Source organism: Ostrea edulis, chromosome 1, assembly GCF_947568905.1.
Source record: "Ostrea edulis chromosome 1, xbOstEdul1.1, whole genome shotgun sequence".
Lineage (NCBI taxonomy): Eukaryota > Metazoa > Mollusca > Bivalvia > Ostreida > Ostreidae > Ostrea > Ostrea edulis.
The window spans coordinates 38,416,568-38,488,656 of record NC_079164.1 but is presented as its reverse complement, the minus strand read 5'-3'; the positions used below and the strand labels follow the sequence as shown (position 1 = coordinate 38,488,656).

The 72,089-nt window shown below is 35.7% G+C and overlaps 4 protein-coding genes, 1 long non-coding RNA gene and 1 pseudogene across 5 annotated transcripts in view; 1 reads left to right on the top strand and 5 right to left on the bottom strand.

Annotated features, from left to right (window-relative positions):
* Window positions 1-2,377: 2,377 nt before the first annotated feature.
* Window positions 2,378-6,131, bottom strand: LOC125658346 (uncharacterized; annotated as a pseudogene).
* A 13,018-nt stretch (window positions 6,132-19,149) lies between these two features.
* LOC125657529 (uncharacterized) lies at window positions 19,150-46,271 on the bottom strand. Its single transcript, XM_048888171.2, has 3 exons — window positions 45,842-46,271; window positions 37,031-37,318; window positions 19,150-22,549 (listed from the first exon to the last, which is right to left on the bottom strand). Exons 1-3 carry the CDS (start codon window positions 45,939-45,941, stop codon window positions 22,074-22,076), a joined length of 864 nt encoding a protein of 287 aa, XP_048744128.2. The 5' UTR covers window positions 45,942-46,271; the 3' UTR covers window positions 19,150-22,073.
* Window positions 46,272-54,111: 7,840 nt separating this feature from the next.
* Window positions 54,112-55,188, bottom strand: LOC130047693 (uncharacterized protein K02A2.6-like). The gene has a single exon (XM_056143083.1). The coding sequence runs from the start codon at window positions 55,186-55,188 to the stop codon at window positions 54,112-54,114; it is 1,077 nt and encodes a 358-aa protein (XP_055999058.1).
* A 4,114-nt stretch (window positions 55,189-59,302) lies between these two features.
* Window positions 59,303-60,621, bottom strand: LOC130049919 (uncharacterized). The gene is made up of 2 exons (XR_008798288.1): window positions 60,451-60,621; window positions 59,303-59,665 (listed from the first exon to the last, which is right to left on the bottom strand). It is a non-coding gene; the product is annotated as an uncharacterized LOC130049919 (long non-coding RNA).
* A 1,023-nt stretch (window positions 60,622-61,644) lies between these two features.
* Window positions 61,645-69,292, top strand: LOC125657378 (toll-like receptor 13). Its single transcript, XM_048887993.2, has 2 exons — window positions 61,645-61,847; window positions 65,403-69,292. Exon 2 carries the CDS (start codon window positions 65,411-65,413, stop codon window positions 67,505-67,507), a length of 2,097 nt encoding a protein of 698 aa, XP_048743950.2. The 5' UTR covers window positions 61,645-61,847; window positions 65,403-65,410; the 3' UTR covers window positions 67,508-69,292.
* Window positions 69,293-70,394: 1,102 nt separating this feature from the next.
* The window catches only part of LOC125658515 (uncharacterized protein K02A2.6-like), a 4,950-nt gene continuing 3,255 nt past the window's right edge, over window positions 70,395-72,089 (bottom strand). Inside the window, exon 2 of the mRNA XM_048889827.2 lies at window positions 70,395-72,089. This exon is cut by the window's right edge and continues 479 nt beyond it. Coding sequence (XP_048745784.2) covers window positions 70,395-72,089 — 1,695 coding nt within the window.

The following is a 72,089-nucleotide window of genomic DNA, read 5'->3' as shown; positions in this document are numbered from 1 at the left end:
ATAAAGTTGCTGACAAGATACTTAAAATGTCTTGTGTTCAATGTACAGAAGGAAATTGTAAAACAGAACCTGCCCCCTGCATTTAGAAATAACAAATACTCTCAGGTAAGGCACATCATTGATTGTTAAGAGGTATTTATAGAAAAACCCCAAAATTTAGTGAACCAGAATCAGTGTTGGAGTGATTACAAACATCATCACACAGCAAAATATTTAGTCAGCATCAACCCATCAGGAATGATCAATTTTGTATCAGAATGCTGGGGTGGCAGGACCAGTGATAAACATACAACCTTACATTCCGGGTTTATGGATCTTGTAGAGCCATTTGACTGCATAATGGCAGATAAAGGTTTTAGTAACTTATTACAAAGTTTCACACTTCTTCATGCTACCTTGTTGACCCCTCCTGGCAGGCATGGGGTAAGTCAGATGCCTGCTAGTGATGTCAGGAAAACCAAAGAAATTGCAAATAGACGGATTTTTGTAGAACAGGCTATTAGGAGAATGAAGTATTTTCGCATTTTGAAATTCCTCTTACATTGTGTCAACACCTTGATGACATTTTAAAGATAATTAGTGGCATATGTAACATGTATCCCCCCTTCCAAAGTATTGGTGAAAATAAAAGTATTTATCACACGTAGCTTCTTGTATCCTATGTGTAGGGACTGAAAATTTAAATTTCCCTTTTGACATGTTGATTTGAGATAACTTATGAATTTGAATTGTTTGAAGAAATTTATTTTCTCTTCTGTGCTTTGTACTTGGCTATAATATTATGCTTTCTTGCAGATATTGAATAATGAAACACTTTGACTTTTACAAAATGTGTTTTCAGCAACTTTACCCATGTTGTGAAGTTTATATTATTTAAAAATCTCACAACAGGGGATGCTTACTCCTCCTAGGCACCTGATCCCACCTCTGGTGTGTCCAGGGGTCCGTGTTTGCCCAACTATCTATTTTGTATTGCTTGTAAGAGTTATGAGATTGATCACTGTTCGTTATCTTCACCTTGCATTTTAAACATTAATGAAATGCATTTATTTTTTCACTTAAAGGAATGAAAAATGCATGTACAGTGTATTAAATTAATAAAATTGCAAACAAATAAATCATTATCATTATTACTGAATTCAAGTCAATGATCACGCAATGGAATGGAACATACAGTCCATAATAAACAAGAGGTACTGTGAGCAATGCTCACTAAGAATACCCCCCGCTTACCCCAATCTCCCAAAGGGTGTTGGTAATAGGTATAAACTACCTCTTTTCTGAGTGTAAAAAACAAATGGCATGACAAACTTTGGGTATTCTCGTTTGTAGGGAGAAATGGATTATCTAGGAACACAGCATCTCCATGCGATGAAAAAAGCCGTTAAAGAATTTAAATAGAAACCATATTGCTACTTCGATGTTCAGTGCGCGTGACCTTTGACCCCCAAATCGATAGGGAACATCTTCATCCCATGGGTAGTCTATATGTATGATATGGTGACTGTAGGTGGAAAGGATAACGCTTTAGAGCCCGGAAACCATATTGCTACTTCGATGTCCAGTGCGCGTGACCTTTGACCTTTTGACCCCCAAATCGATAGGGAACATCTTTATCCCATGGGTAGTCCATATGTATGATATGGTGACGGTAGGTGGAAAGGATAACACTTTAGAGCCCGGAAACCATATTGCTACTTCGATGTCCAGTGCGCTTAACCTTTGACCTTTTGACGCCAAAATCGATAGGGAACATCTTCATCCCATGGGTAGTCCATATGTATGATATGGTGACGGTAGGTGGAAAGGATAACGTTTTAGAGCCCGGAAACCATATTGCTACTTCGATGTCCAGTGAGCTTGACCTTTTGACCCCAAAATCGATAGGGAACATCTTCATCCCATGGGTAGTCCATATATATGATATGGTGACAGTAGGTGGAAAGGATAACACTTTAGAGCCCGGAAACCATATTGCTACTTCGATGTCCAGTGCGCTTGACCTTTTGACCCCAAAATCGATAGGGAACATCTTCATCCCATGGGTAGTCCATATATGATATGGTGACGATAGGTGGAAAGGATAATGCTTTAGAGCCCGGAAACCATTGCGTCTACAGACGGACGGACAGACAGACGGACAACCCGATTCCAGTATACCCCTCCCCCCCCCCCCACAACTTGTTGTGGGGGGTATAAAAATAACTGTATACATCAAAGTACATGAACTATCATTGTAGTTTGCAATACTTGAATATTTAGCTCAGTTTTAAGTAAGCTCATGTACAAGATTGAATGCATTTTTTTTACAATGCCATGATGTTAAACACTTTACATCTTTGTTTGTAATACCAACACAATGAAAGTGGTGCCACAGTTAGCACAAGTCACAACAAATGCTACGGTCTTTGAGCTCAGTCACTTCATTCACAATGGCTCTTTTGCATTCTGGGCAAAAGTATGTGTCACCTTTTAAGTTGTCAATTTCTATTGGCTCTGCTGTTTGAACATTTGAACTTTCTTGAGTCGGGAGAGTTTGCAAAGACCTAGAATTAATCTCTGGTAATACAAAAGAATGATAGAAATAAAAATACATGCACACAGTTATTCACACACACACCCATTTTTTTTTTATACCCCCCACAACTTGCCATTTTTTTTATACCCCCCCACAACTTGGGTATACTGGAATCGGGTTGTCCGTCTGTCTGTCCGTCCGTCCGTCTGTAGACGCAATGGTTTCCGGACTCTAAAGCATTATCCTTTCCACCTACCGTCACCATATCATATATATGGACTACCCATGGGATGAAGATGTTCCCTATCGATTTTGGGGTCAAAGGTCAAGCGCACTGGACATCGAAGTAGTAATATGGTTTCCGGGCTCTAAAGGGTTATCCTTTCCACCTACAGTCACCATATCATACATATGGACTACCCATGGGATGAAGATGTTCCCTATCGATTTTGGGGTCAAAAGGTCAAAGGTCAAGCGCACTGGACATCGAAGTAGTAATATGGTTTCCGGGCTCTAAAGGGTTATCCTTTCCACCTACAGTCACCATATCATACATATGGACTACCTATGGGATGAAGATGTTCCCTATTGATTTTGGGGTCAAAAGGTCAAAGGTCAAGCGCACTGGACATCGAAGTAGCAATATGGTTTCCAGGCTCTAAAGCGTTATCCTTTCCACCTACAGTCACCATATCATACATATGGACTACCCATGGGATGAAGATGTTCCCTATCAATTTTGGGGTCAAAAGGTCAAAGGTCATGCGCACTGGACATCGAAGTAGCAATATGGTTTCCATTTAAATTCTTTAATGGCTTTTTTCATCGCATGGAGATGCTGTGTTCCTAGATACCTTTTGGATCATAATACTGAAGTTTTACCTATTACCTACACCCTTTGGGAGATTGGGGTAAGCGGGGGGTATTCTTAGTGAGCATTGCTCACAGTACCTCTTGTTTTTCTAGCTACAGTGTATAGTAGAGCATATGTTACATTCTGTAAGCAAGCTTATTCATAAGAGAGATAATTTTGATAATGGCATTATACCATACTATTTTAAAAATTTGTATTTGCTAAATTGCACTATTTGTATAATTACAGAATATGTAAAAGTTTTAGTAAACCTACCAGCTTTACCATGCTTTGATTTCTTAAAATTCATGTCTATGATTTGTGCAGGTAGTAGCTTTTTTTTCAGATGGTTTCAGCCATGAACATATGCCAGAGGTGCATGATGTTAATTCTAATTTGTTTGCTGATTCAACACGAAAGAGTAAACCTGCCACATGGTTACAAGTTTGTCCAAGACTGAAAAATAATGCATATGTATGTAAATAAACCATGCATCACTGGTCCCTTAAAGAGACACTACAGCTCATTTTCCACATTTTAATAAAGTGTTTTTAAAACCATGTATTGATAAAATGATAAATTTCATATCGATACTGACAATTTTGAACAATTGGGATGCATCAATTTACTCTCAACTGCGCTTTGAAGATCGTTCGGAATTCAAAGATTTCTTCATGCTGACTCGGACTTTTGAATGCTTATTTACATCACGTGGTTTTGAATGACAGCAAAGGTGTTCTGTAGGAAATTATTTAAATTCCCCTTCAAGGGGGTCCACACTCACCTTTCAAGTATAAGATTATTCCCTGCTCCTTATAATAAGTAATTATAAATCATTATTTCAACAGAAACCTTCCATGTTCCCACTGACCGATGTTTTTACAACTAACACGTGTCGTGTTCAGATAAAAATAGCACTTACTTTTAAACGTGGTGTCTTAGCAGCTAGTCTCAATGGCAGATTTAGGGGGCCAGGATCCCCCTCCCTTTTTACCCCACAGATTGTGAATGAAAATCCAAATTTTGCACCAAAATGGTCGATTACTTTGGCTAATCTTTGACTTTCACACCCCCTCTTCGGAAATCCTAGATCCGCCACTGAGTTACATGTGTTTCTCCGAGGTCTTTGTTTTCCAACAGTCAAACTGATACCAAGGTAAATTTTATTTCACGTATGAGTTTTATCTCATTCTAATTTTACCTCTTTTCTCACAGAATCTGTCAAAATTCTAGATCTATCAACTACACTTTCTCTCTCTGGACGACATGCTGCACTGTTTACTGTCTATGCGCATGCGTCTGAAGATTGAAAGGAGGAGACTCGATATTTTGTGTATAGGCCATCAAAAAGTATTAATTTTTACGTTAAAACGATAATTTTTAACTTTAGATAAGTGTTATTTTCGTAAAGTTCATACTTTCAACAATGCAACAAAAATTGAGAAAGCGCTGGGAAAATTGTCATTTCATGATTTTTGCGCAAAATGAGCTGTAGTGTCTCTTTAACTATTAGTATCTATTAAATATAATCAGCTTGATACACACTTACTCTATTAGATTAAACCATCGTGTTGATATTTTCATAGCAAGTATTGTTTAATGTTTATTTAATTTTGGAGGTGGGTCAAAATATATAAATACACTGCATGCCCACCATAAATAAGTATACACTTACCAACATAAGTTACTTGTGCATACAAAATATGAGTTACATCACAGAGACAGATTTTTCTATCCAAAATACATGACTCTTATTATATAATTAGATGACATTAGGCTTCAAACTTTTAATATCCTTATTCTTTTTTTTTTATCAAAATATTTCATTTTTTGAATTTTCTAAAAAGAGATATTTAATTAAGCAAACTTTTATCTTGAAACCAATTCAAGCTAATTACTAATACACATCATTGTGTATTTCATGTGTACTTCATCATAGTGTCATGAAAACCTTTAAATAAATCAATACTACAATTTAACAGACTAAGCCAAAAATATTGAATGTCCATTATTGTTTCACTTATATTGAAGTTGTACCCATAAATGGTTATTTTACTGAAATAAATTGAAAGTCAATTCAGTTAATTAATTTGTTTTTCCTTTCATATTGAATATTTCATTCCATAATGTGTAAAAAGCTTATCTGTATACTTATTTGTGGTGGGTATTGTATATATGTGGGTCAAATCATTTAAGTGATTACACAATATAAATGGTTATACACATGTACTCATGAGATTCTGCGGTCAAACTCTGTGATGGTGTATATCTTGCACGTAAATAGCAGTATGGTGATAAAGCAGATATTGGGTGAAAAAAACTTCTTTTAACCATCCTGATGTATAATATTCATATGCTTTTCCAATCTTGTATTGGTTTAAATGCAGACGAGCCCGATCCTCGCATTCAGATTTCATCAAAAACGTTGTTACATCAGTTATAAAAACTGGTGGCCAATGAGACATTCCTTGTTTTTCATCCTCCCACTTATCAAAAATTAACAAAGGATCAGGCAATACAACATCACCAACTCTAAGTAAAGAATTGTATGAATCTAACTTTGATTTCTCTATTTCTACAGCTGTAGGTAAAATTGGCATATGCAGTTTACTTGCGGCAAAAGCGAGAGCTATAAGTTCTTGTTTGTTCCCAGTTATCGACAGTCCCCTGCTGCTCAGAAATGAACGCAACGTCTCTATTTTCCAATGAGAGAAATCATCTAGATTACAACTCTGATCGCTAGTGTCCATTTTGTTTCCAAAAAAATATATAAAATATCAAAATTACAAAAAATGTATATAATATACCAAAATTACAAAATGTCAATCAAAAATGACCGCGGTGTTCGACTTTAAGAATAACGCAGGCATCCATTGTTGTTTACGTTGACACCGATATCCCCGATTGACCTTTGACAGCATATATAATTAGCTGTAACAACATGGCGATTTCGTACGTGCAATAGGACTATGCTACAGTAATATCCATATTATATTTTGATCTTGATATCGCCCCTAATCTGCACGCATACAGTCAGTGACTTTCACAATGAACTCATTTGTATAAACAGGGTTTCCGTACATACAAATGTTATCATTGGCACGACACCCCGAGGTTTTTGAGTGAAAGATGTTTGATTTATGTGACATGTGAACTTCAGTGCAAAAGCAAAGTTAGGGGAGCAAGTTCTGGCTTCAACAGAAAACATGTTTTTCAGGTTAGATTCAACTTTTTATATGCAAAAATCGCCACATCTTGCATATTCAATGCAAAAATTAGACATGTTACAAGTCACGATAAACTTGCTCTCATCACTTTTCAAACTAAGAAATTAATATGTTTTGAAGTTATATTAACTTCAACTTGCATTGATATCTGGATATCGTGCCAATGGAACGATTTATACATACACGATACGAATTTATCTTGATATTTGATCACGTGATATACAGCCGATGTAGAGACTGTCGGTCTGGTGAAAAATGTATGGGAGATCAATATGCACTTAATTATATATACATTTTTTTTTTGTATATAAGGGTTGTGTGTACAGAATTTGTCAAAAATTGATCTGTTTAGCAAGATCATCAGCTTTCACGGATTTGAAATCCATTGGAGTATACCAAAAACCTCCATGTGCCAATCTAAAATCATACAAAACCTTATTTTAGCTTTTAAATTCTTTTCTCCTTTTTTTGATTGTATTGAGGATTTTCATAATCTTTAATTGAATCAACTTAATTATTCTTGTTTCTGTTAGGACTAGTTATCTATTTTTTCGTTCACCATTTGTTCGTATAATTTACATATTTTTTCTACCTTGCAATTTAAATCTATCTTGAGCCCTATTTCATTTTCAGTATGTTTGAATTATTTATTGGGTTTGCATTTGTTTGTTTGCATGTTTTAGGCCGACCTTGAACCCGTTGAATGCCCCATTTTGTAATTCTTTAGACTGTCTGGCATCCTGAAACAGCTGTAATTTAGAAGCAGTGACAGATCTTAATCTCTTGGGTGTTGATGGTCTGTTCTCTTTCACAGTGACACTGACAGGTGTCTCTTATATAGGAAGGCAATCCATATGGATTATGGATTGATAGTGGTGCCAAATTTAGTTTTCCGGAACATTTTTCCACGATGCTTTAACTTACTAGTAGTAATTAATAATCTGCTACTAACAACATTGTCTTTGTTTGTAAGACTCATTATTACAACTGTATTTTCAACTAACTTGGCATTAATTCCACTTTTGGTAATCGTACTTATACTCCAACTGCCCTTTCAAAAGATGAAGTTCTTCAAAACCATGCTTCAGTTTTAGACACATTTAATATCCCAGTCAATGGATTCCTAAACTACATAAAAACCCTTACAAACAAAGACACATTGCTGGATCCAGTAAGTGCTCTACCAAGCCCCTATCTTTGCTCCTCACGAAAATATTAACAGCTGTGAAGGAGAAACTTCAAACTTACTGTGCGATTACATATGCCAGAATCAAATGTGGATTTTCTAAAAAAAAAAAAAAAAAATAAAAAAAAATTAAAGAACTTTTAGTAAACTTGAAATCGCAGAATTTTTCCCAAATCAATAATATTAAAACCTATGACTTTTCAACACTATACACGACCATTCCTCACGATAAATTAAAGACTAGACTTTTTGACATCATAGACAGTTGCTTCTTCAACAAAAATGGAAAACGGGAAATATTCATATCTAGTGATCAGTCATTTCAAAACTTACTTTCTTAAACACCACTCTGATTCCACGCACAAGTTCTCTGAAGTTGACATCATAGACAGTTGCTTCTTCAACAAAAATGGAAAACGGGAAATATTCATATCTAGTGATCAGTCATTTCAAAACTTACTTTCTTAAACACCACTCTGATTCCACGCACAAGTTCTCTGAAGTTGAAATAAAAAATATGCTAGAGTTTCTCATTGACAATATCTTCGTGGTCGTTGGTGATCAGGTCTTCCAACAGTCTGTTGGAATTCTCATGGGCACGAATTGTGATCCTTTGTTAGCTGACCTGTTCCTATATTCATACGAAGCAGAATTTATTCAAAAACTTCTATGTGAGAAGAAAAAATCTCTTGTTGTGGCCTTCAATTCGACATTTCGATGTATCGATGACGTTTTGTCTATTAACAATAATAACTTTCAGTCATACAAAAATGTATGTCGATTTGATATATCCCTGTGAGCTCGAAATAAAGGACACCACAGAGTCGTCCACTTCTGCTTCATACTTAGATATTTTATTGAAAGTAGATATTAACGGCAAACTAACAACTCAACTGTATGAAAAACGGGATGATTTCAGCTTCTCCATCGTCAACTTCCCATATTTATGTAGCAATATTCCATTATCAACTGCATATGGTGTTTATATATCTCAACTGATTCGATATGCAAGAGCTTGTTCTGCGTGTAGTCAGTTTTAAATCGAGGTAAGCTACTGACAAACAAGTTGATGGTACAGGGGTTTCAACAGTCTCGATTGAAGTCAGCATTTCGCAAATTCTATGGTCGTATTAACGATCTAGTTCTTCAATACAACCTATCATTGGGTCAAATGCTGTCTGACGCGTTTCATTCCGATTGTTAAGCCGTTCTTGGCACACTGATTTTGACTGCGGATAACTCCGTTTACCTGAACAGGATATAGGGCTCACGGAGAGTGTGACCGGTCGACAGGGGATGCTTACTCCTCCTAGGCACCTGATCCCACCTCTGGTGTGTCCAGGGGTTCGTGTTTGCCCAGCTATCTATTTTGTATTGCTTGTAGGAGTTATGAGATTGATCACTGTTCGTTATCTTCACCTTTCATATTTGGCATGTGGTTACTCAATCTTTACTTTTGTTACAGTTGACTTATTATTCTAACAAAAATTATAAGACTTGATTTCAAGATTGAATTAACATCAAGTTTTCCAGATGTTAATGCACCATGATTTTATTTAGGAAGGCAAGATTGTGTACGTGATTTACAAATACATGGTTACAGTTAGGGCATTTATGGGACACTGCCGCATGTAGTTTTCCGGATTTCTCAACAATGCCTTACGGTGGTACATAACACAAAGACTTATACTGTTTATACCAATACGTCACAATATGGTGATTTCTGAAATTATTTGCATAGATCGATTAGTTTGTCTATCATTGCAGCAAAACGTATCAGGTTACTGACCTGCAAATCCGACAGAGCCTTTGGTCGTATTTTGAAAATCATGCTCTTTTATCCACAATTGCATATTATTTTCAGCCTTTTTGACACATATTGCATATCATCATACAATTATTTAGCTTCATTAAATCAATTCGTGCTGATTTGAGAGACCCCACCATGGAGTAGTGATCATGAGACCCCTATCTTAGGAACCTGCTAAAGTCTTTTGTGGTTGTTGAATGAGTTGATACATTATACACATTAAAATTTCACTTTTGTTGCATTTGAATTGTAACACAAATTGTCACTTTTGTTGCATTTGAATTGTCATACAAATTGTAAAACTTGGTTCGTGGTTGACTTCATTCATTTTCGTACTCTGTCTAGTTCGCTGTATTTTGTATGGTGCGAGATCTATATAACTCAAGGAATAAATTGGTAAACCAAATCAGTCATATTCGCCGCATTTATTTACAGGAAATCGAAATGATATTAGAAAACAAGAGGCCCATGGGCCGAGAATCGCTCTTCTGATACATTGTAGAACAGGCAAAAAATCTCATTAACAAAGATTCATCAATTAACAAAGTTTGATGATGTTAAGTCAAATAGTACCTGAAAATTTAAATGTAACTGTCCAAAAGTAGCTCACGGTGACATACTTTTGGTCGACACACTGAAGACTCAAGATGCATCAACTGACAAGTCAAATAGTATTCAAATATAGCCGTCAAATTCCACAAGAAGGCCACAGTGACCTACTTTTTGGTCGACACACTCCAAAGACTCAAGATGCATCAACCGACAAAGTTTGAGAATTGAAGTCAAATAGTATCTGAAATATTCAGATATAAACGTCAAATTCAAAAAGTAGGTCACAGTGACCTACTTTTTGGTCGACATACTCTGAAGACTCAAGACCCATCAACTGACAAAGTTTGATGATTGTAAGTCAAATAGTATCTGAAATATTCAAATATAGCCGTCCTAATCCAAAAATAGGTCACGGTGAACTACTTTTTAGTCAACACACTCTGAAGACTCAAGATGCATCAACTGACTAAGTTTGATGATCCTAGCTTTCATAGTGTCCAAAATATGCATCTAAAATTAAAAATGTGAAATTTGAATGTCTGCAAAATTCAAAAAGTAGGTCACTGTGACCTACTTTAAAAAAAAAAAATGTTTTGAGGCCTCTAGACGCATCAACTTACAAAGTTTGGTGATCTCGGTATCTGAAATAACAACCTAAAATGTATTCATAAATGATTAGCCATAAAATTCAGAAAGTAGGTCATGGTGACATACTTTTCACATGACGCACTTTAAGGTCCCATGATCCATCAACTGACAACTTTTGATGATCATAGGCTCAAAAATGTCCAAGATATGCATCAAAATCTATTTAATAATAATTACCTGCGAAATTCAAAAAGTAGGTCACCATGACCTACTTTTGAAACAACATCATATTAGGTCCTAAGATGCATCAACTGACAAAATTTGATGATCATAGTCCTTATACTAAGCAAAATATCAAAGTTTTAACAAAACCAAATTTAAGGTCAACTTTGAAGTGACCTTGAGACCACACCCTTTGCCCCAGGATAATGCCTTGAACAATTTTTTTTATCTACAACCTATCCTCATCCTTATGCATAAGTTTGGTGATAATTTGCCCAGTGGTTCTTGAGAAGAAGATTTTTTAGCAACCATTACTTTTGTTTGCATTTTCCTAATTATCTCCCCTTGTTAAAGGGTCACAACCCTAGTTTTTGTACAAATGAAAGCCCTTGGGCCAAGGATACCCTGTGACAAATTTGACAAAAAAATTGGCCAAGGGGTTCTTGAGATATAGCCCTTTTTCCAAAAAGTTGACGCACACCGCACGCCAGGCTCAGAACTAATAATACTCGCCCACTCTTCCATGTATACATGATCTGCGTAAACATGTAATAACTACACGTACCACAGGGTCGAATGCTGTCTGACGTTAATTTTATTCCATTTGTTAGGCCTTTCTTGGCACACTGATTTTGACTACAGGTTTTTCCCGTTTACCTGATCAAGATAGAGGACTCTCAGCAGGTGTAACCGATCAACAGTGAATAGTTACTCTTCATAGGTACTTCCACCTCTGATATAATTGAGTGATTGTATCTTGCTTAAGAATTTTTCATTCATATGGAGACGTCCCAAAGACCGGTGAAGGGCTTCAAATCAGCTCTTACGGCCATTGAAGAGTGAGGGTTCTTTAGCGTGCCACACCTTCTGTGACACAGGTCATCCGTTTTTAAGGTCATCTCCGAGCACCCATGACATTCACAACTGATGCCGAGCGTTTGGCGATGGAACTGTCACTACCTGTTTTAACGACTTAGGTTTGTCGCGGTCGGTATTCGAACCCCGGCCTTCCGGATGCGGGGCGAACGCTCTAAGGTCTCGGCCACCACGGCGATTCCTTTAATATGTCCTGGGGTCTTGTTTGCATTTATGAGATTGATCACTGTTCGTTATTTTCACTGTGGGGATTCGTGTTAGAATAGGTCCTCAGTAACCCCTTGTAACCTTTAGAGCTTGTTTCTCAATCTTTTTCATGTATAAGACATTGTTTGTAAACATTATCGAATTATTTACGAATAAATATTGTTTAAACTAAACTAACCCCTTGCTTGTCGTAAAAGGCAAATAAATGGGGCGCTCATTCGGATGAGACCGTAAAAACCGAGGCCCCGTTTCACAGCAGTTGTGGCACGTTAAAGAGATCCCTCCCTTCTCAATGGCCGTAAGCGCTGAGTATAAGCTTATATTTTGCAGCCCTTCACCGGCAGTGGTGACGTCTCCGTAAGAATGAAATATTCTCGATAAACAATACTCAAGCAATCATTCCTAAGGAGGCATGTATTGCTTTCAGAATACTTTTTGTATTTTTAGTTTGCTGAAGATGAGCTAATCAGAAAGAGTTCGGCTGTTTCGCACTTCAAAATGCCAAGCATTTGGGGAAGGACCAATCACAATGTTTACGTCATAGGTTTGACTCAGCAATTGCACGAACCGGGCGAGCTTTCGCGAACGGTATAAAAATACAACTCGGAATTTTTCAATCATATTTTATTAAGTAAATCTAAGTGGATATCTTCTTGTTATAAATGATTAATTTCGGTGTAATTATAAATCAATATAAAAAACAAAAAAAATCTGAATATTTCATTTCTTCCCTTGATGTTTTTACAAATTTTATCCAACCCTTTGAACATTCCTGAAATGTTTTCCTTTTTTCTTTCTTTCTTGGAACTGTTGAATGTTGATGGTGCATTTTCAAACTATTTTTGAACATTCCATGTATTGTTAATTAGTCATCAAAAATTACTTCGCAAACACCGCTCTGATTCATCGCACAGGTACACTGTACTTTGAAGTCGATATCAATTATTCATAATATGATTAACTCATTGAAAATATCCGCGCAGCCTGTGGTGATCAGGTGTGTTGGAATTTCCTAGCTGACGTGTTTTTGTATATTCTATATTGAGAAGAAAGCATATCTTGATATGGCTTACATTTAGATTCATTTATTGTCAATAGAGAAAACGTCATCGATATATCTAAATGCCGAATTAAAGATTGTTTATGTTGAAGCTTTTGAATGAATTCTGTCTCGTACATGCCAGTGGTCCATCAGTGTACAGACAAAACTGGAAAGGAATGTTGTCATCTGGGTCACTAAAATGCTTTTTTTTTAAAAATGCACTCTGAGAACATTTTATTGTCACACACGTATTACATACCAGTTTGAAGATTGTTTATGCATTGTCATAATGACCAAATTCCGTTCGAATGCATAGACAAGTAGAGCTGATACTCGTTCAGTCTTTTAATTAAGGGGACTGGTTCACGTTTTTGGAAAATATTTTTCATTTTTGATAGAAATATAACTCATTTACTGTTGACAACCAAAATTTGGACCTTCTGAATGAAAAGAGAAGAGCAATATTTTAGCCTTCACTCTGTGTTATGTAAACAAAGACTTGAGTCTTTCGACGTTTACAAACAAACCGGTGAACTGCTAATTTTGTGGTTTAAAGCATCTTAATTTTCTACAGTCAACTTTCAAATGACACGTTTTACCTAAGTATATTTGAAAAGAGATATATATGATAAACTTAGATCGATGTCCATTTGGGGGGGGGGGGGGGGGGGGGGGGGGGGGGGGGGGACTTCGTAAACAACAACACATCTCTTTCTTTGTATTCTAAACAAATAACAAACTCTCTATAATGAGCTTTTCTCATGATAAATAACGTAATTTTTTAGAAACATAAACATACGGTGCTGACAAGTCGACATGATGATCCTTTTGACAAATGATTAATTGATTTGTCAGGTAATTATGTCGACTTCTCAGATCTTGATGTTGACTTGTGGGATATTAGGACGGAAAGTAGATGTCACCAAATGCCATTAGCATATCAGAGACTTAATGAGAAAATATGAACGAGAATTTGTTCCAATAGCTTTACATACCCCGGTAATCATCTGGCAAGTCGACATGATTAAAGGGGAAGGCAGCCCCAAAAACATTTACATGATATTAAATGATATGATTAATTATATGATAAAATTTTGTCATACTATTTAGTTGATATACGGCCTAGATAAGCTTCAGTACTAGTTTAAAAACGTTAAAAATTGAACTTCCAGCCATCTATAGAGGCTGCCATGATTTGGAATTCTTTTGTATTCAAGACCACAACAATCATTAATTTTGACGTCACACCGTCTGTTCCGGTTTTGATAAGATTCTAAGATCATCAAAGATGTGCATGTGGTAGATTTTACGAATAAATAGGTTGATGCATTCCTGTGAAGTTGTTAATTGCACTAATGCGAAGGGGAGATGTGAATTTTCTCTCTCGAAATTCCGGACACAACCAAGTCAATCTGAAAAGAAAAGACTGTAAACTGTGGATCCATAATTTGTGTAATGACTAGTTAGGTTCGAGACATTTGTATGAAGAAACGTGTACCGTCTGCCTGGTCTGCGACTCGACTGAACGTCTTTTCTCAATTTCTTATTGTGAAAGAACGGGCTCAAATCTATACTGCTCCAAACTTAACTGTTCGTGACTTGTCATGTTTACAGTGCTGCTGATGAAATAACCGACGGTGTGACATCATAAATTCAATTTCAATGGCCGCTCTCTTAGCCGCGGGTAATTTAAAATATGATAGATTAATATTGGTTTAATTGTTAAGCAATGATTTTAGTTGTTAAAGACTGCCATTTACGATATCAGTAAGTAACACTTTATTCATAAAAGCAACAATGTGGTTAGGGTTGCCTTTCCTATTAATCAGCGACACATTGACTTCTTAATATCGGTATGTCACTGTTTACAGAAGAAGAGAAGGCGCTTAAACGTTTCCGTAAGTGCCTCGTCTTGTTCACTAAACATCAACATATGGATATTAAGAATTCGATATGTCACTGATTTTAACAATTAAACAACTTATTTAACTCAAGAATTCTCCATCTATATTCACCATTTGACATATTTTTGTCGTCTTTGTTATACATGTATAATAGATAAGTAAACATGATAACTTGTAGATTATCACCAGAAATTACGTCTACAAAATGAATGTCGTCCTGGTTAGTACACGACTTTGAAAAGAGGATATATGCTACAAGACGCAAAAAATGTCAACAAGATACGAATTTTACAGTCTAAATGAATACTGTTTGACATCATCTCATTTAATCAATTAAGGCACTAGTTGAAAGTGATTTACTTTAAAAGTGACTAAAAAGTAAACATTAGGTTGTCTTTTGATCATAAAATGCACTCAATGTCAACGGAGACATTTATTTACAAAAATATCAGATTCTGTATATGTGTGCCATTTCCTATATATTCCTATGAAAACTGTCTATTTTCAGTTGGTGATAAAAATATTTATCGGAAATTATGTAATAAACAGAACCTAAAAACTAAAAGATGGTTTGGTAAAAGTGAGAATATGCTTACAAACTACATGTATTTGGAAAGCAGTATATTGATTATCTTGCATTAAATTATCTCCCTTGTGTTACTCTTATGTATTGGAGGTAGGATTGTATTATGACAACATATATACAATATGGCGGGTAAACCGCTGGACTTGCCGGCGACACACAAATGCAGCATTTCGTTGTTTACAGAATCGCCATGTTCAACATTTTTATCAGCAGAGGAATTTCTATCTAATTTGGTGTATCTTAAAGACTGCAATAAGCCTGTTTCAAGCCATTTACGTTCTCTAAACATTTCATACGATAAAAACACATAGTCTGAGGGTTTTCTAATCTGTTTCCGCACTGGTATATTCGAGCCCATTCCATTTTTTACCGTATGTACATACCATCGCAATTCTCTTTGGTTGAACTGGAAGAGGAAAACGACATGTGTCTGTCCAAATCACAGTGGGACTTGTAAATCTGATCGACCCATTTCTTTGAGGGCAAGTTATGCGCTTGCCTCTCGGGGAATATTTTTGCCAATCGGATCTGGTAAGTTATTACATATTTCATGCTTAAGTTTATTTTCATAATTATATAAGAACTGTAATAAGTTGTTTTTTTACATTGAGCTCTCAACCAAACATACCTCCCTATTCAGTATTGTATATAACACTAAGCATTGTGTTAAGTGAATAGCTATATATTTTTGTAAAAACATATATTGTTTAAGGGACCAGTCAATATTTATCGGAGATTTGGGACCGGTGCAAAATGCGATAGAACACACATTTTTGGGGGTCTTACATGCTGATAGGATTCCAACTTCTTTTTTTTTTATTGTCAACACTGATAGGAGACCATTTTTATACCCCCCGAACGAAGTTCTGGGGGGTATATAGGAATCAGTCTGTCTCTCTGTCTGTGCAGATTCGTGTCTGGGCCATAACTTCTTTGTTCTTTGACATAGGCATACCATATTTGGCACACATGTGGATCACCATGAGACGATGTGTCAAGTACCTCCATGACCTCGATATGATCTTGACCTTAAGGTCAAAATTAAAGGTTTTTTTACAATGGATTTGTGTCAGGGCCATGACTTCTTTGTTCTTTGACATAGACATACCATATTTGACATATGAGTGTATCAACATGAGACGATGTGTCGGGTACCTTCATGACCTCTATATAACCTTGAACTTTGACCTCAAGATCAAAATTGATTATAGGGTTTTGACATAGTCATACCATAAGACATGGGTGTATCACCATGAGACTATGCGTCATGTACATTCATAACTTCTTTATGACCTTGACCTTTGATCTCAAGGTCAAAATTATAGGTTTATACCATGGATTTGTGTTCGGACTATATCTTCCATTTTCTTCTACAAAGGCATACCATATATTTACACTCAGGAAAGTGGTAATTTATACCTATTAACAACACCCTTTGGGAGATTGGGGTAAGAGGGGGTATTCTTAGTGAGCATTGCTCACAGTACCTCTTGTTTTATATTGCAAATGTATCAATAAAAAAATGAAAAGTATTTCAAACATTTAATTCAAATCCTATATCTTATCTATCTTACAAGCAATAATACTGAATTGTATGCATGCTTTATTTAATGTCCAAGTTGGATATATTTCAGAGACAATTTGCAATGAAATACTGTCTTAGACATTTGAAAAAATTTAATGTTAAAACATACATAATTAAAACTAAAAAAAAAAATTAGTTAGCTTTGATTAAAATTGCAAAAATTACTTAAATTACATGCAAGTTTTGCATGGAGTATGGATTTCAATCATAGAAAATAACAAGAGACCCATGGGCTTAGAATCGCTCCTCTGATACATTGTAGAACAGGCAAAAATTCTCACTAATCAAGATTCATTAATTAACAAAGTTTGATGATGTTAAGTCAAATAGTACCTGAAAATTTAAATGTAACTGTCCAAAAGTAGGTCACGGTGACCTACTTTTGGTCGACACACTGAAAACTCAAGATGCATCAATTGACAAGTCAAACAGTATTCAAATATAGCCGTTTAATTCCAAAAGAAGGCCACAGTGACCTACTTTTTGGTCGACACATTCCAAAGACTCAAGATGCATCAACTGACAAAGTTTGATAATTGAAGTCAAATACATGTAGTATCTGAAATATTCAGATATAAGCGTCAAATTCCAAAAGTAGGTCACAGTGACCTACGTTTTGGTCGACACACTCTGAAGACTTAAAACCCATCAACTGACAAAGTGTGATGATTGTAAGTGAAATAGTATCTGATATATTCAAATATAGCCGTCAAAATCCAAAAATAGGTCACGGTGACCTACTTTTTAGTCAACACACTCTGAAGACTCAACATGCATCAACTGACAAAGTTTGATAAATGTAAGTCAAATAGTATCTGAAATATTAAAATATAGCCGTCAAATTCCAAAAGTAGGTCACGGTGACCTACTTTTTGGTCAATAAACTATGAAAACTCAAGATGCATCAACTGACAAAGTTTAATTATCCTAGCTGTCATAGTGTCCAACATTTTCATCTAAACTTGAAAATGTGAAATTTGAATGTCTGCAAAATTCAAAAAGTAGGTCACTGTGACCTACTTTTTTTTTTTTTTTTATATAAATATGTTTCGAGGCCTCTAGACGCATCAACTTACAAGGTTTGAATATTCTAAACCTCTCGGTATCTGAAATAACAACTTAAAATATATTCATAAATTATTAGCCATAAAATTCAGAAAGTAGGTCATGGTGACATACTTTTCACATGACGCAGTTCAAGGTCCCATGATCCATCAACTGACAACTTTTGATGATCATAGGCTCAAAAGTGTCCAAGATATGCATCAAAATCCATTTAATAATAATAACCTGCGAAATTCAAAAAGTAGGTCACCTTGACCTACTTTTGAGACAACATGATATTAGGTCCTAAGATGCACCAACTGACAACATTTGATGATCCTAGTCCTTATACTAAGCAAAATATCAAAGTTTTAACAAAACCAAATTTAAGGTCAACTTTGAAGTGACCTTGAGACCACACCCTTTGCCCCAGGATGATGCCTTGAACAATTTTATTTTATCTACAACCTATCCTCATCCTTATGCATAAGTTTGATGATAATTTGCACAGTGGTTCTTGAGAAGATTTTTTAGCAACCACTAGTTTTGTTTGCATTTTCCTAATTATCTACCCTTGTTAAAGGGTCACAACCCTAGTTTTGCTACAAATGAAAGCTCTTGGGCCAAGGATACCCTGTGACAAATTTGACAAAAATTGGCTCAGAGGTTCTTGAGATATAGCCCTTTTTCCTAAAAGTTGACGCACACCACACGCCAGACATATGGCCATATGATTAGCTCTTTGAGCCTTTGGCTCAGAAGAGCTAAAAATGGTACATATATGTTGGTCATAACTTGAAGGATACAAATAAACTTACCTAAATAAATCTTGGATAATTTGATAGAGAATACTGAGGTGTGAAAAGTAATTGTATGTACATGTATATGAGACAAAATTCAGTAAAACAGTAATTAAGGCCTAAATTTGAAACCCTTCACCGGTCTTGGCGACGTCTCCATGAGGACAAAAAAAAAATTGGAGAGAGAGACGTTAAACAAGATACAATGAATCTTTTACATACGTGTTACCTTCAGAGCCTTGTTTCGCGGAAGGGCCTCGGCCCGTCCGAGCTCAGTTCGGTATTAAGTCGATATATACAACGTAAACTATGCAATCATGCATTCGATAATATGTTCCCTTAAAACCATTTTGAGCGCACAGTCTCCAAGTTCCAAATTGAATAGTATTAAGCCACAGCTTTACAAAGTCATAAAATTGGTTTTATTTGCGCAAATCGTTCAAAATACGTGATCAAAACAGATTTTATTAAGTCGTTTGGTTAATTAAGGTATTCAATGAATAATGACCATATTTCATATCTAATAAATGGATGGTGGAATATTTGTAATCATGGTATCATTTTGAAGGGTTCTTCAAATAAAAATAATCCACCATAGGAATTTTCAAAATTTTGTTTACTACTTGATTTATTTCACCTAGAATTTTTTTTTTTTTTTTTTTTTTTTTAAGGTTCATACAACATTTATTCACATTATGACAGTCAGGGTTTTAACATCTTGCCCTTACAAACCCACCTGACTAGGGGGTACAGGGTATTTTATCTACCATTTACTCGCACATCCACTCTAATAGGCATTCATTCAAAGATAGGGAAAAAGGAAGAGAATTAGAAAGGAATGAAATGACTCTGGCTTATCATATCTACACTATACAAAATAATAAAATCTAATAGGTTGTCACAAACTAAAGGTTTTAAATGTATAACAAGTGTACTGTTATGACATTGATAATAACTTCCGATGATATACATAGGCTAATTAATATATACAATTACATATTATATATTCTGGATGATCTAAATCTATAAATCTTTTAATTTATGAAATGTATTCCATTTCTTCTCAAAAACATCTACATAATCATTTTTACATGCTAACTGCCTTTCTACTTTGTACACATTTGTCCAAGTGGTAATAAAGTTATTTAACAAAGGCGGATTGCCTCTACATTTGCAACAATACAGAAAGTACTTTAAATAATAATTAATCAAATTGATCATTTCATTTTCTGAGCTACCCAGCAAAAAGGTTTTTTTTATCAACAACAGTATTTACTGGAAAAAAATCCCTAAACCATGACTGCACATTCTTGCAAAATAAAACAACATTTTCACAGTCATACAAAACATGCTCTATTGATTCCCTTTCTTTTACACAAAACGAACATAAATCGTTGTCTATTTTCTTTATTTTGAACAAAAATAAATTTGTGACTAAGAATTTGATTTATACGATATTGTAGCCACTGTAATTTTGTATCCTTTGTAATAGTAAAAACATTTTTATTAATTGTTTTCCACTCTTCTTGAGAGATATCAAATTGTATATCCCACTTCTTTTGACCTGTAGGTTTTTCTTCACTATGATTAAAAATTTGGTACAGTTTTTTCTTGTTTCTTTTAAAATATATGAAAGGGGCTATATGTATGGGAATAGTAGGTTCTTGAACTTTTATAAACTGGTTTATTCCATTAAATCTCATTGCTTTCTTTAATGCTTGTCTTAAACCAAAAAATGAGATTTTACTTTATACATTTCCATGAATTGATTATAATTCATGATATCTCCATTCTCATCTAACATTGAGTTAACTGTATATACATTATTTTCACACCATTCTTTCAGATATAAAGTTTTTCTATTTACCTTTGTTTTCATTGTACCATAAAACACTATTAACCATACGTTCAGAAGATTTTTTTTCTCAAAAAGACATATTAACCATTTCCAGGATTGATTTTTCAAGTTTTTGTAAAGCATACAACGGTCCAAATTTAATAACATTACTTATATCAACTTCTGCTCCTATAATAGATTGCCACTTGGCTGTATCAAAGAGAAGTTTTTTAATCCATGACAATTTTAGACTTGCAATAAAGTTTTCAATATTTACCATCTTTAATCCTCCTTTGTCATATTCTTGTGTGACGACTGATTTTTTAACTTTTGCGACAGGACTTTTCCATAAAAACTTGAAGAATATTTGATTTAACTTGTCTATGATGTCTTAAGATGGATTTGGTAATGAAATAAATAAGTGTACCAGTTTTGAAATGCTAATGATTTAATCACTGTAATACGCCCTATAGGAGTAAGATTCCTTCTTTCCCAATATTTCACCTAGAATTTAACATTGAAGTATATGGGAAAAGCATGTTTTATTACAATATTTTAAAAACAAATTATATTTTCATACTAACCTCTTGGTAGAAAGTTAAATACATTTTCTTTTTATGAAAATATGAAATAAAATTAATCATTGACCACACACATTTTTAGAAAATTAGATATTTCTTATTTTTACAAAGGGCAGACAACTCTTCCAAAAAATCTTAAGTGCAAAAAGGTCAGCTTCTAATCATTTACCAGTCATGTGAATTTCATCTGCTTCACTTTCATCATTATTTAACAATAAACTTTTATGTTGATCTAAATCTTTCAAAATTGTTCATTATCCTTTCATTATACATGGAATACCTTAAATGAGAAGATATTGTCAAAAAGTATTGATATAGAGCCTAAATTTCGCATCTTACCGATATTTTTTTTGCGACTAACAACAAATATCATCTTTCAAATTTCGTATAATAATTAGGAGGAGAACCATTTTTGGGCTTAATTTTCAGCGATAAGCTACAAGTCATGTTGATTTATCAACAACCAAGACGAGAAAAATATGTCGTTCAGTGCTTAAAGATGAAGACTAAATGAGTTTAAAAGTCGTTTAATTGTTAACATCAGCGACACATCGATTCCTTGATATCGACCTATTGATGTTTAGTGAACAAGACGAGGCACTTAAATGTGTCCATAATTAGGTCTATACACTGTTGATTTTCCAAAACATTAACTTTATCTACTCTTTGCTTTGACAGACATTCGAAGGAACTGTATAAGATTAATTGCATCCGGAACAATAACTAAGGATGCAACAAAAATTAGGAAAGATATGGCGACAAAACCGATTCCTTTTGCTGTGGGCCGGTCTTCATACACGGAAATCTTTTTGCGAATGAAACTGGAGAGTTGTCCTTTGTTCACCTTCAACACATCTTTTATGATTGGCGAGCTAGGTGTAGCATTGGAGGTTGTAACAAATCTGCAGGGACACATGCATGACGGATTAGTGGTTTGTGAATTGCTTATCAGAGTCATACCGGTGGTAGTAGGTGGTTCTTCGCTACTCGGAACAAAGTCAGTGATAATCAAACCAGTGGTGGTAGGTGGTTCTTCGCTACTCGGAACAATGGTAGTGGTAGTGGTAAACAAATCAGCCGATGTATGTTGTTGGGTTGTTGTACAATCAACAGGTGTTGTTGTTTCATAATCTGCAATTCAGGTTAGAGATATAATGCTTTACTGCATACACTTAAAATCAAGCAATTACACGTAAATAATGACTATGGTGAAGCTTACGTATACTATTAACATGTCATTGTTTCACACATTAGTCTACAACTGGAAGGGACAGTAGCTCTCATGTACTTATTAGATTTAGCTTCCCCACTGAAACGTGTTCTGATGGACATTTCACTTAGTCCGTAGTCTGTCTAAATAGTTTCATATTTTTGACTTTCCGGAATCACTGGTACAGTTTTAGCTAATGTAGATATAAGGTTGTTCAAATTATCAAATAAAGTTCACAAGAAACATAAAAGTTTAAACTCCAGGTTTGTCCACAGTTTCTGAGATTCTAAGTTACACTTAGGAATACTCGTATATAGGATTATTCTTTAATAACCCCCTCATAAGAGCCATATGAATATAATTTGTCAAATTGAAATACATTTCATACAGTCATGTAATATTCGACTAACTTGTCCAACGACTTTGAATATATTACTAATTTTCGATATTTTTATTGTTCTTTTGAGTTCTTACAAGATTCCATGTGTTCCCCATACCCGATACATTACTATCGGGGAATGCCCACTGCTCAAATCAAACTACAAGATTGTGACAAACGTATCTGTGATACGTGCATAGAGTGAGACAGCTGATCTGAAAGCAATATGGCGGAATTCCTCGTTAGTTTTCTCCTTACAGCTACATGTATGCCTATTTAAAATGTCAGTAGAGCTTTAATTTTCCGATCGCAATTCTATATATACTAACGGAACTTTAGTGTTAGCATGTGTGTGTAACGCTGATCTTGCAGCGGTTATCTATAACTCTAAATGGTAGGCTTTTGTGTTCTTTGGTCATAGTTTCATTCCCAAAATGATTTCCACCTCTTCCGAATCTTAATGAATACAGTGATATTATGATTTACGAGTACAGTGTATATTATGATTTTCGAGTAAAACTCATGACAGGACTTGGGAAGTGAATCACCAAAATGTTCCAAATTCTAGGCTAGAGTGATTTTTGAAAGGTGTGTTTTTATTTAGAGTTTTGGGACCGTCATCGTGGGGTTGTGAATTTAACAATTTTGGTAGTCTAATTATACGGTTAGATACTTTGCTACATGACTAGAATTTTTAAAAAAAAACATTCTGAGAGTCCCTGTTAATTGACGGATGTAATTCGAGAAATGTACATTTACGGTTGTTTGGCCTTGATATTGGTACCAAGTTACTGCATATCCTTCGCTTACGGACACTGTTTCGCTATTCATACATTTGACAAAAGTAGGTTTTTTTTGTCAGGGATAGAATAATCTTATTCAGAACTCTGTAATCACATGTATGATCTGATAAACATGTAGTGTTTATTCTATATGTCACATACTAGATTTGGATAAACATGTAGTGTTTATTCTATATGAACTTGGCTGATAATCCAAGTTTATGTATCATTAACATTGGGAAACGAAGATGTAGACCTTTATTAGATATGGGCGCCGCAGTTTCGTTCGTCAGTTCTAATATTTATTGGTCCCTCGAGAATCATTTTAAACTAACTAAATCAAAAATAAGTTCATATCTGTGAAGGGTGTTGATTTGGAAATTGAAGGGGGTCTAATCGATTTCATATTGTGTTAAATATTAACAAGTCGTATATTCTGGGTAGAGATTGGTTAGTACTTTATTTTGAACTAATTAAGATGTTTACGAATTGGAAAATACATACATTTCAATGGATGAAGAAATTCATATTGTCTTAGATTTACACCCTACTAAGAAAACTGTTTTAAAGCCAGTCAACAACACACAAAACAAAGATCACCCACATTTTCAAAACGAAGAAAAGAAATTGTTGAGGTCAATGCATTACAAAAGGTCATGGTTAGTGATTAACCAGGTTTAATAGTTAGAAAAAGTGAGAAACACAAACATCATCTGGAAAACCCCAGTACTAGTAGTGAATAACATTAATAAAACATTGGAATTTCAATTAATAGAGGTTGCGTCATACGTCAGTCTAATGTCATAAGCAGCCAGTTATTGAAACTAGATTGATGAATTATGCAGAGAATCTGAAAACGGGGTTTCAAGTATTTCCAGAACACTGAAAAATTATAAAAGAAACTTGTGATAACAAATCAAGATCCCTTTACAAAATCAGATACAAATTCAGGTCATACAAATATGATTACAATGCAATAGATGAAGGTGATCATCTACCTATTAAGATGAAAGCATATCGAACTCCACTGAATAATTAAACGGATAATTTAGTGTAGACAAAGCAATAGATGAAATGTTAAGTGCAAACATCGTGCGTCGGTCGAAATCACCTGGGAGGTTTTATTTTGTAGTACATATGGCCAATAAGAAAGATAGAACAAAGAGTTTTTGTGTCGATTTCAAACAATAAGATCACAAAGATAATTCAATGATCTACCCTTCATCGATAATTTACTAGATCAGTCCGGAGAAGCGAAATATTTCACTTCTCTGGATCTAAAATCAGGGTATTGGAAAGCATTGCTGAATGAAAAGAAAGACAAGACCGTTTTGTTCTAATAGAGGGTTATTTGAGTTCAATAGAATGCCTTTTGGTCTTATTAATGCCCCGCAAATCTTCTCAGTACTCATGAGTAGAGTGTCTACAGCGGATACCATACGACAGGACATTTATGTTAACAACATACTAACAAGTGTTAACACAGAAGATGATGCTCGGAAATTTTTTCACGAATCACGAAAATTGTTGTCCGACGCTGGATTTAACTTACGTTCTTGGGCCTCCAACAGCACAGTTCTTCAAGAAACAGCGAAAACAGAAGCAGTTATTGATCAAGACTTAGAGACAAAAATTCTTGGAATGCGATGGGATCCAGAACAGGACATACTAACATTTGCTAAGAAAATCAGTAACACAGAGTCAAGATTTATCAGTAAGCGTGAAATACTACGTCAGTCATCATCTATATTTGACCCACTTGGACTTCTCGGACCGGTTACGATAAGGGCAAAACTGTTGATGCAACAACTTTGGAAGCAAAAACTGTCATGGGATGAGATATTACCGGAACACATACATTCGGAAGGGATTGATATGTCACGAGATATACAATCGGCATTAGGGGAAACTAAACTCCCTCGACATTTTTTCAACGAATCGACTCAAAATCACCCGTCTACGCTACATGTGTTCGTGGATGCGAGTGAAAAAGCATATGGAGCGTGTGTGTATATTTACAACGGAGAAAATGCAACGTTGATAATAGCAAAAAACAGGGTTGCGCCTTTGAAAAATATCACTCTTCCTAGGCTGGAACTGATGGCCGCTGTCATAGGAGCCAGATTAGCAAACAATGTTCAACAAAGTATATGCCTAGATTTTGATTCAGTAACTTACTGGAGCGATAGTCAAGTTGTTTTACATTGGCTGTCATCGTCAAAATCCCTCAACAAATTTGTGGAGAACTGCAAAAGTGAAGTCTTAAAGCTTACTGCGCCACATTTATGGAAATACGTATCAACGGATACGAACCCTGCTGATTTACAAACTCGTGGTTTGTCTGCGGAACTATTGAAAACGTCAGCGTTATGGTGGCATGGACCAAAATGGTTAAATAACAAGGATCAATGGCCAGTATGGGAACCTCAAAATCGCACAGTTTTGTTGGAAGTTGATACAGATGTTGATGAGATTTTCACTTCAGCAAGTGTCAACGCGACTGGAATTCATAGGATCGTCGACATTACCAGGTTCAATACGTTACATACACTGCTACGCGTTTCCGCCTATGTGTTGCGTTTTATCTCAAATTGTAAAACGAAACGAAGATACAATTTGAGGATGAGAAAAACTGGTATCTCAAAGGCGGAGGAATTGTCGTCTGAGGAAATCGATTCAGCTTTGAAGCATTGGATTCTCGGAGTTCAGACTCACGAATTTCATTCCGAAATAAACAGTTTGTCATCTACAAAGGGGAAAATATATAAATCTTCCATAATAAACCAATTGCGTTTATTTCAGGACGACTCTAAAATTCTACGTTGTGGAGGACGTATCGGAAATTCACCACTAAATGATGAAATAAAGTTTCCAATTCTGCTTCCCAAAAAACATAAATTCACTGATTTAGTTGTCTTGGATACCGATATCAAAGGATTGCACTCGGGATCATCACAGACGATTACTCAAATTCGACAGAAATATTGGATTCCACAGATCCGACAATGTGTGAATTACTTGTTGAGAAAATGCGTTCTTTGTCAAAAAATAATTGGGAAACCATATTCGAAACCTGACCCACCTCATCTACCACGAGATAGAGTAACAGACTCTGTGCCATTTCATGTTACAGGTGTAGACTTTGCAGGACCCTTATATGTAAAGGACAATGGTACTCAACGGAAAATGTACATTTGTCTCTTTACATTTGCGTGGACTCGAGCTATTCATTTAGAACTAGTTTCAAATCTATCAACGGATTCATTTATTCTGGCATTTAGACGTTTTGTGAGCAGTAAAAATTCCCCTCAAACGATGTACTCGGACAACACCGCAACATTCGTATCTGCACACGCAAAAATAGTGCAAACTCTAAACTGCAACATCAATTGGAAATTTATTCCAAAGGGAGCACCCTGGTATGGAGGCTGATGGGAAAGACTAATCGGAATGACAAAGATTACACTGAAAAAGGTCCTGGGGAAAGCTCAAATACACGAAGAAAACCTCCGTACTATTTTAAGCGAAATAGAAACCGTTATTAACGACAGACCGTTAACCTATGTTTCATCTGAAATTCAAGATTTACAGCCGTTAACGCCATTTCATCTCTTATATGGACGAATGAAAACTGCACCAACAGTGCCAGTCTCCCAGGAAAATACAAGCATTACGCATACCGAAGCAAATAAACAATTGGAGAGAAAAGAATTGGTTCTACAACATTTTCTAAAACGATGGAGAATGGAATACCTAACGGGATTACGCGGGTTTCATAAATTTTCGGGAAAAAATGATACCAAAATTAAGGTTGGTGACATAGTTCAAGTCTACGAGAATTTGCCTCGTACAAAATGGAAGTTAGCTATGATAGATGAACTCATTACAGGAAACGATGGATTAGTACGTGCAGCAAAAATCCACACTGCTTCAAACAAAATCACAACGCGACCAGTTACCAAACTTTATCCTCTAGAACTTCCTTAGATATACCTCACCTTGTGATGAACTTTGTGTACTACGGAGACGTACTATACCTTGGTATATTCGAATTTAATTTATGAACTGCTATAATATATAGACGTTTTCCGAAAGATAAAAAGTTGTTACAAACTGTTATAAACTTTTGGCCGAGAGAGTGTCGTTAATTACTTGTAGAACATTGACAATATACTTTATTTTTATGTATTGTGTAAAATTTATACTATGCACTTTCTGTGGCCGGAGAATGTCGCGAAATGTATTGCTGCATGTGGGTGTATGTGACGTCATAATGACTTGACGTGCTATGACGTTGTTGTAAAGTAAACGGTTAGTTCAGATAAACAAGTAACGATGAAATGACAAGACGTGTTGTTTTCACTAGCTTAGATAATACGAAACAGAAGTGTTTACGTTAGCTTATTTAAAAGATATTTTGATCTTTTCAGAACCTATCCAATATCATGGAAAAATTAGGGTTGTGTATCGCAAACAAGTATTGCAATAAGTCATGATACATCAAGTTATTGCATTGATTGGCTTATATACAAGGTATCTTTTGATTTTAAGAAAGGAAAACGTAATAATTTTTGTTGTTTCTTTTTCACTAAAGATTAAAGCAAAATTGATATGAACATTTTCTCTTTCATTTCTAAAACAATATTGAACGTTTAATACATTATATATATAATTCTATGATGTTGAACTATTGGATTGTTAACAATCTCTTATCGCCACCCGATGTTGTTCATTACTAAAAATATTTTAATTTCAAAATCAAACGCATAGGAAAAAATCGATTTTCCTTTTATATATATTGATGTATCATATGGATCCCTTTACATCACAATACGTCGAAGTATTGTTACATTCCTACAAAAACATATTCAAATCGTATTTCAACGATTATAAGAAGACAGATAAACGATGAAAGCCAACTTCAACACAATACTTAGGGTTTATTATTAACAAAAAATGGAATAAAACCTAAGTGTAATACAGTAGCTGTTATTCGTACTTTACCAGCCCCGAAAATACGTTTTATCGATATGTGTAGTTATTACTGTCGATTGATATAAAACTATACAATGAAAATCAGGCCGTTATTGTGATTGATAAAGAAACATGCATAATTCAAAAGGAATGTTGAATGCCTAAAGCGTTTGATAGTCTAAAAGAAAGTATGACAAAAGTACCACTCTTAACAATTCCAGATCCAAAAAAGAGTACATTGTACATGTATATTCTTTATAAAGATACTTCTTCTAAAACAACTGGAGAATGCCTAACCCAACCGTCAAGTGAAAATGAAATTTAAAAAATACCTGGCTTCAAAAATGAGACCTATTTGTTATATGTCACAAATTACTCGTTCATCTACGGATGAAAAAGAATGATTTACTATTCATTGTACACTCAAAAAATTTGATCATCACTTTCGTAATGCTAAATATGTTATCCATACTGATCATAAACTGTTAGAAGCGCCAATGGGGAAAAACCAACAGCCAATGGTTTTAAAGGGGCATGGGCACGTTTGGGCTGAAAATTTTATTTTTTCCATTTTTATTGTTTGAAATGCTTAAGGTAGTGATTGCATGGGTAATTGAAAATTAAAGAATCTATGATTTTTTTGGATTTTTACATATTTTATAGTTGACAGTATCTGTAACTCATTATGAAAGTATCATATAGGGTTTTCACGGAAATTGTGATGCTACGGTTGTCATAGTAACCCTTCTTGTTGACTTTCCGTAATAAATGGTACAGGTATTTCAGGTGATGTTTAACAAGAGCAACGCCAACGTGGCATAATACGCCCGTAGATTTTGCTCAAGGAAAACATATTTTAGTGGGATTCATATTTTAGTGAAGTTAGCACTGTCCTATGTGAGCTAATTCATTATTATGCTTGTAGAAATGGATATCAAGATATAAAGAGGGATAGCCTTAGAATGCGCTACTTCATAAATATGCTAACGGTTCGGTTTGTATCCTGCCCACAAGGTTTTCCTTATAAGTGATACTACGACCTTGACCTCTGACCTTGAAAAACAATAGGCACCTTCCTCTCATCATGATGATCAAATATACCAAGTTATAATATCCGGGAGCTTACGGTTTGGTTTGTATTCTGCCCACAAGGTTTTCCTAATAAGTGATACTACGACCTTGACCTTTGACCTTGAAAAACAATAGGCATCTTCCTCTCATCATGGTGATCAAATGTACCAAGTTGTAAAGTCCTTGGGCTTATGGTTCAGTCTGTATCCTGCCCACAAGGTCCGGACAGACAGACGGACGACGCCATACCATAATACGTCCCGTTTTCGACGGGCGTATAAAAATGATACAAAAGGGGCAAGGGATACAAATTTTATATCAAATTGAAGTTAAAGCCTTAAATGATATATGGTTTGTATTAATATGTCCATTTATTTTCATATGAAGTAGAAGCAGGGCTGCTTATGAGCAATTTCGCAATTTTTAGAAGGCAATTATTCACCAAAGCAGACATATTTTCACCCCCTGAGGAATAAAGGACCAATTAATTTTTTTTATTTTAAAATATGTTTTAACATATGTTAGGAGGAATTTTTCCTGAAAGTATCAATATTGGTTTTCAGGTTTACTATGGCACTATGATCGCTATAGTTACCCACTCCCCCTCCTTACATAAATGCTGCAGGTGATAATTACAATAGATATGCATCTTACATGCATTTATTTCAACTCATATTAAAACTATGAAAGTGTTTTGATGTTTATTATTGAATTTATTCTACATAGAATGAGAGTACTGTTGCTTTGGAGATGTTTTTATTACTTTCTATTTGAAATTACTTGTATATTCATGCTCTGTAAGCGTATGTTAAAAACGCGGGAAATGTAACCCATCCGATGTAAACTGTGCATTGTGACGTCGATACCAGCAACGTCTTTGTTTTTTGGGTTGTTGTTTTTTCTCCTTTCAAACCAAGCGATTATCAAACAATAAAACTTTCTTACTTTTTATATTATAAGAAATAACTGAACTAATTGAGAAAAAGATATTAACAGCAAGTGCTGCTTTTCAGAATACACACTTTCTGATTTCTCCACGTTACATAGTAGCATTTTAGATTTATGTGCACTAACACAATATAGGCCTACATGTTATGAAATTCATAGCATTATATATTATGATTATAATAGGCTTAGTGGTTTGTGAACTAAATTTACGTGATGTAAGACTCAAAATTAACAGGGGAGGGGGGGGGGGGGGGTACATGTATTATGGAGACTTAGGGCCTAATGACTATTTTTTTTAAAAAAGATAATTAAAACATAAGGGATTTTTCATTTGTATTGTATTTTATTCGTATAGTTCTAAACATATTTTCACTTTACCCTGTGTCTGGTTATAGCTGACAAGTCTGTTTCCATCGTCTGTCATTATTACTGATGCATAAGCGCTTGACGTATTCCGGAATCGGAAACGAAATAGTCTCTTTTTAAATACTACATGAATAAACCACGTGATGCCTTGCAATCACTACCTTAACTAAATTATTCTAATGGTCAATCAAAATTTGAATATCAGTTTTTGAGTTACAACTGAGATAAATGCTTACTCCTCCTAGGCACCTGATCCCACATCTGGTGTATCCAGGGGTCCGTGTTTGCCCAACTATCTATATTGTATTGCTTATAGGAGTTGTGAGATTGATCACTGGTCGTTATAATGTCTTTCAATTGATTCGATGCGCAAGGCTTGTTCCGTAGATGGTCAATTTTTAAATTGAGGCAGTTTACTGACAAATAAGTTGATGAAACAGGAATTTCAAAAGTCAGCATTTCGCAAATTTTATGGTAGTTTTTACGATCTAATTTATCAATACAACCTGTCAATGATTGACATGTTGTCTGACATGTTTCATACAATTGTTAAATCGTTCTTTACCAACTGATTTTGACTACGGGTTACTCCGTTTACCTTATCAAGATATAGGGCTCACAGTGGGTGTGAATAGTTGACAGGGGACGCTTACTTCTCCTAGACACCTGATCCTACCTCTGGCATATCCAGGGATCCGTTTTTGTCCAACTCTTAATTGTGTATTCTTTATAGGAGCTATGAGATTGATCACTGTTCGTTGATCTTCACTTTTTTATTAACGCGAAATAGATTAATAAAATCCCGAAATTTCTTATGTATAAGGGTCTTGTCTACCCGGACATTTCCACCTTACCTCAAATGAGGTTAACTGAAAACACTCTAGTACACTTTACGGATAGAGGAGCTAAAGATCCTGAATTAAACCGAATAATCCGCAAAATACAGCAAGAAAAGGCTTTTAAAAAATGCACGGGTGATAAATACCCTGTTATCGGTAGTATTCTATAGTACATATCAATTGCCGATAATGATCCGATTATTAGATTGTGCGCCAATGTATTGTATATCCGCTGTCATTAAATTATACCATGACGATAATTATCACATCGGAATTTATAAAGCTTTTGACGCGATCATTACTGGCTTAATCTGTAGGAAGCATTGTATGATTACGTTAGTAGATGTGTACCCTGTGTTACACAAAATCTTAAAGAAGATGAAGCCATCTATTTAGAAATTATTTAGAAATTAGAAGTTCCGCCATTTTTCTTTGCGGAAATAGGTCTCAGGTCCTTACCTAAAGTGATTATATGGAGGCAGATTTATTCATGTTCGCCCGAAACCTTTACTTTTCCAGATAAAACCGCTGCAACAATTGCAGACAATGATCACAGAAGATATATTTTCAATGTTTGGAGCTCCATTAGAAATTATAACCGATAATTGAACATAATATGAAAACAACGAAACTTTGAAATAGCTAAATATCTCCCATGCAAAACATCATTATTATCATCCTATAATATGCCTCTTATATTAATCCTTAACGGAGATATCTATTCCAACCCAAGTTGAAAAACTATTAAAAGACAATAAATTGTGGGCAGGCAATATTTTTATGCTAGTCTTTTTACATAGGTGTATGCAATAGGGGGTCATCTTGTTAGACCCCCTATCGGATGTTTTATTTTGTGTATACATGTTCTCTTTCTCAATGTCAATTTTATAGATGTATGTAACAGGGGGTCATCTAGTCATTTGCAGCATATGATCTTAATTTTTACTTGGTTTTAATGACCCCCTGTACTGTATATACTTTTCGTCATTTACTAAATAAATGACATTTTCTATTCTCAAACTTGTTCTGTTTTGCCTGCTTTGAGCAAAAAACGAGTGCAGTCCACTTGGCTAGTGCTTTTGAGCTAAGGATCATAAAAATACCCCATTACCTCCTGTATAGATCCTTAACCCAGTAAATTGAAACTCGAGACATAATCGAGGCTAATACTCTAATCGATTAGTTTGTAAACGTATCAACAGTAGATGTTTAAAAAATACGTAGCAGTACAATAGATAGCATTATGATACATGAACGTCAGAATGAAATTATTGACTTGATTAATTAATTGAAACTTGAAATGTAAACTTATCGTATAACGAAAATAAGAAAGAATACATCATGAGGTTCTCAAATACATTGAAAATACCAAACTATTCAAATAACAAACACATATTGCTGCATGTATACTGTGAGCGAGTTCTACGAATGTTCTGCGGATGTAATACAGGATTCGAATATTTCCCACCCAAATAACTAGCAAGTCACTCTCCCAACACATCTTATTTGTTAACGCACCTGATAAAATATTACTATTCTTCATTGCAAAGACAACTGCAGTCATACTCTGCAACAACTGGCCCAAGATCGGTAATTAGAGCGGAATAAACTTCCTAGACAGCTTTAGAGACTTAATTGCGTCCATGGGAATACGTTATCAGATAGCCATTGGTATATTGAACTTGAGTGACCTTGAACTGTTATTCACTGTAATTGCCATTAGTGGTTGTGGTACTTTGATTATCAACCAAGCGTTTACGTCGTTTTTGTGTTATTGATAAATTAATTAATAAATCAATTATTAAGTATTTCTCGTGTCTTAGAATATGAAATTGTACTATGTGTTTCTTATTTCGACAAGTATAGATTCTAGAAATGCTAATTTCCCCAGCTCTGAACCCACTGATTGGCTTAATTTGCGTGTTCATTAACTATGCCCTCGATACACCAATGTTAGGTGTCCACACGCGTAAATAATGAATGATAATAGGTTACAAAATCAAAGCTACAAATAGTTAATATTCATCATATCATATCTTTATGTATCTAGCAATAAAACTCCTAATGAAATAATCTGTTAGAAAAGAAAAGTTATATTTCAACCTAGAATAATATGTATAACGGTATGATCGTTGGACAGAGCGAAACATGAAAGGTCCTCAGTGTGTCCCAAGTGATTAATCAAAATTCAGTTATGTACGGTGGATGAAAATAAACATGCCCTCTCACTTCAATATATATATTTTTTATTTATGAAATTGATTTGGCGCTAAACGACCAGTAACATCCAATTACGAAAGGGGGGGGGGGGTACATATAGACTATTAGTATGCACTCCATCAAAGAAGAGGGACATATTGCTTTCCACCTGTCGGTCGGTCTGTCGGTAGAGTACATGTTATCCGCTCAATATCTTGAGAACCCTTTGCTTGACAGACATCAAATTTGGAACACTGGTAAATCCTAAGGAGTAAATGACCCTTATTGATTTTGATGTCACATAGTAAGAGGTCAAGGGTAAAACTGGACATAAGAATATGCTGACCACTCAATGTCTAGAAAATCCTTTGCTTGACAGACATCAAACTTGGTACACCGGTACATCTTTAGGAAAAGATGACCCCTATTGATTTTGATGCCACATGGTCAAGGGTTAAACTGGACATAGGAATATACTGTTCATTCGATATATTGAGAACCCTTTGCTTGACAGACATCAAACTTATTACACTGGTACATCTTCAGGTGAAGATGACCTCTATTGATTTAAGGTCACATGGTCAAGGGTCAAACTGGACGTAGTAATATATTGTCTCCTATATTTTAAGAATTATTTGCTTGATTGACACCAAACTTGGTACACTGGTACAGTATAAAGAGTAGATAACCCCTATTGATTTTAGGTCACATGGTGAATTCACTCTTGACATAGAAAGATATTGTTTGCTTAATATTTTCAATTGATGATACTATTATCAATTAAATGATCCATGTGTATAACCCTTTTCAATTTTGCACCATGGGGAAGATACATGTATGTGTTTTACAAACATCTCTTGTTCTATGTCTTGTTCTTAATTTTAGTCGTGTGTGTGTGTGTGTGTGTGTGTGTGTGTGTGTGTAGACAGCCGTTTCACTAACCGATCATAGCTGGCTTGGATTTATTGGGGAAAATATCTTATGTGGAAACTTGCAGGGCCGTAAATTACATGGAGGCGGAGGAGGCAGCTGCCTCCTCCAACTTTTGAGCCAAAAAAAATTAAAATTTAAAGTTCATTAGAATTTATGTTGTTTCCAATAACTAAGAACATGATACCTCCCTTAAAAAGCATTCCAAATCTTTCTTTTAGAATGAGTTAGTCAAGTAACATCTTAGAAGGCCCTAGAATCAAGGATTTTGCACGAAACGTGTTCAGTGTGCACAAAATGTGCTCAGCGTCTGGGGGCCTGGGCGGCCCCCAGACCACCGCCTAATTTCCTGCCTCCTCCAAATTGAAGGTTAATTTACGGCCCTGAACTTGGACTTGCGTCTGAGATTTTACTCAAATTTTGACTTCTCAAATAAAAAAAAAATCAAACTTAAGGTTGATATTTTTCGCGAAATCCAAGTCTGGTAATATAGAAACCTCTAAACTCAAGCAATAGGAATCATCAATGTGCACCTCTCGTTCGGAGCGCGCTGTTTACTTCACAAATCGTCAAGATATATTAGCAGATCACATTTTGTTAAAACTGTCCAAAATAGGCTTTTAAGTTCTAAATCACAGTTCGGGTTGATAAAACAAATTTTCAATAAATTTTGACGTTTTGTTGTCTGATCGTCGAATCTGGACCGTAAATTTTCGGATTGAAGATGCAAAATAACATGTATTATTATATAGCTAATAAATAGTATATTGTAAAATCTAGAGAATGTTAGCGTTCAATATCCTGAGAATTTATTGAACGCTAACTTTGCATTGCGTAAATTGTATGCGCCCGAAACATTCCGAGTATGAGCGTTCAATATTGACGTTACCGTAACGACGTAAACAAGCCAAAATGGCAGACGACGGTCCTCCGAATCTGACAGAGCAGGTATTTGATATTTACTTAAGCAAAATGTTTTACTGTACATAAATTATGATGTCCCCATTTACAAAATCAGTTTGCTTCATGCATTAATGACGGGTTAAATATTGGACAGTTAAGAAATGCATGCTGTTATTGCACACTTTCACCTTAGATGCCAATATTGATGAATTCTCGTCTATTTTGGAGTAGTTTGAATGAAAAGGGATATAATTTTACAACTAAATACTTTAGCTATATGATAAAAGGGTTATTGAACTTATATAGGTGAATATTGGCACTCGTTGGCTGTCAAAATGCACTCGCAAGCTCGTGCATTTTGACAGCCAACTCGTGCCAATATTCACAAATATAAGTTCAATAACCCTATAATATTGCAGTTTCCGCAAACGTTTTGTCGTCCACGTTATCGAGGCCTCTCCATACAAGTATTCAACGGGAAAAGTATACAGTTTTGTTATTTAATTGACTTTCATTACAGTTATAAATTATGCTATTCAATCATTATACATAGTAAGGCTTGTAGTTTGTTTTACAGATTATTTCCTTTCATACATGTATTCCATTGTAAAACTTTGAACCCAACCATGTCCCTGAGGTGGACCCAATCCTGTCACAGAGTTCATGATTTGAACCACACTGTATTCATACTATCCCTATGCTACATATAAAAGGATGTAGAAGATTTTCAGAGTACCCTTATTACCATGCTTATTTTGCTATTTCTCTTTCGAAGGGGGTCAATTCTTCATTAAGCTTTTGTTGTTGTTGTAGTTCTAGTAGATGCATAATTATGTAGAGATGAGGAAGAAACAAGACAAGTGGAAAGGGAAGCGACAGGATTTCTAATGCGGATCAAATAAAGGGTGCATATTTATGTATTGTATCTGGTATCAAACAAAGAGTACATGTATATAATCTGTGTCGAGTACGAAGAAGATCACGATTTCTAGTGTGAATGCAAATTCTTACCACATTGGAAAACAACCGTCAGATGTTTGAAAATGTTCTTACATGGATCTGGAGAGAAAACCTCGTTATTCACATTTAGTGTACACTTGTCTTTATCAACATTGTCTTTGCATAGATCTTTAACACGAGACGTTTCATCTTGACTACAGTTCGGAGTGGACTGGTTTATTGTTGAATGAGGGCAGATGGTATTGTCAGTTCGGCCATACCAAGCTGATGTTATTTTTAAATTCCCATTGTTGTTACAACTTATTTGGATTTCATCATCTTCGCAACCATTTTGTGTATCTGAAAGAAAGGAAAAAATAATTGAAATTGATAAATTCGATCAGAAAATCGGTTAAAATCAATTTGTCATAATCCTCCTATCCTGAGTGTTGACCTTAGTCATACGTGTATGTTATTCCGTGAAAGGGGGAGGGGGTCCCTGGAACTGCAAGAAGTGAAATGTAATTCATAATTCTAATTCATGTTGAATGAAATTAATTTTACCTTTCATGCACTTTATCGGTAAGAATACCGTTTGTTAAGAATCTACTGCATTATAAACACTGTAAGCACATTACACGCAATGTACAGTGTGTGTGTGTATATATATATATATATATATATATATATATATATATATATATGAATGAGGGCTGTTCGATATGTAATGTGTATTATACCACAGCGCGATAACGCTTTGCACGATTTCGTGGATGATGATACTCATGAATAGCTCTATCCAATACCTTTCTAACGGTATAGTTTTAAACTTATAGTAATTTCAATAGAGCCAGCCGTTGACAACTGTTGTCAAAATGGTTGGGAAACGGGTTGAGAATATTGAAGAAATTAGAACTTATATAAAAGTTCGCGCAAAACTCGGTCATTCAAAGGTCTACCTAAATCAGCGTACCGTGACGCATTTCAGAAATGGATTCAGAGATTGAAATTATGTATTTCAAATCGCGAAGAATATTTTGAAGGGATGTAATGTTCATTTCACTATTTGAGTCGAATGCTTTTGAGATATCGTACAATACACATTACATATCGAACATCCCTCGTAAGTTAATGTTTTTGCAGAGCACAGCAAAGGACCAACATAGTACTGGTTTTCAATGAAAAATAGTAAACTGTTTATGGATGACGCGAACTTCTGATGAATGATACAGACAGTGAACTACAGAGGAACAGTTCTGAATGATTTGTTTCATACATAATGCAGAGGGCTGTAGTATATTACAAAGGAATACATTACAGTCAACAACATCCTTGTGTAGACTGGGGTGATAAAAAAAATGGGTCAGGCGCAACCTGTTCACCGTGGGTCATCTCCCTTATTGACGGAGAAAGGTATCCTGGTGGCTTAGGTTTACAGGTGTTTGGATAACTAGCACATGGTGATCTACATTCCACTTTGGTCTCAGCGTCTTAATCGATGGGAGGTGAAGTTTGGTCCGACTTAAATTATATTTATACAAAATGGTGGTCGAGGATCAATCAGGTAGTTCCCGTGGGGATCCGGGTTGGAATCAAGCTCCGGTCAGCTCAGTATGTTCCGTTACGCTACAACTCCAATATCATTATTCGTAGGGGAAAGTAGTCCCGGAGAATTTGACGCTGTATGGAGTTTGGGTTGGAATAGGTCCTCAGTACCCCTTGCTCGCCGTAAGAGGCGACTAAATGGGGCGGTCCTTCGGATGAGACCGCAAAACCCGAGGTCACAGCAGTTGTGGCAAGACAAAGATCCCTCCCTGCTCAGGGGCCGTACGCGCCGAGCATAGACCTAAATTTTTGCCGCCCTTCCCCAGCAATGGTGACGTCTTCATGTAAGTGATAAATTCTCGAGAGGCACGTTAAACAATATACAATCAATCAATCAGTAGCCTTCTGCAGCGTGTTGTCTCTTTGTATCCTGCTGGTGCTAGGTTATCGCCCGGGTTAGCGCTACAAGGCAGGCGGGAAACAATGATTCTTATAAATCTCTTACTGACGGGGTCGAGGGGGACTACTTCATCTGAATGTTCTTCTGTTACAACTTAGTTTTCTGGACTTTCTCCCATCATACTTTGATTTAGGAAGCTGAAATTAGGTATGTGGTTTGGTAATGACTAGATGGTATCCCTGAAAAGCGAGTGACCAACGAGGTATGTGGTTTACTACTGTATGTTTACAGATTAAAACTAAGTTTCGTGAGTGTTGTGAATTCGAGGTTTTTACGGGACTTTGTGCTGAGTATAGGTTTCCGGACAATTTTTACACAATGTATTAACTCTGAAATTTGATACTTTAAGTAATTAGCGGATACCGATCAACTTTCACTCTTACTAAGGTTACGAAAGACACTAGTTTTATGGTTGAACAAACTGACCATTTACCAATACTGTTTTGTTTACCGATATTGCTTGATAATGTTAAAGTTGGATTTTACAACATGAAAATTTTATCTACATGTAAGTATTTACATTGTTTTAGATGCAAACGGTTTTGGCAAGACCAAGGGCCTATGCGACAAGTTCTGTAAATGATATGTGGGTTCTAAACAATTTCAAAGAACTTTAATAAATGTTAAATCTCAACCCCCCCCCCCCCCCCCCCAATCAACAACATCATTATATATGAATTTTCAACAAACGACAATTCATCACGATAAATTTAAGACTTGGCTTTTTCTGATATAATAATGAAAGGTGAAGATAATAATACCATATTTATATAGCACCCTTTTCATAGACTATGTACGCTCAAAGGTGCTTTACAATGCATATATGACCTTACTACAGAATGTTATACACTTAGAACATAGAAAATAAATAAAACATTAAAAAGCAATTATATAAAAGGCGTTATCACATGTAAACAATCTGTAGCTGTACCTATCCTGATTGTACATATAAAACATGAAAACACAAGATACCATAAATATGCTAGATAAAAATAAACATCAGTTTCAGGGCGTATTAAAATAATGATAATAATGAAATACATACACGCGCACGCAGCATATAATGTCTCAGTTATAATACATTAAAACATAGAATTTTTTTTATCCTAAACATATGTCTTTTCAATAGAAATTGAACATAGAAATATTCATATCTTGTGATAAGTAATGCAAAACAAATACATTCTTAAACACCACTATGATTCTACGCACAAGTACTCTGAAGTTAATATAAAAAAGATGCTGAAATTCCTCATTGACACTATCTGCGTGGTCTTTGGAGATTAAGTCTTCCAACAGGGTTTTGAATTCCCATAGTCACGCATTGTGCTCCTTTATTATCCGACCTCTTTATATTTTTATGGGGCAGCATTTATTTAAATGCTGTGGTCATCAACTTTACATTTAAATAGATTGTCGACGTTTTATCTATTTAGAATGGGTCAAATGCTGTCTGACTTGTTTCATACCGATTGTTAGCACGTTTTTGGTACACGTATTTTGACTACGGATAACTCCGTTTACCTGATCAAGATATAGGGCTCACAGCGGGTGTGACCAGTCGACAGAGATGTTTGCTCCTCCTGGGTACCTGATTCCCCCTCTGATATATCCAAGGGTCCGTGTTTGCCCATCTCCATATTTTGCATTGCTTATAGGAGTTACGAGATTAATCGCTGTTCGTTATCTTCACTTTTCTATTAACAATCTTAAATATCTTTAATATTTTGATGCGATATATCCCAGTGTCGAAATAAAATACACCACATAGTCTTCTATATCTGCTTCATACTTGGATCTTTTATTGAACATATATGTTAAAGGCAAACTGGCAACTCAAATTTATGGCATACGGGATTACTTCAGCTTTTCCATCGCCAAATTCCCATACTTACGTAACAATAATTTCAATGTTATTTCTTTCAATTCAATTCTTTATTGTCCTTGAGTTATACAACTCATCGGAATACATCTAGTACATATACATGTATATACACAATATATCTAATTGTATCAGATAAACAACAGGTGAGTGGACAGGAGAAGATAGGAGGAGAAGAAATTACAAATAAAAATAATATATTTAATCGCATTATGAGATGCACATGTTATTAGAAAAATACTATAATTACATTATTGATTTACAATGCTAAACTTCGAACTTTCACAGCTTGAACTAAGAATTTTCCCAAGTTATTGAGTTCTTTAGTATTGTCTTCACTAAGGAGCTTAATTAATTTAAAGACACTTGGTTTTGTGTAATAAAAACTCTTAATATATTTCTTTCTCAAGTCTTTGTAAAATGGACATTTCAGGATAAAATGAAACTCATCTTTTATATCATTATAATCACATAATTTACAAAGCCTCGCAGTCCTTAAAACATTATTGTGCCTGTCTTTTTCAATATTCAAAGAATGTGAAGACGTTCTGAATTTAATGATAATTTTTTCCCTTTTACGTTGATTGGTCTTTTGAGATATGATTGTAAACAAAAGTTATCTATTAAATGTTGATAAAGAACACTTTTTGGTGAACTTGAAAGAGACGACATTAGGTTTTGTTTGTAAATATCCAATATTCTGAATTATATTATTTTATAATCTTTAAGCTGATCCACACACGACTTTTCAAACAAATATTCTAAACCAATGTTTGACAGATCATGTTTCACATTAACAATCCAGCTGTTATATAATCATATTTTCATAGCAATCTTTCAAAATACAGTTATTCGTGGTTTTAATTTTTAACCAGAATTTAAAAATTCTCAATTTTCTTCTAATGTAAAGTGGAAATTTGCCAAGTTCACAATATACCATACTATTGTTGGTTCTTTTGTTTACTCCTAACACTTTTTTACAAAAAGAAAGATGCACCTTTTCAATGTCCGGTGCTTTATGAAAACCCCAAATTGCACATGCATATGAAAGAATACTGTGTACATAAGTATCAAAAATTGAACATTGCGTATCTTACAATTGTTTTGATTGGACAAAAATAAAGCTGAACAAGAGTTTATACATCAATAAATCCGAAAACACGATGTATTCATAAACGCCTGAAAACAAATAACATAGTGCGGGGAAACTATTCAAATTTTTGCAATTGTTAATAAAGTGAATGAATTGGAATTATAAGAATCAAACATTATATTCTTTTTGAAGAATTTATCGATGTGTAAACTTCGGACATTTTACTAACAAACTTAACATAAAAGTGCTTCGCACTTTTATTCAGTTTGTGGGTAAAATGTCCGGTGTTTACACATCGATAAATTCTTCCAAAAAAATATTTAATCCTATAATATACCTGCACATGACGTATTTTGATCGAAAACCCAGGGTCAACAAGGAGAGTAAAAGTGTTATCATCAATACACGTATTTATAAGGCGAAAAATATTGTTTTTAATTTTAAAGTGGATTGAGTTGTTAACGGAAGCAGGTGCTTGTCCAGAATCTTAATGTTGTTTCTAGTCAACAGTGTCACTATGTGTTCAGTTATTATGATTTATCGGCCGCAGCATCGCTTTACATGTCTTTTTTGTTAACATCTCAAGTCCATATACCTGTTTAACTATTCCGATAACTAAATAATGGTAATGTAAAGGACTCAGACACATTCCTCTCCCTCACAGTTACTAGTAGACACACCGGTAAACATGAGCTTCCGTGTGGAATAGCGTAAATTATTTAGTGAACCAGTACAAAATAAAGTATTTCCTTGGTACATGTATGCTAAGGACACATCGCACTGGTTCAAAACTTAGGAACATACTAACTAAAAACGCAAAACCAGTTTTTGATAATTTAGTTTTAAAATGTTTTTCAGTACTTTTTTCACATGCAAGGGCAATTAATTTGTCATTATCTGATACTAAACCGTACTCACCATTACTATTCCACACAATACTCAACAAGGAAATATTTAGTACAAACAAAACTCATGTCAATAAACATCTTTTAAAATATCTAACTAACTCACAGGAACAGTTGCAAAATATCCAAAACGAAAAGGTGAAAATAACGAACAGTAATCAATCTCATATTAACTCCTATACGGAAAACAAAACATGGAAAGGTAAAACGCTGCTTGAAGAAATCAAAACAAGTTAAGAAAATGTTTAAATGAGGTACAGAAACAGTTGTAAAATACAAAAGATAAAATGCTGAACTTGATAATCATGAACAAGTGAAGATAAAGAACAAAAATCAATCTCATAAATCATATAAATGAATACAAAATGAAGAGAGGGGAAAAGAGGGCCCCTGAACATGCCAGCCAGAGATGAGATACGTTGCCTAGGAAAAGTAAGCATCCCTGTTGACCGATCAACATCGTTGAGTGAAACAATCCACAATCGATTTGAATTGTTAACATAAGATGAACACGACAGTCTGTAATGAACTCTGTATATGTGCGAGTAATACCAGCACCTTCAAAATGTCCATGATATTGAAGTTATAGTGGATTCTCACTGTTATAGTGTAACAGGAAATAAAACATCAATGGTGTGATTGTTCTCGGTTGATCCATGAACACATTCATTGGGCCAAAGAGTTCTTTTAAGGCATAGATAATCCTTGACATATTAACAGAGGTGGATGTAATGACATGTCATCCAGATATTTCGAGGCCACACTTCGAAAACAAAGTCACTGGTCACCACCGTGACTACTATTTAACCAAATCACATTAGACCCAACCACAGCACAAAGCACATGAGACCCAAACATAATACAATAGGGAAACCCAATCATGGTACAAAGGACATGAAACCACAGTGCGAAGCACACAAAACATTAATACAACTTAAATTGCAAGGCATACATCTTTCATCATTTCATTGAGAATGGTAAACCTTTGTAATTAAAGATCAAAGATGCATTGCTTATTCACTTAGCCTTCCTGTTTCCTTTTCATTCTGAATGACAGATACCGTTCCAGACCTTTCAGTCGACGGATTGGTACAGTTGCATCCTTTATTCACATTCATGTATTATAGGAAATTCTAATTCTTCTGGCTAACAATTCAGTCATCCTTATTATATTCACAAAATTGTCATCTTTCCCTTTTCAGTTTTGTTTGTGTGTAATTTAACGCAACCCGGCTTGTACAGATTTGCTGGTTTCTGAATTTTAAAAATCTTTATCTCGTAGCTCAAGCATGTCAAGGCTTAATTGGTACATGTACATGATCATAGACACAAAGTGTTCTGATTGTATGACGTCAGAATCATTAATCAATTTTTCAATATGATTATTGATTTTCTTACATCTCACAACAAATGAGGAATTTAGAAGAATAGTCTAGAAGCAATAGTCACTTTTAAAAATGTTGTTATTATCAATATAAATGTGTAAAAACAAGTTCAGTACATATGCATAACTACGTTCACAGGATGAAAGGTTGCCGATAACGACAGTCGTTTAGTGAATTAAAAACATTGTATTAAAATTGCACTAGCTAAAACAATGTCCTGTGATATCACGACAGACAGGCTTGGGTTTATGTATATTCACGTACATTAACGCTAATATGAAAACTAAAAATCAAAATGCAGTATAAGATGGATTGATCGATTGAAAACGCCACACTCAACATTTTTTCAGTTATCTGGTGGCGCCCAATTATTATTGGTGGAGGAGAGAACACAAATACAATGTACCTGGGAAGAGACCATCAACCTTCCGCGAGTAAACTTTCTCACTTACCGGCGCGAGCGGGATTAGAACCCGCGCCGACCAGAGGTGAGAGGCCGTGTGATTTTGAGCGCGATGGTCTAAAAATTCGACTACGGAGGCCCCTAGTATAAGATGGAGATTCGTTTTAATCTATTATGTATGTTTATAAAATTTTATTTCAGTTCATCGTCTTTTCTATGAGAAATAAATATAGGACATGCTCTATTCTGAGAAAAGTTTTTTGGAATTCGCCATCGCCATGCATTTTTCCAAGGAAATTAACCCAACTTTGACGGAGTGTGTTATATACACGAGGGCGCGTAATACAGACCAACATCCATACTCAAATGATTTATATAAAAATTAATGAATTTAAACCGCTTAGACTTTACCCTTACATAATTTTTACTCACAAAAACACCAAAGCGTTTATAATTTACGAATATTACTAAGAAAAGAAGCTATTTGGGTACTTGTTGATATCATTTATATATATATATATATATATATAAATATTGAAAATCAGAATGACACATTCCATAAAAAACAATCATTTACTGCTAGCGCTTTCTCCATGTCATCAGACATATTTGAACTGCCTGATGAGCCATGCAGACATGGAGAAAGCGCTAGCAGTAAATGATTGTTTTTTATGGAATGTGTCATTGTGATTTTCAATATTTATTTACAACTGTGCCGAATCAACTTCTAATATAAATATATATATATATATATATATATATATATATATATATATATAATCTAAAATATAAGTAAATATCCACACAAGTAATAGTATTATAAATATTAAATATATAATATGAATTTACTACATTTTGTTCCAAGTTTTTATTGCGTCGCGGATTTCAAAATTAAAATACACGTACATGTATAGCATAAAACATTGAGGAAAATATTTATTGCGCCGCGGATTTCAAAATTAAAATACATGTACATGTATAGCATAAAACATTGAGGAAAATATTTATGTGAAATATAAATTGTAATATCATACAGCTTTCTGATTAGAAGATTCTTCCAACACAAAACAAAATGTTGTTCTTTTCAAACCCTTTCTTAATTTGAGTCGACATTAGAAAACTGTGTTTTGAAAAGAAGTCGATATATCTGTATGAAAATGTAATTAGATTGATACACTTAAGGAGAATACACAAGAAATTGTTACTTTACCTCCTATGCAGGATACTAATAGTGTTGCAAACTTAATGAACCTCTTAAAATCCAATCCATACATCATCGTATTAAGTCTTCCTGTGAAATCATCCAACATATGTAAAATTACGGATCATTTTGTAAAAACAATTTTTCCAAACGAACAAGTCCTAAATTCACATCTCGCAAAATCGGCTGCAAAACACGTAGTGTTCAAATCTGCATTATGAATAACAGTTTTTGAACGAAAATCACCCACTAGCAGACATATATTGATCTGTGAATATGCACGTCGTATTACACATTCTGCCCTCTCTCGGGATGATATTCTATTATAACCTCTAGATAAATGTATTGTAAAGTTGATGAGTTTTATAGAACTGTAGGAATTTTGAAATAAGAATACAATTGTAATTGTCATCAAAACCTCTCCATTGCAAACTTTCACACAACAACAGCGCCTTAACGAAGAAAGTTAGATGGGGATATAAAAAACAAATTCCTCGATCCCAAGGTAGTTGTTTGTAAAATTACTAGTGATGCAGGCGACAAATAAGCATCAAGTTCAAGTGTTGATAACATCGATGGGGCTGAATACAAATTCTCATTTCAAATTCACTGATTTAAACGAAGGGAAGTAAGTTACTTTATTGGCAATTCTAAATTTGCTCAAATTATTTGTTCAATTAATGGCCGGTCTTAAATGACACAAAAACCAAACCTTGTCACACCAGATTTATCTATATAAAGAACGAAGATCAAATATGCCTAGTTTAGGTTTGTTATGCATATGCATATTTACTTATAAGAAACACTTATACATGTATTTCATATGAATTTTAGTCCGCTTAGTTTATTTTAAAGCTTGTAACATTGTGTTTCTTAATGGGTGAAAAATTATCGATGGAACGTCAAAAAACATACAAACAAAACAAATGGCATGAGGATATTTGTGTATGTTTTCCACATTTATCGCAAGACACATTCAAGTGGTTCAATGAAACTAGTGTAAATAGTTGTGTCGTCAATTTCGATGTTTGGGTGGTACGTGTATTGGACTAAAAATACAATGCAACGTGAACACCCTTTAAAGAAAAAGGTGAAGATAACGAACAGTCTTTGGTTCAGGTTACCTATTCAAGACTAAAATCACAGATTGAAGAAACGAATATGCATATTTTATTTACTCAACAATTAGCAAAACTTATTTCTTCAGTAGGGTCAAAACCAAGCATCGATAAACAACGGATTTATTTCATAACGTACTATCTTAAGTTGTCATTTAAAAAAAAGAAAATTGGCTTAGATCTGCCAAAGCCTATCGGCCAGTGTACTGTCATTTTTGCTATTTCAATTTATCGAAAAGTCAAGTAAGTTTTTGATTAATTTTACGATATTTATTAATCAAGTAAGAGTCTATTATAGCTTACGGACTTCACCTCACATATGAAACAATATTAGAGGTGCAAGCAGTCTCGGAGTTTATTGACAAAATTTGTTAATTAATAAGTATACAATGTAGATATTAGATTTCTTTGGTATTGCATTATTATCAAAGTCTCGATGTATAACATGCGCGAATTCATATTATATTGGCACTCTGCTTTTTTAGTTCTTACGAGTTTATTGTTATTTCGGATTTCCAATATTTCGGCTTGAGCATCACTGATAAGACATTATTTGTCGAAATGCGCATCAAAATTGATACCGTATAGGTTTTACATTGTAACCTTGAAATCGCCGCCTATCTGAGTATCTGCACGTATCGTTTGTTTTACAATGGAAACAAGTTTATCGAATGTAAACAGTGCATACGTTGAAGGGCATCTGCTGTAGTCAGTAAAACAAGTTTTTGGATATCTACATGTATATTGTTAAGAACAATTTCTGACTTGCATATTAATGGTGTGGTATCTAGAGGAAAGTTGGCAACCTCTGTAATTCGTTGATGGCTGTCAATATGTTGTTAAACTAGAGATTGTTTTTTATGAAAAACGAATGTCTCCCCAAATTGGAAGTGCTCTATATGAAACCTCCTCCCCTCCTTAATGTACTGCATGGTATGGAAGAGAAAGCATTAGCATGAACATAGACATTATGAACTCAAGCCACATAGGAGAAGTGTTCACAGACTATTTTACACCCTCCACCCCTCAGACCCACTATAACTTTAAGGACAACAATTGGATCCTCCTGTTCTACAATATGCACATCTGCAAATAACATTGAAGTGTTGTACAAACTCAAAAGTCAATCGGATAAGCCATATAGGAGAAGCATTCACAAGCTATTTTAACATTCTTCATCTCTCTTGGATCCGCTACAGCTTTAAGGAAAATAATTGGATCCTCCTGTTCCGACAATATGCACATCTACGAATGTCAATGAAGCATTGTACAAAGTTTCAAATCTATCAGATAAGCGATATAGGAGAAGTGTTCACAAGCTATTCTAAATCCCCCACCCATCTTAGATCCACTATAACTTTTAGGAATTGAAAAACAAATTGGATCCTACTGTCCCGATAATATACACATTTACAAATGGCAATGAAGTATTGTACAAAGTTTCAAGGCTATCCGATAAACCATATAGCAGTAGAAGTGTTTACAAGGTATTTTACAGCTTCCTCTCCTATTATGTATATTATAACTTTTAGGGAAATAATTAGATCCTCTCATCCCGCCAATATACACATCTACAAATGGCAATAAAGCATTGTACAAAGTGTTAAGTCTGTCCGATAAGTCACATAGGAGTAGAATCGTTCACAAGATTTTGTGACAGACAGACGGACAGACTGACTGACGGACGGATAGAAATTTTTAAAAAACCAATATGTCTCCCCTGGAAGAGGGGAGACATAATTATATAGCATGCTTAGTTTGAGTGTGCACTTGCTCCCAACACCTTTCATGTAAAGACTTTTTTTTGTTTTTTGTTGTGTTTTTTTTGTTATCAGCTGGTAACCCACATATGCTGAAACTTTTGCATATCAGTAGGGGCTCATGATGTTTTCCGAAAATAAAGTGTTAAATGATCAAGCTGACCTCATGGGAAATTACCATGTGGGAAATGTATGGTAGCTCGACCACAGTCAACACGTGGAAAGTATTATTTCGGCGTTTAACCGTAACAAATATTATTCTACATGTGATCGAGTTTGAGGTGTAATTTCATGCCAAATTATAGTGCATGTCGCTATGGAATCCCTTAACCTAATTACGTGTCGACCCGCCTTATATCTTGAACAGGTAAACGAAGTAATCCGTAGTCGAAGTCGGTGTGTAAAGAACGGCCTAAGAATTGGTAAGAAACACGTCAGACAGCAAATGTTATAATTCTTTCAAAAGGATAGGGTTTTTCATTAAATTAAAGAATTGCATTCGTTCTATATATATGCTAGTTGTCCTAAAATTTCATCCGAGGATATCCTATCAGTCATAGATAATTCATCCAGTTTCCATTGATTCAAACACAGTAAATAAAGGTAATACTACGTTTAATTACATTTAATTATTCATTCTTACCAAAGATCAAATAAATTATGTATAATTCATGACTTTTTATCCGAATACTGTTTACTTCTCTTTCCCTCCTGTTCCCAAGCGTATTGTGCACGATCCATGCTCAACGTGGATCGTCTGGAGAATGTCGTTCTTGTTTTATATTGTCCTGCTAAACTTCCTTTGAGGACTGAGCATGACGTTCCCACAAGAGCAACCAATGTCACGTCCAATCATCTCAATGGGATCGTGTATGGCCAACATTACAAGAATTATGATAATCGTAAAAGAAAGGAATAATTAAACAAAACATACAATTCCTTTTCGTTCATACTATGAATCCTGGGGCTAGGGCCCAGTTGTCAGTTTAATGTCGACATCTTACTTTTGAATATAATAGGAAACTTCTACAAACATCCCCCCCATAGATCCAAAATGGTAGAATTTGTCAAATTGATATGCAAGCATGCCCATGTACATGTAGTATGAATTTAAATCTGTTCACACGACTCGTTGGGTCGAAAATAAAATTCTTGCTGGCAATATGGCAAATAAGTGTAATGAAATAGAGTGTAATCAAGTATAATTTACATTTATAATATTCCAACACGATATTGTACTTGCATCTAATTTCGTATACAGTGGAGCCTCGTTAATCCGGACACTTTGGATTTAAGCATTTGCATTAGTATATAAATCATGATAATGTTAAAGCTGTATGACCCGATGTTCATGTATTATTTTTGTGCATAATTGCTTTAAAGCAGATTGATTACTTTATAAAGTTATTAACTTTCCCTTTATTACATGCTTGAAAACATCTGCATGTAAAAGAAAACAGTGAAAATAGTATTTAGAAAGTAAATATAGTGTGGTACATATATAAATCATTCCATAAATTATACAGTGTTAGACGTCCATAAATAGACCCACACGTGTCAGGGGAATCTCAACATGTTGTATTAACTCATACGCAACTGTCTAGTTTTAGGGCTGAAAGAGCGTAAAACAGCGAATTACTAAGAGGTATTTGATATTTTTATTTCTATTAAACTTATGGCACGGTACTGTTGTAACAAAATACACAGCTTTATACAGATAAGACCACTGATGATGTGAAAGTTTGAACTGGTCACTTGACTGTCACTTGAAATGGCAGAGTGACGCGATTATTTGTAAACATTGATTTAAAATCAAATAATTTTGGTTAAAACAGGTGAAATAATGTATGGTATGTCATACAGCCTCATAACTACATACGGGCGATGATTTGATACCGTTTTTACGAGATGAAAAAAAAAATTGTAATTCGGACCATACAGCTTTAACATGCATTTCAAAGCTCTAAAATTGAAATATACGTGTGCAGTGTATTTGCCTATGCTAACATTGTACATATATATTAGCACTACAAATAAATATACAAAACTGTGTACCGTATGCACTAAAACAAATAATGAAGCACTATATGTAACTATAAGTAAAGAAATCATTAGTGACTAATATAATCATTTACACTTCAAACATTTCATCACACTTTTACTTCTTAAAGAGGCCGGTCATATTCCATCCGTCACGATTGACGGGTTCGGCGGTCTGTTAAAACAATCTTCATCGTCCAAAGTGTATTTAAAAATTTCGTGTTTATCATGTCAGTTGACAACATTCTTTAACCAAAATTTCATCTGCCAGAGTTTATATTTCTTATTCTATAATTATCCAAGCCAATATCGGGAGAACAAAATCCTTAAGCTCGTAAAACCTACTACTGCTTTGATCTAGCCACGCGCATTTATCATTTTCATGATGCGATCGATAATAACGGAACAAAACTCGGGAGAAACCAACATCATGGGTACATTCAAAATTAATTGTCATTTTCCTTAAATTGTATTAGGTTTTGTAGTTTAATTTTTAAGTTAGTGCTACATCGTAGTGTGCATTCTTATTTTATTTAGTTAGTTTTCATTTCTATTATTACGGAACTCGTTATAGATTTATTTACAAGATTCAACACTACACGCAATACAGATCTTAAGTGTAAAAATTGGCAATACAATGTCTCGATCGACACGTGCTATCTAACTGACATACCATCACACACTACTTAATTAAAGGGAGGTTTTGACGGGGTACAGGTAATCGCTTCTATTCGACAGTTTGGCTTGTTTTCTTTATAATTTACGCCTTGCTAAAATGGCCTACGTTTTTGCAGTTATTCCCCTTACACAGGACGTTTGGGGGCGCGCTTACGATTGCGGTCCTAAGCTTCACATAAGTAGTATTAACAAATAGTGTATAGTAAAGCTTACGTTACCAAATTCTTTATTATGCTGAGTTTTAACAGGTTGAATTATATCTATGACACAAACGAGGTTTAATTTCGACGAGTTTATGGAGAAAACGTTTTGAAATATGCACTTCGTCAAATTGTAGAGTTGGGGGGAGGGGGCTGTTATAGGCGTATTTAACTTTTATTTCTGTTCAAGTTATAATACAGTTAATACCGAGAATTTCAATAGTAATCTGTATTAAAAACAATAGACACCTAGAATTAAAGCACAATGAAAACATGTGATATAATCAGGCACGTTCCATCGTTTTAAAAATAAAACGGGGGTGACTTCATGATATTGACCTACAATTCTTGACAAGAATTTTTTTAAAATTCCAAAGCTCGAGAGGAAAGGCGGCAAGGCTTGATCTTTCAGTTCCATTCATTGGTAAAATTTTACCTTTCCACTATACCATTCACAATGCCTTTTTAAGAGGGGGAGGGGGCTTGCAGCTTTATACGAGTATATAGATCGAACTTTGCACTTACTTTGCATGTAATAATAAAATGGGACAGACCCATTGTTGCTACGTGCCTGATAATTGTTTTTGTGCTCATTTGAGTAATTGAAGTGCAAGAAGAGCTGTAAGTTGAATGATTTAAACAAAATTTAACTTTCAAAAGATTGAATCACACGCACGTTGCATCGTTTAAAAAAAAGGGGGGGGGGGATGATTTCATAATATTGCCCTACAATTTTTGACAAGTATTTTTTTTTTTAAATCCATGTTCTGTTTATTGCCAGCTGGTGTACATCTAGCAACAAGCAGTTTTGTTCAGTGTGAATGAATGACAAATTGATAATGTACATGTATGCGTAGGTTGCACATAATGTGTTTTTAAGCATATTTTATTGCATGTGTTTTGGTTGTCGAAAATAGTGATAAAAATTAATAATGAAAAATTGCTGATATACTAAAGACATCCCGATTCTGATCTAAAGAAGTCGAGTACTAGTTAATATTTACATATTTTCTTACATCATTAACATACACTGTTAATACAAAACCACACAAGAGACATGTACTAGTAAATGTAATCAGTAACCAAACTATTATTGTTCATCTATACTATTTTTAAGTCATTACACTTAATTCTTGGAAAAATTCCTTAACTGGCAATTGATTGCAATCAAAAATTGTAAAGTTTCCATCTATTCCTTATACATATCAATCCAAGTAAGGTAGGAAAAGATGGGGTGGTGGTGGGTGTGCCAAATTTTTTGATGCTATCAATAGCTTCGATGAAGCGAGAATGATCCAAGGCTGACTGGTCAGTTACCGACAGCATCAAAACACGTGACAATGATAATAAATTTTGATTGGCTGTTATCAGACAAGGGGGTAAGATTTGGCCATGGAAAATTTCGGAATTGCGTAACAAGTCTGCCGCAACTGTAGAACTGGGAAAAATTACATAATATGACACCTGAAAGGCCTGGGAGAATACCAGTGACATTACATATAAAGAAAAATCAAAGCAACAGAGTTACAAACAATTCAAAAAGTATATTAACTTACTAACATTTACATACAAAAAACAGCATTCAACACATAAATGCAATTATTTACATAATTGTTGTTTGGTTTTGTTTGTTACCGCATCTAGGGCCTTCATACCGATCATCAGTCTTTAGTAACATATACGCTCAAGTAGATCTAAATAGATTTACATTTATTTATTTATTTACAATCCACAAATCAAAATGTACACAATTATACATCACATGCAGTCACGCTTGAAATTGTATAAATCATATGCTTATAGAGGGAGGAGCATGATTTTACGATCTATAGAGAGATTTTTTACGAAAAACACTCCTAGACACAGCAGCTGTAGTACTACTAAATAGTACTCTTTCCATATACAACACAACTTCATCACTGATTTCTTATCGGCATCGCGCGTACAAGATCCTCATTAGCTGCAATAATGTCTCCTTTAAAGGGGGGGGGGGGGGATGTCAGAGTAAAGAACTCGGAGAGGGCTACATTATTGCAACTAGACCTTGATAAATGTAACATTTACACAATGTTTAAAAAAAGGTGATAGTATTTAATATTATAAAACAATGAATTGTTTTAGAAAGTGGATTAATTGAGATTCGATTGGTTCTTGGTGAAGGGGGGTGAGGGGGGGGTAGGGGGTGTAAAGGAATGTCACAGTAAAACAATAAAACAAGACAGTTTGTAGTTTCACGTGTGTATTCTCACTTTGTATTCCGTCCACCGGAAGTGCAGTTACATGCAGTGGGGTTCACACTTATGTTAACAAGATAATGCAAGAAAGATAACTCTAACTTAAAATTAAGCACATACAATTGCATAATGTTACATCTCCCCTGAAATGTAAATATTTACAATATTTTGAATACAGAGTTTCTAATTATAAAGTCTATTAACAACAGCAAGTCTCATTGTTAGTGAATTTCTTACAAACAGTTTCTTTCAAAGGTTCATGATATTTGGTGGTTTGATCACACGTCCAGATCGGGTAGTGTACAAATGAGAGTTGTGGTCAGACTCAGGCATCGATTGTGATATGGGTTGAGTTTTTTGAGTTGTCAGGGTTGGACGTGGGGTGGCTGAGTGAATCGTAGGCGGCAGTGAGTTTTTTATCTCGCTTTCTCTAATATGGACAAATTGGTGGTTGTTAGGTGTGGCAAGTGCAAGACATGGATCAACATTTTCAACAGAATTCTCCCCCGTTTTAAGCAATTGACGGCGGTTACGTCGGTATTCACGTCCGTCAGGTGTTTGAACCTGGTATGAGCGAGGATTGTGTATCTGCGTAATGGTAGCAGGTGTCCATATGCCATCACGCCTAAGACGCACTGTTTCACCGGCTTGTAAGGGTTTGAGCGGCTCTGCGATAGATGAATAGTATTTCGCTTGCTTGTCACGGTTTTCAGACAACTGTTTGCGGAATTTCTCATGATTAGCCACATTTGGTTGTAACTGAGCCAGCGTCGACGGTAAGATGGAGCGCAATCTCCTGCTCATCAGAAGTTGAGCTGGAGACAAGTCGGTTTCTAAAGGTGTATTTAGATACTCAAGAATGCCCAGATAGGGATCTGTACGACTCGCCTGAGATTTTGAGAATATATGTTTAATGGTTTGTACCGTTTTCTCGGCAAGCCCATTAGATTGGGGGTGATGTGGACTTGAAGTCTCATGTACGAATCCATACTGCTTGCTAAACTCTCTGAATTCCCCACTCGAATATTGTGGGCCATTGTCTGTAATTAGTTTCTCTGGGATACCATGATGCGAAAAGGTTTTCTTAAGTTTAAGAATAACAGTGTTTGAGCGTGTATCCTCGAGTCTGTTGACCTCAAAATATCTGCTGTAGTAGTCAACTACCAGCACGAAGTCTTGGCCATGCCAGCTAAATAGGTCAGAAGCAAGCACCTGCCAGGGCTGCTCTGGAATACTATGGGATTTCAGGGGTTCCCTAGGGTTGTCATAACGCCTTTCTAGACATGTATTACATTTGAGGACCATATCCTCAATATCAGCCGACATCCTGGGCCAGAATAATATGTCACGCGCTCGTTTGAGGCATTTATTGACACCCATGTGACCAGTGTGTAGGTGACCTAGTATGACCTTTCTAAAGCCTTTGGGTATGAAGATCTTTTGACCCTTAAAGATCATGCCATTAATGACAGATAGTTCATCACGATAATTCCAAAATTCATGCAACTCATTGGGGCAGTCAGCCCGTCGGTCAGGCCAACCATTTCTCACGACCTTGCTTAGTGCTACACATTGAGGATCTGAGTCAGATAAAGACTGAATGTGTTTAAGTTTTTTTGTCGCTGATGGGTATGCTAAATATGACGGAATGTATACGTGCATCCATATCCTCTGATAACTCTGGGTAGCTGTCTGATAAGAACTTGCGAGACAAAGTGTCTGCCAACGGTATTTCCTTACCAGATTTGTGGGTTAGCTCTAGATCATACTGATACAACTGAAGCATCATGCGTTGCAAACGTGGTGGTGCAGAGACCATAGGTTTTTTCATAATGAATATAAGTGGCTTGTGGTCGGTCTCAACCATAATACGTCTTCCATAGACATACTGGTGGAACCTTTTGCATCCGAAAAGGATGGCAAATAGCTCCTTCTCTATTTGAGCATAGTTTACCTCCGTTGGTGTGAGTGATTTAGAGGCATATGCTATAGGTCTTCCTTCCTGGAGTAGAGAAGCACCTAGCCCAAATTTTGACGCATCGACCTGTAAGGTTAAGTGCTTGGCCGTGTCAAAATAGGCGAGGACCGGTCCAGGGCTTGAGGTCAAAATGTTTTTAACCTCCTCAAAAGCCTCGTTTTGGGGTTGATCCCACATGAATTCGACCTCCTTGCTGAGCAATTGCCGCATAGGGGCAGTGATTGCTGACAGGTTTGGTGAAAATTTAGCAAGGTAATTAACCATACCAAGTATTGTTTCCAGCTCACCTTTGTTCTTGGGTGGTTCCATTTCTTTAATGGCTGAAATTTTACTGGGATCGGGTTTAAGACCCTCTACTGATAACAAGTGGCCAAAGTAAGGTACCTCGGTCAAGCCAACGAACAACTTGTCTGCGTTAAGCTTTATGCCAGCTTCGCGTGACCGCAATAGTACCGATTGTAAGTTTCTGTCATGCTCTGCGCGCGTGGTGCCGTATACTAGAATATCGTCGACTAGTGCTGTTACACCCGGTAAGTCCTCGAATGTCTCGTCAATTTTCCTTTGGAATTCGTCCTGCGCGCATTTGATTCCGAAAGGCATTCTCAAGAACCGGTACCGCCCAAATGGGGTATTAAATGTTGTGAGAAATGATGAACTTTCATCAAGTTTTATGGCCCAGTAGCCCGATCGAGCATCTAATTTCGAAAAGTAGCGAGCTCCGGCTAGTTTAGGAAGAACATCCTCCAGTGTTCTGGATGGGTAATGCGGTCGCAGAATTGCGCGGTTAAGATCCCTTGGATCTAGACAAATCCGCAGTTTGTCTGATCCCGGCTTCTCAGCAATGACAAGTGAGTTTACCCACTGAGTGGGTTCAGTGACCTTAACTATGACCTCCGCTTTCTCCATGCGTTCTAATTCGATTTGTAACTTATCGCGTAATGCAACAGGCACTCGCCTAGGGGGGTTAACTACAGGAGTGGCTTCTCGGTCTATGCGAATACTGCAATCCCCTTTAAATTTGCCAACTCCCTTGAACACATCACTAAACTCGGATAAAACTGCATTCTTATCGAGGGGCGGCTTAGTGGTATCGACGGTGTAAATAAGCTGAATAAGCTCAAGGGCTAAACATGAGGGCATACCTAATATGGGGTTTGACTGAGTTTCTACAATGAAGAAATCAACAACAATGGATCGCTCATTATATGCGCATTTAAGCTTACACTGACCTAACGTTTTCAGTGCTGTCCCGCTGTAAGCTGATAAATGCTTAGTGGCTTTCGTAAGCACGCTTTGAATGCCTAGGCGGTTGTACTCGGTGGCGGGCAAAATATTCACCTGCGAGCCAGTATCTAATTTGAATCTAACAGATGACTCATTTGGGCCAATGGACACATTAACAAATGCTTGGTCAGGGGTCTTACCTGATGTACCTGAGTCTACATGAATAGTATCTACATAGAAATCAGAATCTTGGTCACTACCCATACCTGGTTGTGTGTTTACAAATATTTCATTGACCCTAGCACTTTTAGAGTTATTGTTAGATTGTGAAGAACGACACACTGATGCAAAATGGTTCCATTTTCCACATTTATCACAGCGCTTTCCTTTGGCTGGGCACGTTCCATCCTTGTGATTACGGCCGCAGTTTGGACATTCGCTAGGTTTCTTTGGGTTTCTTGTGGACGCGCGGTTTCCTTGATTTTGTCTCTGAGAGTGCGAGTTACGGCCCTTGGAATATCGCGTAGTTCCCCGTGATCCTGTGGCGACAGCGTGAACTTCCGATGCTGCTGCATTCATGGTTTTCAGTTGTTCACATGAATACTCAATGTTTTGTCCAATCTGAACTGCTTTTTCGAGAGTTAGGTTCTCTCCCTCGTTGATAAGTTTTTCACGAATCTTAGCAGATTTCACTCCGAAAACAATTCTGTCCCTTATCATCTCGTTGGGATCTGTGTATGAACAATCAACAGCCAGTAATTTAAGTTGGGTTACGAACTGATCAAATGTCGCGTCACCCTGCACTTGATTGTTAAATTTGTATCTAGCAAACACCGGATTCAATTTTGGCTGTACATAAGCCTGGAAGTGTTCATAGTATTTATTTAATTTCTTACTGTCGTCCGCTGAGAGGTTCCAAGTGTTAAAAATGTCTCTGCCTTTATCTCCGACCCATAACATGAGGTACGAGCACAGTATTGGTTCGTCTTTCCCTTTGAGGGGTCCATTGAAAATCAGTTCCACGTGCTGTCTAAATTTTTTCCACGCTTCGGGTAGATTTGTCGAGTTCCAGTCCATATGTGGATGCGGGATTCCAGAAAGATCCATAATGATTTGAATTTTCTGACACCATGTAAAGGAATGTCACAGTAAAACAATAAAACAAGACAGTTTGTAGTTTCACGTGTGTATTCTCACTTTGTATTCCGTCCACCGGAAGTGCAGTTACATGCAGTGGGGTTCACACTTATGATAACAAGATAATGCAAGAAAGATAACTCTAACTTAAAATTAAGCACATACAATTGCATAATGTTACAGGGGGTATAATTTGATAACATGATACGTTATGTTTTGAAGTTCGTACAACAGTATTGATGGTTTACTGGGAATATTATTATTAAACAAACCTACTCCATCCGCATTGAAGTTTTCTATCCTTTCTCCCTAAACCAATTTCAGATTGTATAAACACAGTTTTGTGTATATTAGAAAAGTATTAGTTTATACTAAATTCAAGAACGTGGCTTTAACTTAAGACTAAGTCTTACAATAACTTCCTTGAGATAAAGATAAACGTATTGTATGAAAATGACTTTTCTTCCATTTTTTTTAAAATTTAGGTTAGATGGATGGATGCCATTGAGACTAATCTCTTGAAATATTCCCGGACACATTGATACCCAGGCCATGCCATACAGTTCCTGTAAGTGCTGACATACCGTCAAAGCAGTGACTTGTGTTACAGCTAATGGTGCAATCACTTATTTTTCAACTTTGAATACAGGATCAACATGTGCTCCACAGCAAAGTTCCAGCAAAACCCACGGCTGGAAAACGGTTTAGGTGTTAACCATTTGTGATCAATTACCACAAGGTGTGTCCTTGAACATTCCAGCTTTTTAATCCTTAAGAGGACAGTTAACTTATATAAAAAAAAAAGTTGAACTGTGTTACATAATAGCCAGGGGAGTATTTACGTCAAGAGGGCTAACGAAAGGATAAAATCCACATACTGTACCAGCAGTCTACGAGCCAATATCAACCAAGATAAATATGTGCATGGGATGCATTAAACAGTATATTAAATATTAATACCTGCATCAAGCGTAATCTTTTATTAACTTTTTCTGGAGTGACTATTAAGTACAATGCTCTACATGTTCATATCTTCGGGAATTTATGAATAAAATAAAACTTGTGTGTCAAATAGTTTAGTATAAATAAAAAATGCACTACTGATTGTTATTGTTTTACTAAGTATATTTTATCAATACATGTTGATTTTGAATTCATTCAGGAATGGAAATATTATATAAGTATCATTCTGTTAATGTTATGTGTTCATTCACAATCCTTTATGATCCCGGATAATTCTGCACTCAGCTGTTGCCCAAATAATCAAGTTGCAGCAATAAAATTATATAACTTTGCAATGTTCTTTGTCCACTAAGAGGCCTTGATGATTCGGATAATTTTGCATGCAGTCGGCTGTAGTCCAAACAATCAAGACGCAATAATTCATACTGCACAAAATCTGGCCCTGTATCAGGTGATGGCAAGGATGGCTTGACTTGAGGAAGTAAATACTCTTCCTGTATTCTAAATGTAACAAAAAGTTTATATATAATGTACAGTGAAGCCTATTAAAAGAGAATCCACAATAAAGAGCCAAACATGAGGAATGCTTACAAGGAAAAGTCTTTACACTGTGTACCGCTTTATCTATTGTTAACTGTGCTTCAGAGAAAGTACTCTTCACTTCAACTATATATAACTGTTAGTAACATTTTCCAATTACTTGAACCACTAGTATATACCACACGCATGAGAAATATTATAAAGAAAATATTGGTGAGCTCAGAAATTAATTCAAGACTTTTCTGATGCTTAACATTGTTTTTCTATCTGGCTGTAAACAGGCGTTAATTATACAGAAGATACACATTCTACAAATTCTCTACCACATTATTGGAAGGAGCAACCAATGAAATTACTCTCTCCGGTGTTTGCCTCTTTATATCTTTAGACAAGAACTACCCCCCCCCCCCTGTAATTTCGCGCTAAATATATACAAACTTAATAAAGCCATAGATAATCAAGTTATCTTAATAATACCAATTTCTCCAAATTGCTTAAATAATAATGATAATGATAAAAAAAAAAAACCAGTGAAGTAATAGGCCATAATATAGCCACCACACCCCCCCCCCTCAATTTTAGCCACATCACAAAATCATCTACTTGAGTTACATTATACATTTGTATGTCAATTATCAACAATAATAGGCCTAGTAAAAAGAAGAAGTAAGTTGAATTAATAGTATAAATGAATTGCGTAAATATCGAATTCATGAAGTTGAAGATGAACGTATACTTGCAGTTACCTGGTTACTTTATACAACTTGTTCTCCATCGACACTTGAACCACTACATTGACAATGTACGTCAACTTGTTAAACAGGGATATAACAAATGGTTGTGGTACACAGCGTTCTCTGATTTACGCATAAGCGTTGGTTTTTCGGACGTGTAGTTGGCCCAATTCTATATAGATTACTCGTAATACTGAATCGGATTTGTCTGTCACCGGAAACGCTTCACCGGAAGTGACGAGAAACGAGACTTACAGTCCCTATATGGTGCGTGCCATCTGTAATCATGGGGAATAACTCGAATAGCATTGTGAAAAATGTAGGCCATTGTCCGACACAGACCTTCCCTAAAAAAAATTACCGTCCGGATTAACGGTACAATTTTCAATGCATTTTAACGTGTTGTAGTAAAAAATTACTGTCCGGATCCGGAACGCGAATTTCCGGATTAATGATGCAAAATAACGTATAAAAATTCCGTTCCCTAGAAAAATCGTCCGGAAGGTGAAGCGTCCGGATTAATGGCGTCCGGATTACTGAGGCTCCACTGTTCATGTATATCTCAATATCAAGAAGAAATTACTCAGATTAGAGTTTCCTGCCATCTGTTAGATTTTAGGAGTACTTGTAGGCTTATACTTTTATCAATGAATCATTTCCTGCTGCGATATAGTACGTCGAAATGGACAAGAGACCTCTTCCTCTCTATCTCTATGACCTGTTCAATCAATTGATGTCTACATATGTATATGCAAAAAGACAACGAAAAAGATGGAAAACGAATCTTGAAAGATTTTGTATGGTTTTCTTTTCATTCCCCTTTCAATCAACAGTATATCTTTTTCTTGAACTTGTAATATATCCACACGAATGGAGAGTATGTGTACATACACTATCATATTTCTGACTTCCTTAAACTGCAGAAAGTCCGACCGATAATAGTACACTTGAGTATACGCATTCTCGCACAGAAATGGAAAATGTACTTTTAATATCAAAACTGCCGATGAATAAAGCATTACCTTTATTATCTTTGATAATGTTGGGCAAACAATGCGAGAATAAGTGTACATTTCATTTCAAACGGAAATATATAAAGATTGGTATTTTAAGGCAATTTTTTGCAGTTTTGATCAAGAAGGAAATTCTTTTTAAAACTATTATATGGAAATAGTTAATATTTCCGTGATCAATACACATCGCTTTATACAGAGTCACACATAGTGTTAAGTACAATGACGCGAATTCCCTGATTGAGGACAGCCGGTTAAGCGTATCGCAGTTTGTACGATGGAATTACAACACATTTGCTGTCGGGATACAAATGAAGTTTAACACTTGATTTTGTGGAAATTATTAGGATAAATTTTTGTTTAGAACATATCTTCGGTCCGCTACAGTAGTATCAGGTAAATAAATGTCCGCATTCGATGCATTTTAGTGAGTCTGTGATGTGCGTATCTATATAATTACATGTACATATGTATATGTATTTGCCTTCTATTATTTTGCATGAAATGAATGTGACTAGTAGAAATCTTCTGCACCTTGCTTATTCTGTTCATTCAGTAGATATTTTGTAAATGGTTTGTCCACGTTTATTCTCTCAACTGATTCGATAAGCAAGAGCTTGTTCTGCGTATGATCAGATTTCAAATCGAAGCAGGCTACTGACAAATAAGTTGATGTTACAGTGGTTTCAACGGTCTCTTTTAAAGTCAGCATATCGTAAATTCTATGGTCGTTATAACGATCCAATTTACCAATACAACCTGTCATTGAGGCAAATGCTGTCTGACGTGTTTTATACCAATTGTTAGGTCATTCTTTACATACTGATTTTGACTACGTATTACTCCGTTTACCTGATCAAGATAAAGGGCTCATGACGGGTTTGACGGGTTGACAGGGGATACTTACTCCTCCGAGGCACCTGATCCCACCCCTGGTATGTTCAGGGTTCTGTGTTTGTCCAACTCTTTATTTGGTATTCCTTATAGGAGTTATTAGACCCTTTCGTTATCTTCACCTTTCACACAGGAGTCCGTGTTTGCCCTACCCTTAATTCTGTTTTCTTAATTGTATTTATGAGATTGATCACTGTTCGTTATCTTCAAATTTTTATATTTTTGACACGCTTACTGCAATCATGTGAAGCAAGGCATTCTTTGTTCACATTTTGTCTACATTATCCAAAACGTTTAGAGGTTTTGTTTTGTAATACCTGTATTTTACAATATGTTATATACATTTTAATTTTCAGCATTGCATTGTGTTTTAAATGATTTTATGTGTTTCTCATTCGCTATACATTACTATTTGAGATGACAAATGGTGGAAAAAAATTCATTAGGGATATATGCAAGTTCATTGAATCAAACTACCTAACAGAAATATGGCAGACTGGCACATATAAGATATAATTAGCTTCGTTTCCTCTATTGATTGTTTAGTGAACAATGTGGTCGCGGTTTCAAATTTTGAAAATTTTAGAATCCCACGGCCTAGTCCGAAATATCTGACGTTTTCCTGGCTTTTTTATGATTTTGATATTTACTGTGCCAGGAAAACGTCAGAACCGGCGCCATTACGTAAACTGGAAATTAGCCGCCTCCAGCTGAAGGCGGCATTCTCGTGCCGATTTTAAATACTTGCGAGTCGAATCCAATGTTAAAATCATAATTAATCAATAAAACGATGCTTCTTGTACTATGACGTCACAGTCGTACGTTACAATATGAAACGCGAGCTTTCAAATGCAAGATATCATATTATTATACCTCAGTATGAGAATGCCATGCAACGCGTAATCTGATTGGTCTAGACGGTCACGTGCAAGGGAGGACAAAACTTCATATCTCCCCAAACTCCCCGTCGAGGCCTCATTACGTCACAGTGCCTACGAATAGACCTCTCCTATGTGACGCACCACAATATACAGAATTGTATATTGTGAGTCCGCGATTATCACGCAGACAAATTACACTAAAGAAGTAGTTCGCAGTTAAAAGTCTGAAGATATTAATATTAAAAGCATTAATATAAAAGTATGGATTTTATTTTAAACATAAAATGATCAAAAGATCATTAAAAAGTAGGGATACTCTGTTCAAATTATTGTGTAAAGTAATGAATTTGATGTTTACGTTCTTGTTTTGAAAGTTGGTTACGTTTGACGTTATGTTTTTTCGTCATTCTACAGTGACGTCACAGTATACGCGGCCTAAGAAATCGCTATCCCATAATACCTAAGTGGAAGAGTTTGGTTTGTGAGCAAACGAACTCTGGTGGAAGTTTGCATATCTCCCTCTCAAACATCATATTTCCCCATCATATTTACCACTTGGGCAGCCTCGTGCATTTTTCATAAATTTAACGTAAAGGTAGACGAAGTGTATTGTGACGTCACAATAAGTTCGAGTCATTGTACCTTCAGAGTTCGTAAGGCACAAAATATGCGGGTCTCTGATACACAGTTAAATCGCCTGGTTTTGGTTTATACAAAAACATGCAAGTAAATCAACATTCATGGAGAATGGAAATACGAAAACTGGTTATCATATCTCTATATTTCGTTTTTTGTTTTTGTTTTTTTGTTTAATCTTTTATACGTTGACGGCGCGGTGTTACCGTTAGGGCAATCTCAGTTACATACAATGTATAGATGAGCGGACTCCAATTTCAAACGCACTTTTGTAGTTTTGCTTTGTTTCGGTATAATAAACAATTTATTGCATGAATGTTCGGGAGATATGAAGATTTATTCACCCAAGAAAAATCATATTCCCCCCGGGCGTTGCCCTCGGGGAATATGATTTTTCTTGGGTGAATAAATCTTCATATCTCCCGAACATTCATGCAATAAATGTATAATATCTAAGGTATTCTACCAATATCAATTTCCACTTATATGTTTACGTATTAGAGTGAATAAGACGTTAATGATACCAAAACTTAATCTGTGGCGAAAATATAAATAACACATTATACAGAGATTCGGTTCTAGCACTTTTAACTTCATCTACAGGCGCGCTTCCGGCGAAGAAATGCGTTAATTTGATGCAATTCTTGCGCCGATTCACGTCCGAGTCATGTTACCGGTTACGGAAAAAGACGAGCTCGTGATCCGATTGCCGAGATCTATGTCGAGTGCGCGAGACATTCGAAGAGTCCCGATTGGGCCAATCCGAAAACATGAGTTATCTTTCCTTGATCCGGACCATAATGCGCTTGCGTAATGTATTTTAAGACTTCCGGGTAGTATATTCGAGAATCGTCATTGCCAACAGTGCAGAAGAGCGCAAAAATATTGCTGTATAATTTTACAGCAATCACGTCAATAATTATTAACGTTAATAAAAAATCACAATGCATAGGTTTCCTTCAGACATGTGAAAATAACACAACTGTGCATGTAAAAATAATAGAAAATTAATTGTCAATAAAGGAGGACACCCGGAAAAATCCCACCCTTGACTCGATCATTAAATTCTTTATTGTTTCTATTAACATTTCCTTACTCTCTCGTACAAATTATTTCAACTGTTTTCGATTTCAACAGCCATACTCAACACAATATTGCGCAGTCTGATTGTGTTACTACCCGGAAGCTGTCATATTCACACTAAATGTTAAAATGCAAAGAGAGATAACACTTTTTCGAACAGGCCTATGAGAAAGCTTGTCTGGAATTTAAAAACGTTTGTAGTTCTTTGCAAACATTTTATTTATTTTATTTACGGGGATTTTAATGAAGTATACTGCAGTGACGGCAAAATTTTCCAGAAACATTATGGGTACATGTAATCACATCATTATCAGCTGACGAAGAGCAAATCACGTGAATCACATGTGTAATCATTGAAGCGAGCTTCGCTGGCTATTATAAACCCACAAAACACGAAAAATAGGTTACATATTTTTCATGAATTTCATAATTCTTTAAAACTAAAATTCTTTTCTAGGTGAAACCATGAAACATCTGGTGTTGTCAGCAATAGTCTTTGCACATATCATAACAAAGGCATATGGAAAAACGGAACAATTCTGTGGTCATACTCGGTGCTTGTGTTATGAGAGGCACATTGCAGATTGCTCGTACAAAAACCTCACGATCATTCCACATGGATTGCCAAGCACTATTTGGAAAATTCTCTTGTCAGGAAACAATTTCAAAGAACTCAAAGATATTACGTTTAAGCCACTGCTGGGCCTGAATGTCAAACATTTAGCATTAGATCGGTGTCATATAGAAAATATGTCATCATTTGCGTTTAAAACTCTTCCTCACCTTCGTTTTCTCGATTTATCATTTAACAACCTTTCATTTGATATAATAAATACTGCAATAAGTCGACTTGGTAGATCAGACCTCAAAGTCCTAAATATTTCAGGAAACACACAAGGGTCACGTTCTCCTGGGGAAATATTCAGTGCTAAATGGCTTCGTGGAGTAAGAGAGTTAGTGATGCAGAACATGAAGGTGCAGATTCTCAATTTTGCATCATTTAGGTTTCTAACTGAATTAAGAAAACTAGACCTCAGCAACAATGCTTTAATATCTACTGAGCTATGGAGTCTACCCAGTTTGCATGAGATAAACTTTTCGAACAATTTTTTCGAGGAGACGCCTCAGTTTTGTCCTCATCATGGAGTCGAGGATCCTTATTTTCCAAATCTGACAAGGCTTTATTTTACTCACAACCGACTCTCGCAAACATATTATTTTATACTGGACGGAAAATGTTTGCCTAAATTAATATATTTGGATGTTTCATACAACCCCATTAGAGTAATGCTCTCGAACTCATTTATAACATTACATAAACTGAAAACCTTAATGATCGATCATCTGTTGGAGCTGGGTATAAAAATGGAAAATCGATCACTGGCTTCTGATGGCTTGGAAAAACTATCCATAGGAAGCATGACTATGGGAAACGTAGAGGATTTCAACTTTCGCTTTGCTTTCAACGATTGTCCATCTTTAAAATTGTTACGCATTATGAACGTAAACTTTTCAGCTTTTACAGGAGAAGATTTTACAGATATGCTTTTACCTCTTAACAAATTAAGGTCACTCTTCATCATCAAAAGTGAAATAAGACATGTTCCATACCTGCAAAATTTACCTAAATTGAAGAATTTGAATTTAAACTTTAATAAAATAAATGTAGTGCATGCAAAAGAATTTCAAAATCTTCCAGAACTGGTAAAAATATCTTTAGTAGACAATCAGCTCATCACTATTTCTAGGGAATCTCTCCCTGAATTGTTATGGGAAAAGAAGAAACTATTCATTGACGTATCCTTCAATCCGTTTAACTGTGACTGTGAAATTGAATGGTTCAGAAAATGGTTGAAAAATAACACTAAGAGGGTGATGAAATATCCTCAAGGTTACATTTGTAAAACCCCTCAAGAATGGAAAGGGCGCTTTCTGGCCGAGTTCCAGCCAAAGGGTTGCAACCTCCCAAACCAGTATGTAGTGTTGGCCTTTTCTGTCTGTGGATTCCTAAGCATTATAATATTATCTTCAGTGGTTATCAGAAAACTTCATTGGGATATAAAATATTACATTCACATTCTAAAAAACAGAAACAATTCCGGATACACACAGATACGAGACCATGAAACAGAAACAGAGTATGATGGATTTGTGGCATACAATTGTAGAGACAGAAGGTGGGTTATGGCAGAATTAGTTGAGCATTTAGAACGAAAGCATGACTACAGGCTCTTCCTTCATGAGAGAAATTTACTTCCTGGTGGGATTCAAATTGAAGATATTCACACAAGCATTGACACCAGTAGAAAATTCATTCTTGTCTTATCGAATAACTTTATGACTGATCATTGGTGCCAATATGAAGCTACTGTTGCGAAGGACTCTCTTGCAGGTGGCCATGGAGACAAAATAGTTGTTATTGTGCTTGAAAATCTCCATTCAAAACACATTACCAGCTCCTTCAAAACTCTTCTAAAATATACAGATAATGCAGAATGGACTGAAAATGCAAACGGACAAAAGCTTTTCTGGAAAAATGTCGTCGATTTTATGAAAAAGTGAGGAAAGCCTTTATGCACAGGGAAGAATAAAAAAGAATGTTTCCATATGTCTCAATGAAAAAGTTACACGTATATCTAAAATAAACTTTGAATGTGTTGCACTCCGTGTACATCTATCTGTAACCTGTCAAGGATGACAATCACTTATTGGAATAAAGAACATTAAGACTGCAGAACATTAATTAGCACGATTGGAAATACACAGCGTTCGTCACTGTCATGTGTTGCAGTCAAAACATTTCACATCACAAATGAAAGGGGTAGTCTTAAATCTAGATGAAATAACGGCGTGATTTTACCAGTCTGTGGAATCATAGCACGGGTGAGACCGCGGTGTATATGGGGCTCCACGTGGTAGATTCAGCGACTATTTTGGTGCCATGTGGAAGACCTGTGAGTCCGGGAATGGAAGCGGAGGGGCTGTTAGCACTGTATTATATGGAGGCCTGGTTGTGCCAAGTGTGACATGGTGTTAATGAAGTGTGTGGAGTAGCCAAATTTTCATTTTGAGTTTAGTGAATTATCATTTTATCAAAAAATAATTGAGAAAATTTGTATTTGCATAGAGTTATTTCTACTGTCCAGGGCTCGAAATTAGCGAGAAATACTCGCAAAATGCGAGTACATTTGAAAAATAGCGAGTAAAAATAATGGACACTCGAAAATCTTAGCGAGTGGTGATTTACAAACTATGATCGTATCGTATCCGTTTTATACGGTGATGCGCTATTCGCTTCTCTCAAACTTGCACTCTGAATCATACAAACGCTTACATGAACGACCGATTTCAATAACCGTTTTTATCCGGATTTTTCTTTTATGATTATTTAAGGAACTCGGAGTCAAACAAATGCTTTAGAGATCGGACATCGCATATCGACATGTGTCACGAGTCCTGTTCACCTATAGGGGTGATTAAATTGAATAATTCCAAGTATGATGTTTTTGTTATTCATTTATCTACAAAAAATATCAGAATCTATGTTTTACCAAGTCTTCCGGTAGTTATTTTTATCAGAATCATGAGAATATCATATCTAAATTTATTGTCATATTGAGGTCGGGTTGTAGTGACGTACATTTCTCACCTTGTCGACGATTATCAAAAAAGTCATAGGACTCGTCATCGTGCTGCTTATAAAACCATGAGTCCTGTATTCGCTTTAAAAAATCACTAGTGACAACCCTGATGTGGCATGAAATTGGAAGACTGGATCTAGACATGCGGTAAACAAGTCGTGGATTAGACTGTTAGAGGTGCGATAATCAAGAGACCTAGACATTGCACCATATGACTTACGTAACTTAGTGTCTTGTCCAAACGCTGCCTGTTGACCCACTAGGCTCAGTAATGATGGGGAAAATCATTGATTGAAAATATATATATATATAAAAAGAACACTGCTTCATTATTTTCATTTTAGCTTGTAGGTTTTCATTTTAGCCTGTGGATTTTTTACCCACAGGCTAAAATTAGCCTGTGGTAGAAAAAGTTAATTTCGACCCCTGCTGTCTGAACTTTTTTCAATTAACAGAAATTGTTACTACATGTATTTGAACCGTTTTGTAATTACCACTTACAGTTTCAGTCTGGGTTAACATAATTTGTTATATTGACTATTGAATTGTTAGTTATTTCGATAAATTCATCTGTCAATATTGCCTGGATTATATCAGTTTTCATTTTCTTTCTTGGTGAGAGAGTGTGCAGGTGAAAGTATGATTACTTTGTGTTTTTCAAACATCTTTGTACTTATTATCTTATTGCTAAATAAAGTTTCTTTTGATTTATTCTACAATTTATCCTTTTCCCTGTTGCCTGCACAAATATTCTTTATGAGATTGATCGCTGTTCGTTGTGTTCGCTATTAATACAGTAATTATTTTCGAGGGTTATGATATTAAAATAGGTTTTAAAATTTACTACAAGCATTTAATAATCATTAACGCCTTTATAGGATATCACATGTTTGCACATTGCAAAGTGGATTCAAATTGATTTAGTCCTTCGTATTTTTGATTTTGCGGAAAATACCATTGTGGATGTGTCAACGCCTGCCGCGACATGGGACCTCCATTTATAAGGTCATATCCGAAAGACACGTGATTTTTATTTTCTAAATGCCGAGCGTTTGGCGAAGGAGCAATCACTACCTATGTTAACGTTCTAAGTTTGAGGTGACCATGACACGAGCGGGGTTCGAACTCACGACCCTGCAGTTACGAACCGAATGCTCTACCACTGAACTACCGGTATACGGAAGAGAAAAAAGCAAAGAAACATCGTAGGTTTATTAATGACAAAATATTGAATTTTTTGGTAGTGTTACATATCATTTCAGGGTTGTTTTTTTTTTTCACGCAGGAGAACCGGACGCGATAGCGTAAGTGTAACGGGAACTCAGTGTGTATACGGCACCAAGATGCTTGTTGTGTTGTTTGCGTGTATTTTCCGAATATATGTACGCACATGGTATCAACACAGCTCAGCCATTGTGAACTACTTTTTATTATCAGATATTCATACGCAGTTAACAGTAGTAGCAAAACCAACCAAATTAACCACATAAAGTTCCGGATATAACATCTTCTCCCCCTTAAGATTGATGTACATACATTTGTCAAGTACGTTAAACTTTATACTGCCAAAATGAAAATGTCCAAGGGTAAAGTGTCACTGATTGAGTTCACTTAATATAGTCTATATTTTAAGAACATGTCCATCACAACACACAAACATAGATGTATTATCTATACACATGTTAATATCAAAATAACCAAAAAAAAAAATGTATGACTATTGAGTAGAGTTTGAAATAAACACACAGAGTTGTACAGGGGATTATTATGCCCCTAAACACAGTACAACTTATTCCTACACACACATATCAGGTATTGGTCTTCTGAGCACCAGAGTATACGAAATCTTCCATGATCTTTGGTTTGCGGATCCGAACTGGATATCGTTTCTCCTGTGCAATAGGCATGGCTTTTCGCGGTGTACGAACAACTTTCGATGTTCTCACTGGTGTGACATCGGACTTAAGCGGTTGCGAAACTTTCGACGTTCTCACTGGTGTGACAGGTTGCGATGTTCTGTACTCTGGAACATTCATCTCCTGGTCGTCACTATCCACGTATGTACCACTTGGTTCACTTGACTGTTTTGACTCTGGAATGTCTACGCTGGGCGTCATCATTGGAACTTGCGATACCACGATTTGATCTGCATGTCTCCTCCATTGAGTCATCGGGTCAACTTGCACACGATATGATACTGGTCCTGTTCGTTGCGCAATAGTTCCAGGAATCCATTTGTTATTTCCTCGATAATCCCTCATCATTACCGATTGTCCAGGTTCAAATTCTCTGTTATGCGCACTTCTCTGTGCACACATCTCCTGCTGCTTCTGTTTAACATGTGATTCGACATTTGGTCTCATCAGCTGCATTTTCGTTCTCAACTCTCTCCCCATCATCAGTATAGCTGGAGTTTCGTTGGTAGTACAATGCGGAATATTTCTGTAAGCTAACAGAAAGTTTGCCAGTTTTTTCTTGATGTTACCCAAGTCACTTCTGCTGCATTTCATGGCTTGTTTGAATGTTTGTACGAAGCGTTCGGCAAGTCCATTACTGGATGGGTGATATGGTGAAGTTTTGATGTGTTTAATGCCATTGGCATCAACAAAATCTTCGAACTCCCTCGACGTAAATTGCGGCCCATTGTCACTCACAAGAGTTGCTGGAAATCCGTTTCGGGCGAAAACTGTTCTCAAAACGTCAATTGTGGACGCTGATGTGGTCGTACTCATTTTGATCACCTCCGGCCACTTCGAATGTGCATCCACCATTATCAGGAACATAGATCCGAGGAAAGGTCCGGCGAAATCTATGTGGACTCTATCCCATGGTTTCGTGGGCCACTCCCATGCATTCAATGGTGCTCCTTTGGGTGCATTCTGATTCTGCTGACACCAATGACATTTCTTGGCCACGGTCTCAATATCCTGATCAATGCCTGGCCACCAACAGAAACTTCTGGCTAAAGTTTTCATCTTGACAACACCCAGATGTCCTTCATGTATTTGGAATAACACTTGGTCTCTGAGTTTGGCAGGTATGATCACTCTCACACCCCACATCACACATCCATGATGTATACATAGTTCATTTCTGCGTGCATGAAATGGTGCCAGATCCCCCTCTTTATCTTTTGGTGTCCAGTCACTTTTCACACATGACATCACACGTCCGAGAATTACATCATTCCGAGTTTCCTGTTGAATCCTTCTACTGGAAACTGGTAGACATTCAATCTGTCCAATGTGAAATGCGTCCACCAAGTCTATGGATAAGTCAGACTCTGTGCTTTCCAAGGGTAGTCGCGACATTGAATCTGCATTAGCATGCTTGGACGTTTTCCTGAATCCGATCTCATAGTTGTATGCTGACAAGAATAGAGAATAACGCTGTAATCGTGATGATGCAGTCACTGGTACACCTTTCTGAGGATTGAATATATGAATCAAGGCCTGATGATCTGTGATCAACTTGAATTTTCTTCCAAACAAATAAGCGTGAAA

Excerpts from the sequence above, each read along its gene's own strand:
- LOC125657378 (XM_048887993.2), top strand. The coding sequence starts at position 65,411 with ATGAAACATCTGGTGTTGTCAGCAATAGTCTTTGCACATATCATAACA.
- LOC130047693 (XM_056143083.1), bottom strand. The coding sequence starts at position 55,188 with ATGTCGGCTGATATTGAGGATATGGTCCTCAAATGTAATACATGTCTA.
- LOC125657529 (XM_048888171.2), bottom strand. The coding sequence starts at position 45,941 with ATGTTGGATGATTTCACAGGAAGACTTAATACGATGATGTATGGATTG. Across the intron at positions 37,319-45,841 it reads ATTAGTATCCTGCATAGGAG|ATACACAAAATGGTTGCGAA; the intron begins GTAAAGTAACAA and ends CCTTTCTTTCAG. Across the intron at positions 22,550-37,030 it reads GACGGTTGTTTTCCAATGTG|ATTATGAAACAACAACACCT; the intron begins GTAAGAATTTGC and ends CCTGAATTGCAG.